At 41.6% G+C, this 72089-nt stretch overlaps 2 protein-coding genes across 3 annotated transcripts; one reads left to right on the plus strand and one right to left on the minus strand.

The window, feature by feature from the left end:
- The first annotated feature begins 3481 nt into the window (after nucleotides 1-3481).
- Nucleotides 3482-39017, plus strand: slc7a14a (solute carrier family 7 member 14a). Of its 2 annotated transcripts, XM_034235397.1 has the most exons (11): nucleotides 3482-3680; nucleotides 3902-4098; nucleotides 22241-22779; nucleotides 23597-23833; nucleotides 26688-26905; nucleotides 27353-27499; nucleotides 29713-29921; nucleotides 30003-30150; nucleotides 32517-33012; nucleotides 33103-33339; nucleotides 33886-39017. In XM_034235397.1, exons 3-11 carry the CDS (start codon nucleotides 22473-22475, stop codon nucleotides 34182-34184), a joined length of 2298 nt encoding a protein of 765 aa, XP_034091288.1. In that variant the 5' UTR covers nucleotides 3482-3680; nucleotides 3902-4098; nucleotides 22241-22472; the 3' UTR covers nucleotides 34185-39017. The 2 variants fall into 2 exon arrangements, with proteins under 2 accessions (XP_034091288.1, XP_034091289.1); XM_034235398.1 differs by lacking the exon at nucleotides 3902-4098.
- Nucleotides 39018-42752: 3735 nt separating this feature from the next.
- On the minus strand, nucleotides 42753-46786 carry cldn11a (claudin 11a). Its single transcript, XM_034235266.1, has 3 exons — nucleotides 46386-46786; nucleotides 45996-46160; nucleotides 42753-44138 (listed from the first exon to the last, which is right to left on the minus strand). The coding sequence occupies exons 1-3, from the start codon at nucleotides 46609-46611 to the stop codon at nucleotides 43870-43872; spliced, it is 660 nt and encodes a 219-aa protein (XP_034091157.1). The 5' UTR covers nucleotides 46612-46786; the 3' UTR covers nucleotides 42753-43869.
- Between the last annotated feature and the right edge of the window lie 25303 nt (nucleotides 46787-72089).

Raw genomic sequence — 72089 nt, forward strand, 5'->3', positions numbered from 1 at the left:
AACAATTACAACAACCATCATTTGTTTGGGCTACTGACCTAACAGTGTGCCCATCTTAAAGGCAGGGTAGGTAAGAAAGCAGAAACCAGCTCGAGTGCGCTATAATTTGAAAGTATGCAGCCGAAAAAAATCTGCCCCTTCCTTCAGACTTCCTTACAGAGCCCCTCCTCCAACACACACGAACGCACACATGACCAATGAGGGCACGAGATAACTTTGTGCACAGATGGAAGGCTGACAGGCAGGTAGGCCATCCAGTTACTTTAGCCGGGCCGGCTCAGATGATTGGTCGTGCTTTTTACAGTACTACGGCTTCCGGATGAAATGTTTTAATGTATTTATTGTCAAAGCATTTAATGTATTCATTGCTATCGGGATGTTAAGAGCATTCCATGGAATATAACAAAAAGTGTTTCTGAAGTGAATTACCTACCCCACCTTTAATCAAAGAATTGATTAGGTTAATATAGGAACTCGGGTTTGGTCAAATTTTGGGACAGACAGGATTCGGGATTCAGGACTGCTTAAAATATTTTGGGACGTCTGTTGCACCCCACTCCCTCTCCTTTGTTCTTCCCTCTTCATCCTCCTCTACCACCCATGTGTCAGAGAGAGTAGCAGAAATGGAGGGAGGCTTCTTCTGGAGAATGTGTTGAATAATAAATGCCTGTTAGAGCGGCGCCGAGGAGGCTGACGTGGATGGAGGAGAGACTATCGAGCTGGATATAGAGTTTTGATAGTGTGTGAATATGAAGCATTTATTATCATAATGTATGAGCAGGTAGGTTAGTTACAGACTGGAAATATGATATTCAATAAATCTATTACATTCATTCTTGAAAAAGGGAAAAGTGTAGCAGAAGATTGTCTTTTTAAGATGCCCTAAATGTGCACACAGACCACATCCATCAACTGATAACAGCCAGTGCATTGTGGTTAAACCTCATTTACACATGTGGGAGAGGTATTGACCCCACTCTAGTCTGACATATGAGGAAGCAGAGAGAGTTGGTGTATGTGTGTGTGTGTGTGTGTGTGTGTGTGTGTGTGTGTGTGTGTGTGTGTGTGTGTGTGTGTGTGTGTGTGTGTGTGTGTGTGTGTGTGTGTGTAGTCTTGCAGGTTCAGATCTGATGGGTCACTCCTGCCTTGTAGCCCATTGACCTCATCAGACAGTGGTGAATTATGGGTAGTGGCACTCAGGTCTCAGAGTTGTCTCTGCTTAGGGCACAGTGATAGTGACTCATCTCTCAATCTCACACACACACACACACACACACACACACACACACACACACACACACACACACACACACACACACACACACACACACACACCCACACCCACACACACACAGCCGCTGGACTGCGGGGAAGCTGACATTTAGAGGTGGAAGAGAAAGCGGTGAGTGTGAGCTCCAAACAAATTGAATTATTATCATGTTAGTTAAACTCAATTAACGAATTAATTGTCTATTAGCCGTTTGCTTACCTCCAAACCCTCAGTCTGTCAAGAATTCCAATCTTCCACTACCGCTATGCATTTAACAACAACATCATTTTTATTTAACATTCCTTCCTTGTGTAAGAAAAATGCAGTACATTTAGCAAACTGAATTTACAAAACTATAACTCCCAACTTTTTACCACAACCTTCCCCATAATGTAGCTAGCTGGGTATGAGCTCTATTGCTGCAGATAGTAAGCTAGTTAGCCAGAGATGCTAACAGCAATAGGAGTTTACATTGGAACTGATAAACTTACTGTTTAATACCCATTCTTTACACTTTTCCTAGCTTTTCTGTTTTTGTCAAAACAAGACACCAGCATCCAATTTCTTTTATACGATGTGTTTTTCCCTTATTACAGCGCCACACACATCACTTCAGCACATGGACAAATCCAAAGCTGTGGCAGCTGCTAAGCTATGATTGATACTTGCTGATCGGATAAGGGGCCTAGTGACAAGTCAGTTAATGCCTCATTCTGCGTTTTAGTCATGTTCAATTGATTTGGTAAGAGACATTCGAATAGGCTCCCGTTAGCTGTGGATGGTTGCTTTCTCATCTTTTATTTGTTTAATTTCTCAAGAGCAACCAAGATGGCTGCCACAAGCAACAGTGCTGCTGCAATGGACAGGAAAGAGGTTTCAAACACACACACAAACAATTTATAAGCAATTCAGCTGCATAAATACTATCTATGGCAAATAACACAGCCATCTGCTGAATATTTGATCAGACATCATGTTAATAATTCATCAGCAGGCCTTTACGTGACTCTCACTGCCTCTGCCCTTAATGGAAAGGAATGTTGGACAGTAGGGAAGCGTTTATTCTCAGGATATGAATCCCCAATGTTGCTTAAAGGCCCCTCTAAAGTAATTTAAATTATTTAATCCATAGAAAAGGTCACATGCCTGGAAAAGGTCCAATAGTCGTTTAAAGCTCACGTAATTATTTTTGACAGTGTGACCTATACCATCAACTTTGCAGTGGTGGGGATAATTTGTATCTGCAGCTCTCTGTGGCCAAATATATTGATCTCCTGTATCACTGTAAAACAATTACAAGGAAAATGACATTGTGAGGTGGCAGAATAACACTTAAAGTGACATGTTAAGAGTGTTGTGGTTCACCTCTCACCTTGCTTAAGAGACTCACTGAAGACAAACCACAAGGTATTTGACATAGATGCTATGTGTGTATTAACAACAAACAATTAAGTGAACTGGTGATTGGATATGTGCCATCACTGTTGAGCAAATACATAATAAACCTTTAGAAATCTGTATACAAATAATCCTTATATTAAAGGTGGGGTAGGTAAATTTGAGAAACCGGCTCGAGATACGCTTTTTGTTATATTCCATGGAATGCTCTTAACATCCCGATAGCAATGAATATCTTAAGTGCTTTGACAAAAAATCCATACAAAAATGTCATCTGTGGAAGCCGTGGTCTGTGCACAAATTTATCTCGTGCCCTCATTGGTCATGTGCGCGTTTTTGTGTGTTGGAGGAGGGGCTCTGTAAGGAAGTGGCAGATTTTTTCCGGCTGTGTATTTTCAAATTCTAGCGCTGGTTTCTCCAAAATTACCTACCCAATCTTTAATTTGGCTCAATTAATGCTTTACAATAAAAAAAAGTTTGTTGTGTTCTTTGACTAAATGGCATAGATATCAAAAACACTTTTAGTAAATAAGAAAATAAATGAATCACCCATTGACACACTTTTATTTAATTTATTGTAAGAGGGGTAAAACAACATGGAAAAATAAAGCGATACAAAAACTGAATTAAACCAGTACAACTTCAGTATAAAGTCCGAAGTAAGTATGATGTACCATGACGTAAAGAACATAGGGATATACTGGGCCCATTGTGGCGATAATCCTCGTGTCATGGTGTTCACGAGGGCGGACTGGAACAACGACGTCCGGTCAGTTTGGTGTCTCCTCGGTCGAGGGCAGAACAGGAAACAAACCGGGTGAATAATACACCGTGTCGGCGGTCACATGTCGTGCAGCGGGCTCCTGAATGATTTAAAGCTTTTTACATCATCGGCCTCACCCTCCCTCCCCTCCGCCTCCCTCCCTCGCGCTGATGCACCGCGCAGCCCGGAGATGCTGATGCTGGTGACCGACTGCAGCATCCGACATGGGCATCCTTTAATCCCGCCACAGTGAGTGTTTTTCCTTCACTTTTCTCTATCCCATGGTTATCTCAAACTACATCATATCACTGTCAGTGTCTCCCTCTCACTTCTCCTCCTCCCCCTTTGTGTTGTCTACATTTGTGCAGTTTTTTGTGTGTGTGTGACATGGCGCATAACGCAGTGTCCTCGTAGAGGTTTAGTGAGTCCGCGGAGTTGACGGAAATGTCGGTCTCTTCCTGTATGCGCAGATCACCTTAGCGATGGGCGTCTTTGCGTGAGAAAAGAGAAAGGAAAGGGAGAGTTTAGGGCGGGTGTTGTCGCTTCTCCCAGCAGACAAGAGCTGCAGCAGGCTGCGTTTGGAGGGTCGACCAGAGTACAGGAAGAGACAGAGGGGCGGCTGGGACCCACAGACACTGGTGGGACGTTTAATAAAGTGTTTCTGCAGGTGAGAGCATGAGCAGTTATTGCTTTTTTGGTGTATGTTTAGGTGTGTCCGAGGGAGAGGAGAGGAACAAAGATGGTGAAAGTTGTTGTTGGACTGGAGATGAGAGAGATAGACGTTCAAGGCTCTAGAAGTGGAGAGGTATAGAGTTATGTTGCCTTGTCTGTCCTAATAATACTATACTATATAAAGTAATATAGTATAAATTATCATAGGACAAACAGTCTATACTTAACATTAACGTGTTTTTGCAAAGGCTGAATGGAGGAAATCCCATCTATCCATCTATCCATCTATCCATCTATATCTATCTTCAAATTCAAATAGCTTTATTGGCATGACGACATACAGTGTGGCAGAATCAGCTGCAACTACAACATGAATCTATATGAACACATTTGGAAAATATTATTGGGTCTATATATACATTTTGAACAATAGTAGATTCATGTGTTTTTCTTTACACAGAAAACAATAGACCTTTATTTAGCTTGAATAAACACACTGTCTCATCTATCTATCTATCTATCTATCTATCTATCTATCTATCTATCTATCTATCTATCTATCTATCTATCTATCTATCTATCTATCTATATATATATATATATCTATCTATCTATCTATCTATATATCTATATATATATATCTATATATCTATCTATCTATCTATCTATCTATCTATCTATCTATCTATCCATCCATCTATCTATCTATCTATCTATCTATCTATCTATCTATCTATCCATCCATCTATCTATCTATCTATCCATCCATCCATCCATCCATCCATCCATCCATCCATCCATCCATCCATCCATCTATCTATCTATCTATCTATCTATCTATCTATCTATCCATCCATCCATCCATCCATCCATCCATCTATCTATCTATCTATCTATCTATCTATCTATCTATCTATCTATCTATCTATCTATCTATCTATCTATCTATCTATCTATCTATCTATCTATCTATATATATCTATCTATCTATCTATCTATCTATCTATCTATCTATCTATCTATCTATCTATCTATCTATCTATCTATCTATCTATCTATCTATCTATCTATCTATCTATCTATCTATCTATCACAAAAACAGTGTTTTAGTATACTGTGCTTCTGTACGCATCTGTGTGTGTTTGCGTACGTGAGAACAAGAGCACTCAGACACTGAAAGCCTCAAGCTGTGGAACTGGGCTAATCCCTAATGACATGACCAGCTCTCCCTTCCTCTATCTGCCATAAGGTCTCTCTTTTCCCCCCCTTATTAATTCGTTTTTGTGAGAACGTGCTGTCCATGGTGCTGAAAACAGTCATCAGCACAACGCTTGCTAATATGCTCGAGCTTGATGGCTGTCACCGCTCAACAGGTGCCTATTACTAACCTAGAGAGTGCATAGAAATCAATCAAAACATTTTTTGTTGTTGAACGCATTCACTTTAAATTGGAGGTTGCGAATTCATGCTAGAGTTGTGGAGGTTTTTTAAGGAATTATATTGGAAAATTATTGGCTATTAAGGTCTTTGGCTGACAAATGCTGGGTCAATATTTGTAATGGTATAGGTAATATTAAAAGAAAAATATCTATGGACATGCACACTGCTTGAGTTTTGTAAATAGGCCTACACAAGGGTGGTATTTCTAAAGCTAAATCCTGTGATATTGCACTGCTCAGCAAATCCATAAGCTGTACATACATTATAATGAAGAGTTAAACTGGGCCCACTGCAGTTCTAGCCAGATCAAGGAGGCCAACCAGGAAGTAGTAAAACATGGTAATGATGACCTGGAGGCTGAAAACAACAACAATAAAAAGAACAGAAGATTATGTAACTGACCAATTTAGCAATTATAGTTTGTCTACCAGCATAACACACACACACACACACACACACACACACACACACACACACACACACACACACACACACACACACACACACACACACCACACACACACACACACACACACACACACACACACACACACACACACACACACACACACACACACACACACAGCCTGTAGACCTCCAGGTCTCACATCCGAGGACTGTCACATTAAGGGCATCACCATGTGAGGACCCTGGGGTGCGTTGACTTGCTCCTTGCTCAAGGGCACTTCAGCAGTAACAGTGGGCAGTGGGCACACATCATTTTCAAAATAACATTAAAGTAAGGTTTTTTGTTTACTATATACTTTCCCTTTTGAGAGTTGTTATTTTGGTTACTCAGTGTCTGCTGGAGTTTCTGAATGATCTACAAAGGACCCATTATTTGTATTATTATTATTATTTTGTTCTGCATTGCCCTCCTCGGTATAGAGAGTCAAGAAATAATAGGCAGCAAGGGAGGAAGCCAAGGTGCAGCAAAGGTTCCCAGCTATCTTTACCTCTAGCCCAGCGGTGTCCAATCTACGGCCCTGGGGCCAACTGTGGCACATTTTAAAAGGTCCACACCTGAAACTTGTGCTTCAGTAATAATGTTCTTCTTGAATATATTGTAAAATATATTACACAGTATTCATATTGTGCAATTCTTCAATAAATTAGGTCATTTCAAGTTATTTGCATAACAATCTTTAATAAATATCCCCGTCCTATTTCCCTCCTTAATACAGGGCTGTGAAGGGAGACTGAGAAGCAATCTGAGACTTCTGTTTTAAGGGATGGGCTGCCAAAAAGAAAATAATGAAACCCTGTAAATGGAAGCTGTGATGTAGGCTGTAGGGCATTTGATTGGTTTTGCTAAGTTATAACTTAACTGAGGTATTTTACCTCACATCTAGTGAGTGACCTAGCCCTTATGTATGTGGCCCACTCTAAGAATACAATCTTGAGTATTGAGGCTTTTTTTTCATGCAGAAAATAAAATATTTTACTTTCTCTAGTAACCATAACAGAATGATGACACATGTTCACGTTTAGGGTGAAGGGAGAAAGTAGAAACAAAGCACCCAAAGTGACTTTCGGTTTCTCAGCAATCGTGTTTCTGTCCACCTCACGAATGTAAATCCAATATTCATCCTCCTTTAGCTCTGTTTTCAGTCTCTTCCAACTCCTGAGGGAAATATGTGCCTCTTTAGCAGTTAAGTACTGCACAATGTTCACCAGTTAGTCAGTCTGTCTGTTTGGTGCTGAGCAGGTAGCATGTAGATGCCTGCCATGGTCCAAAAACAATGCTGTGATAGGAGTGAACCAAAATATTAAAGCTGAACAATATTCTAAAATATGCCATTAAGCCTTTTAACATTTCTGATAATAATTTTCCAAAGGTAATTTCAATTATTACTCTTTTTTATAATGGCACATTGTCTTTTAACCATTATTTTATACATCCTTACTATACAAATATTGTCTGTTCAAATTAAGCCTAAGCCAAAACATATGGTCACTGCAGGGTTTATGAAATGCTGCTGGATTCTCATTCATCCTTATTAGAGATAATGGATGCTGAATGAATGTGATATGTGTGTTTGTATATATAGTAGGGCTGTCAAGTTAACGCGTTAATAAAAAAAATTAACGCCACTAATTATTTTAACGCGATTAACGCATGTGTATTTTTTGTCCTCGGCCGCCCCGTAGTTTCAGAGCGCATCGAGTTTAAAATACCATCTACAAGCTGATGCTGACAGCCCCGCTCCTGCCGCCCGCTTGTGGCAGACCACACTTCCACGCTCACCGGCAGGCACCGACTGGCTATTGGGAGGACCGGGAGGGTGTGTGTATGTGTGTGGCCCGAGCGAGAGAGAGACCTTACGTGCATTGTTGTTGTTAGCATCTGGTGCTAGCTAGCTGTGCTAATGGATAGAAGGAGCTGTTTAAATGAAAACAGAGGAGCGACATTTCGCCACAACTGCGCCGAGCACTTGACTTTATGCAGGAAGCCAGACAGTGGGACATTGTACGAAAAGTCAGCACACTCAGCACGGATAGTGCGCAACATGATTGCAGCGTCCAGGTAGGTTATTGTATGAGAGAGGTTCCAGGTTGAATTGAGGCGAATATTTGTAATGTTCAGAGGTTGTTGTGTTTAATATTCATCAGAATATTTGTCATTGTTCAAATGATAATAAACATTAGCATAAAGCATATTTGTCCACTCATATGTTGATAACAGTATTAAAAACTTAAAAAATATTCCTCTAAGGTGCATTTAGAACAGATAAAAAATGTGCGATTAATTTGCGATTAATCGCGATTAACTATTTTAATCGACTGACAGCCCTAATATATAGATACAAGTCAGATACTCAAAATCATAGAGGCTTAAATGTATGTTTATTTGCCTCCTTTAAAGAATTTATCATAAAAGATTGTCATTTATAACAGAACATACTTAATATAGTTGTGTGCTCAGTTCCCTCTTATGGAAAACACACACACACACATGACCTTTAAGCCTACATTTATGAATGGCCCCCACCACCCTTTTCTCCATCAGATACTGCTGCTTAGCCCTGACGTCAGTGAACCTGCCTGCGCATAAAGGCTATTATAATCAGGACCTCACACACACTCACACACATTGCATCCCTTCCTTTGTCTCAGTCAGCAGCACGCACGCACACACACACCCCTAGATGATTGGCTCAACAGGCTCTAAAAAGAGAGAAAAGAGTACAACAGACGGGGAAAGCAGACAGTGTGTGGGAGGTGGGCGGCCTTGATCATTATCATTATCATGTAATCCGATCACTGTTATAAATTTGGGACTGTGGCTTCTTTCCTATTGGCGTATCAGTAGAGTTGCTTTTTACCTCCATCTCTTGTTCTTCTGAGTGGATTCTGGACACGATGCTCCAATCTTCCCTTTGTTATATTGATAGGATAAGGAGGATTAACAAGGAACATGTTGATTCTCTTACCTTCAATGGAAAGTGAGTTTGTATAGGCTCCCGTCATTTAAAAAAAACATAACATTACGGCCCGTCCACACTACAGCTTCAAAAAAAGCTTGGAGCTGGGCGCGTCTGAAGCTCCACCAACAACCAATCACATGAATCTCCCGCCCCTGACACACAAGCAGCGGTTTGATTGGCTAGACCTTGTACTGGCATATGATTTGATTGGCTGGCGCTGGCGTCTCCGACGTCAGAAGTTGAACATTGTTCAACTTCTGACGCCGGAGACGGACCGATATGCTACCCACAATTCAGTTCGGCGAAAAGCGAGGCAACGTGACGTCACCCCATTCAAAGTGAATGGGCAGACGCGTTGGAAACCGTTTTTGAAGCTGTAGTGTGGACGGGCCGTTACAGATAGTGACAATCTGTTGCATTGACAAACAGTCAATCATTTAGCAGATGCACAAAGAAGTTCCAGTTGTAAATCGGATAGAATGGAAATATTGGCATGTCTCTGAGGCTTTCCCCTATTATCCCCGTAATAAGTCTCCCCCCATTCATTTCAGTGGGAGCTTCACAAAGGACAGCTACAAGAAGTTGTGTAAAACTAACCCAATATTTAACCCTCTTCAACTCCAACGGACGAATGTAGTTTTCAGCATGATGTATTTAGTTTGTCAAGGCACCAGTACACAGGGTGGGTAGCAGCTGAAATACGTCTTACAGGAGGCGGCACACCTCTAGTAGAATAGTTGTTATGAAATTCACTCTGCACTGAACACACCATTGGTCATTAATGTGACAGGAGAAGAAACAATTTCACTGGTATTGTCTTTTCTTGAAGAGTTCAATGTGAGAAGTAAAAGCTCATAAAACATTTCTGCTTTTTTATTTCTTTGAGACAAAACTAATGCTTGGAAACCCTTTATGCTCCACTTTTATGTTAACAAACTAATGGACCCCCTTAAAATGTATTTTCTTGAGAAGAGTGAACAAAAAAACACTTAATAGTTTTTAATAGCCCCAAAATGGCTGCTAGGATGACACCTTTACTTAGTATATTTTCTGATGGACTTTACTTCACAAAATATACATTTGGATCCACATTTGATGTTAACAACTTTTGTAGATGCCTTTTTAAATAAGAACAAGATTCTGATATCAGCACAGATACTTCTGACAGTGCTTTATTAAAATAAATAGGGCTTTATTGATCTACATCAGTCCAAAATGATTTAATATCAGACAATATAGTCGGTCTGCATTGATACATTTCAAGATGACTATTGGTAGCTCACCTTTCATTTTCAAACTAAATAAGAACAGGCTGTTGATCTTGTTGTTGGTGCAAATATAAGAAGTCAAAATTGTTGGATTGGAAAGCTGGTTGCCAAACAAAAACTGGAGTCCAATGAATATGGTTGCTTTGGTAGAGTGTGAAGCACATCAAGGCCATACTCTGAGAAGAGACGGAGAGAAACATAGAAATCAGACGGTGAGAGAATGAAGGGGAGGAAATACACTTGAGGATGTGGAGAGGGTAACAGGTGATGGAGGGATCGATAACACAAAGGGACCGTCCATTGTCAGAGGACTGTTTGAACATAGTGAGCAGTCAACACAGCAGGGATGACATTCATTTCCTGGCAAGCGATACACGCTGATAAACAGGCCAGAGAAACCAGAGAGGGAGGGGCAAGGTTAGCGAGAGTGACGGCAAACAGATTGATACTGTATCTAATGGTCTGTGACAGGTGCATTTTTCTCACGTCGATCCAAAAGACCACGCAGATATATTTTCATGTCCTGATGCGAGATGGAAAGCTTTCTCAGATATTAAAGAACCACAACACTGACGCAGAAATGATGATCATTAGCTAATTAGATCAATGAAGACATTTACGCAGAGCTGGAAATATCTTCTGGCAATATTTCCTTCCTCCCATTAGAATAGAAGCATTTATTGTCATTATACAAGTACATAGTAAATGATGTCTAATTGTCACCAGTAGTTCATGGTATTGGAAAGAGGTGGAAGAAGTACTCATATTTTATACTTAAAGGGGACCTATCATGCAAAATGCACTTTTTGATGTCTTTTATACATAAATATGTGTTCCCGATGCGTCGGGGAACTCACGCAGCGTCAGAAAATAAAACCCTCTCTCTTTTCCTCCGTACCCAAATCTTTAAAAGACGGGGCGGATACAGATTTGCTGCCGATCTGACGTAAAATCGGCAGCGGACCCACAGAGAGTTGCTATCAGAAACAATGCCGTGTTTTGGACGTAATCTCATCTTTGTTTACATTAGCAAGCCTCGCTAACACTCAGAGCTAACCTGTACTGGAGAGAGCATGTGTTTAAAAAGCAGGAAATAAAAAAAGGAACTCACCTTGTGATAAACCCGCAAGAGAAAAAGCATTTGAGCTCCATACTGCTTCAGAAATAATCTTTGATGTGGCGTTTTGTCACAGCAGAATTTAACTTTATCTCCGGTAGAATTCTGATCAGGCATTAGCTCCGCCTCCTCTTTTTTTATTTTTTTCAAGCTAAGGACCCAAAATCTGCGTTTTTCTAACAGGGCTGGAATAGAGAGGTATGGGCAGTATGACGCATGGCTACAATGGGGGCTCTGTTTGATATTTTAAGCAAAAAACTTCACAGACATGTTTTGTATAGGTATGGCCCTACAATATATGTTTCCAATATAGCATAATAGGTCCACTTTAAGTAAAAGCAGCAATACTAATCTTTAAAAATACTCTATTACTACTATTACAAGTCCTGCATTCAAAATCTTACTTAAAGGTGGGGTAGGTAAGTTTGAGAAACCGGCTCGAGATACACTTTTTGTTATATTCCATGGAATGCTCTTAACATCCCGATAACAATGAATACATTAAATGCTTTGACAATAAATACATAAAAAAATGTCGTCTGTGGAAGCCGTGGAACTGTAAAAAGCACGACCAACTGGATGGCCTACCTGCCTGTCAACCTTCCATCTGTGCACAAACTTATCTCGTGCCCTCATTGATCATGTGCGCGTTCGTGTGTGTTGGAGGAGGGGCTCTGTAAGGAAGTATTGAAAGTATTTTCAAATTCTAGCGCACTCGAGTTGGTTTCTCCAAAATGACCTACTCCACCTTTAAGTCAAAGTTAAAAAGTATTGGCATCAAAAAATATTGAAGTTCCACAAGTCAAAAGTACAATGCCTAATGATCCATTTCTGAGTCGTATATTAAATTGCTAGATTATGAAAACAGAACAGGTCATCACTGCTAGTCTGAGCTAATGTTAGTGGCTTTATATACTACTGCTGGACATTTCAAACTATAATTATATGTCAATTTATATTTGCTAGTTGATTTATATTCTGTATTTGCTAATTATCTGAAACAGTAAGTAACTAAAGAGGTCAAATAAATGTAAAGGAGGTAAAAGAACAATATTTTCTTCCTAAATGTTGTTAAGTAGAAGTATTTGAAGCATAAAATGAATGTACAAGTACCTTACAATTGTAACTGGGTACATTACTTCAGTAAATGTACCTCATTAAATTCTACCACTGTTATTGGAGCTCCTTAATGATTAGTCAGCGTATCAAAGAGCCAGTTTTAGGGCAGGTTTTAAGTCTGCTATTAAACTCTATCTCTGCAGTCAAGGTTTAAAGTTGCGCATCAAGTTAGTTGGAGTTTATTCTCTGAGTTTGAAACGACCCTGTAGCTTTTTAGAGCTTTAGGGCCTTCAGACAGAGGCATCATCGGTACGGATGGTTAGCCAGGAGCCACAGGCAGTGACACTGTTGTTTGTATTTATCTTGCAGTCTGGAGCCAGAGCCAGTGTGCTCAAAGCTCCAGGCTCACTGGGTGGCATTAGGGGAAGATAGATGTGGATGGGGCGGGCCAAACTTTGAGTGAACCGGGCTGAAAGGTCAGTCTTGCAGAGCTATTAAAGTCTGCCGCCTGGCACCTGCGCCAACACTTTCCATCTTGGAACATTTTGACCGAAAGGAATGATACGCCTTAAACTGAGAGACAATTGCAATATTTATTCTCTGTGTCTTCTAAATTCTTAAGCATTAAGCAACACATCTAGAGTACACATGAACAGGCTTGAGCCTTATGGTACAAATGTGAGAATAATTAAAAAGCCTGACATGAGCCAGATATGTTGAGTCAACCAGTCAGACCGCCAAGCGAGTGAAGCAGAGGGACATTTGAGTTTTGCCTTTTACCAGTTCCAACAGTGTGGATCAACAGATTACTCTAAATGTTAAAATATCAAAGCATGCTGGATAGTGTCAGCTGTCATTAATATGTTTATACCAAAAAAAATTGTTTCTTTCATCTCTTGGCATACTGAATATCTGGCCTGTGTAATGGCTGTTTTGATGTATTCCATGTTCAAAGACCAGTGAACAGTCTCATTGGATGTTTCTCAGTTGTTTTGCTTGTGTTCAACTCAATTAATAAGCCAGTACAGCCAGGAGGAAGGGGGAGTGGTAGATAAGGATGTATTGGAGTATTTAACAGCATGGAAGCATAACAGCATTATCTCATGTCATACATTGGGTCTGTTTGTGTATTCTGTATTCTAGTGTATTTCCTGTTTCTTTTGGTACCTTGCGTTACCTCTTAGATTAGTCTTTGCCCCCCAAATTAGGGGGCAAATTAGGGCGGTTTTGGCGCAGTGGTTAGAGCGTTGGTCATCAGATCAAGGGGCGTTGGTGAACTCCAGTTCGAATCCCGCCTCAGCCGCCACTGCGTCAGGCCGTTGTGTCATTGGGCAAGACACTTTACCCACATTTGCTCCTGTGGGTAATGTCCGCAGTAATGACTCTTACATGTCTAATACTAAAACTGTGTACTTGTAAAGCGCTTTGAGCACCTGTAAAAGCGCTCTAATAAAAAATGTAATACATTATTATTATTATTATTAAATTAGCTGGAACATGTACAGTTTGATATGAGTTAATCAAACAAAGACTATATCAGTAAATGGCAGTCAGGCAGCCATCTCAGTGAAACTGATGAGAACATGACATTATTCATAGAAAATCTGCTTCTGAGCAGCTTACAGAGACAGAGATAGTTCATGTGTTACTGATGAGCCAGACAAGAGAAATCAACCTGGAAAGAGGCTATTTTTCTCTTTTGTGTAAATGAGGGATCAGATTCATTAAGCCTGTCGGATAAAGCGAGCCAGTCAACCAGGCAGTCAGCCAAGCGAAGGAAAATCAGTCTCCATGTATCCACTTAATATCCAGATATTACTGCTCAAACCGTATCCGTAAGACTTCTCTAGTATTTTCATGGTTTGTCGTTGCTTTTAAAGACATGACATTTGATTATTTGATTACACAAAGACAAGTCGTTTCTTTAAAGTTGACACAATAATCAATCAAGCAAACAATATTACAAATCAAATTCATTTCTTACAGGGCCGTACTATATATACCAATAAGGTCTAATGGAGTATCTGTGATGGATATGAATTGATTGACTGCAGACTGTATGTTGCTCTAAGCAATGCTGTTTAACACTCCACAGAGGACGGCCTCATAAATCTTGAGGCACTGAAGTAGAGCTGTGCACATAAATTATGCACATTCACTTTTAATTTTTTACACATTGCACCGTCTGTATATCCAGCTATCTATCTTTAAGCACACATATATTATACACAGGATAGTGGGCTGGTTGTGTAACATTGTTCTTTACTGCCAGACAGGCAAACATACAAAATGGTCAACACGCTAATTTTCTGAAATCATTCTACAGAAAAGGTGGAAGTGCTGTCACTTACTTTTGCAGACACCAAAATACATGACGTTGACCTAATACTCACATTCATTATATATGTTGAATAAATAGAGATTGTCTTTGCAATGGTACTAAATAAAAAATTGTTTTATACGTAAATTGCAATTTATTTAAAATGCCAAGTTCAAGGAACTGCCCTGTCACTTTGATCATACATGGAAGTGGAGCCTATATTTTAATTTAAAAAAGATTTTCTTTCAATAACTAAATCAAATTTATATTTACATAACATTACATACATTAATATAACACTGAAATGGTAAAAAAAAAACGCTAATTATTATTAATAATATCAAATAAATGTCAGTCACCCAAAATTACGTCATTGGTGTTACTGCTACACAAAACGCTTTTATTTTGAAGTAATGTACTGTCTCTGAAGTGCCTCCTGTAACAAGAGATCATTTGAGGCAGTGCACAAAGACATAAGGAAAGGCAGATACTTCTTACTTTGTTTGTTAAAGGTGTCATTTTATCTTCACATTTTACATGCGTCTTTCAAGTCTGTCATTAGTGTTACTCATTGCATAGCCCTAGGGGTGAACATTGTAATGGGAAAATGTATTGTATTGAAGAGTTAAACGATTTTGATATTGACTGAAGCCATATTTGGTCTGACACATGGCAGCCATTTTGTTAAAATGGTAGTGTTTTCTCCAAATTGTCACTGGTGTTACTCTTCTTCCTGGTAACACCAGTGACATTCCTATACAAATAAGCTTTGTATAAAGTATACAAATAATAAAAATACTTTAAGCTCTACTTGTTGTGGATTCATCAAGTTAAGAGTTAGTTATTGCTATTTAACAGGTTTTAGATGTTTTTAGAAGGAATATATTTCAGCAGATTTGTATCACCCAGATTCCACCTTTTCTGTAGAATGACCTAAAATGCTGATTTTTAAGCATGTATAACACTCAATGTTACACAATGTAATCTTAAGTTTAGCATATTAGCATGCCAACATTTGCTTATACGCACTAAAACCAAAGACTTGGGGAAAAAATAAGAAAGACAAATTTAAGTAGTGAGAAATATTTCCCTGACTTCTGGATTTCTGCAGGACGATGACGGCTACTTCCTGTTCTGTCTGTTGGCCATGAGCACAGGGCCGTTTGCCAGAGTCATTGTTTATGGGAGCTTGAGCAACGCAAGCCTGTTGCCAGGTTGGGTTTGAGAGAATCAGAAGAGCTCTCAGCCTTATTAAGGCAATGCAGCTCTTACTGTAAAGGCAGTGAGAGCTCAATCAGATTATTCATCCAGTAATTCAGACCCGGGCGGGGCGGACACACAGACAGGCTTAGTCACGGCTGATTAGGCTCCATGATGGATGCTCTGACAGCCCTGTTATCTGGAGAGGAAACACTAATGCTAAGATGCTAGAGGTGATTATGATGACAGGGATTCAACTATTGATCTTTAAACTGCAGCACTGGCCGAGTACATGATGTGTGATTTTTAAGTATATCGGAGAAGAGACTTGTTCGAAATTCTATTACACTGCTTATCCGTGTGAAACAAAGCTGCTGTTAAACACACCGGAAGTTTATTGACTGACAAGATTCTTCCAAATCTTTCTCTAACACGTCTTGTCTTTATTTTGCTGTGTGTTGCTGTGTGAAAGAGAATTACAGTTATTTCCATGGCTACGTTTTAAATATAACATGTATTGCCTTCGCCCACACTATGTTAAATAATTCAGTAGCTAACGTCGCCTCTGGGACTTTATTCTGTGCTCAGAAGATCATCACTGAGCACCATGATGCAAATGTTGCAAAGAAATGTAGCTTGAAGAAATAGTTAGACTTTTTGGAAAATATTTGCTCTATTGCTGAGGGTCAGATGAAGAGATCGATAACACTTTCATTTGCATCGTATGGAGCTGAAGACACAAGGTGCTTAGCCTAGCTTAGCATAACGACTGGAGGCAGGAACAAACTGCAAGCACAATAAAGGAGGCGTGTGGCGCAGTGGGTTGTGCGTTGGTGTTCGGATCAAGGTTCAAACCCCACTGCAGTCAACATGTCGTTGTGTCCCTGAGACACCTTTCCTGTGGGGATTGTCCACAGTACTGAGTATGTAAGTCGCTTTGGATAAAAGCGTCTAACAAGTGACATGTATTGTAATGCAATGTAATGTAAAGGACCCAGTTTTACCTTGGATAACCTCACTTTAATTACAAGAATCTACTTTGGACAGAGCCAGGTTTTCCCCTGCCTCCAGTCTTTATGCTAAACTAAGCTATTCGCCTCCTGGCTCCAGATCCAAAGTGCTATTGATCTTCTAATCTGTTTCTTGGCAAGAGAGCAAGGCAAGGCAAGTTTATTTATATAGCACTTTTCAACACAAGGCAATTCAAAGTGCTTTACAAAAAATGAAAGGCATTAAGAAAAGGGCATTTAAAATCAGTCATTAAAAAGAAAAGCTAATAAAATAAACATTAAAAGAAAAAATACATGGATAAAAGTTACAGTGCAGCAAAAGATTTTTTCCAAAATGTCAAAGTATAATTAAAAGGCTGTCTGCATCAGCCACTGCAATGTTACTGAAAGCTAGAGAGCACATACCTTACACACATCTCATGCTTTAATTATATTAATAGAAAAGTATACACATTTAAACTTGATAACACAGAGTAACCTAACATCATGTGATTCCTGTACTGTTAAAGTAAGTAAGTGATGCCTGGGTGGGTATGTACCTGGGTCTTAATCTGCACCGGATCGAAAACCGCATGGCCTTGGTGGATTAAGAGGTTAGCATCAGTTCAGATTGCTGAAGCTCCGCGCTGCATTTGATCCACTCCTGACCACTGTGACACTGACCTCCTAACATCATGGGGTCCTGTTTGGGGCCCGTGGTTAGCTCTTTTCAGTAGTATCTAACTCAAACCCAAATGTGGCAGAGCCCTGTGCAATGTTCAGGCAAACAGATGTTTTGTTTGTTGTTAGTGATTTAACATGTAATTCTATTTAATCATTCCTTGTTTAGTTTAATTGTAGAGTTAACTGTGAAAACCTTATTTTATAGAAGTCACATAAACCTTGGTTAAATGCTCTTAGTCTAACCTTTATCCCTGCCTGGAGGACTGTGTTAGTGAAGTGAAGTCCGTTTTCCAGCCAGCGCTGATGGAACACCTGCTGCCACCGCGCTTTGTGCAGATCGTGTTGTTGATCTACGACTGTTCAAATAGCTCCACCAGCACAGGGCAGGTGGTGGTCAATGAAACTAGAAGGAGACCATTAAAATGTCACAGATGTTGAGAAAAACAAGCTTGTGATATTGAATCACGAAAGGCGGTGTGTGTGTGTGTGTGTGTGTGTGTGTGCGGTGTGTGTGTACGTATTTTGTTCTGAATGGACACTTTTTTTTCCAGTTTAGCTGATTGCGATTGGAGACGTGCAAAGGTATCAGTCTCCAATTATAGCTGTTAAGGGCTGTCTGGCCATTTCACACAGACACACACACACACACACACACACACACACACACACACACACACACACACACACACACACACACACACACACACACACACACACACACACACACACACACACACACACACACACACACACACAATGCAATTTGTTCACCCTTTCACCAATGTTAGTCATAGGGTGAATGAACTAAAAAGCCTAATTTCATTTTGTGTGGTATTAACTCGTAGACAGCATGATAGAATTGTTGTTGCTAAATTTAAGAGAAGAACGCTCTTACTAGTGCTGTTGGGAATCTTTGGGACAATCTCACCTTAAAAAATGTTTTTAATTCAGAAATCTTTACTTGAATCAATGAATAAAATGACCCACTGTTTCAGAGTTGTTATTATAGCAATCAAGCCAAATCGTTCAGTCGTGTTTTCAGACCACTTAATTGTAATATGAAACACAATAGGCCGTTAAAGGGAATAGCGCCGTTTTTTGAAGTGGGTTTGTAAGAGGCACTTATTCTTAGTCAGTGTATTACCAGTACAGTATGGCTGCCATTGTTTGTACTTCATTGTGGACTGTTACTGTGTTCCTTTGGTGAATCCAAACTCACCCTTTGAAACACAAAGCTCACACAACAACACAGACCAACTGCAGTCACAGGCCGAGGCAGCAGGAGATCAGCAAACCTGTGATCTTCCTGTTTTTGTCAAAGGTGTCTGGTGGCTTTGAAGAGAGATAGCGACGGGGCTGTCTGAAGGCAAGATTTATTTTAGGTGGTTCAAATCAAATGTTCTCTTACCCCCGTCATCAGCAGTACATTGCTTTGCTCCTGTGACGGTACTCCTGTCTCAGTATTGCCATAACGTCATCTGCTGGGCCCCCCACTGACACTTTACCTCAGCCACAAACTCTATGCATTTCATTAATGCACACAATGCACAACAATATTTTGTATTACTGCTGATTTTTATTCCATATTTTATTCCTTCTATCCCAGTGTTTCTCAAACTTTTTCATACCAAGGACCACTTAACCAATAAAAAAACACTCACGGACCACCTTACTCCACAAATATCCCAAATCACATCGTTTTTCTAGAACAGATTACAAATTGCCTGAAAATGGTACGAACAGTTGGCAACATGTGTGACGAAGGTGTTGCGCTGGGCTATATCATGCAATAGAAAGTGAAACTTAAGCTCGCTCCATTGCGGAGATATTCCCGCGAGTGTGCGGAAAACTTAAATGTATTTATTTATTTCAAATGTGAAATTTTACCAATATACTCACGGACCACTAGGGGGCGCTCACGGACCACCAGTGGTCCGCGGACCACACTTTGAGAAGCACTGAAATCTATCCCATTCCATTGCAATGTAAATACTGTTATATTTTACTATATTTAAAATTATTTTTTATATTTTTTCTAGTTCTCTATCTGTGTTTTTAATTCTTGTTTTTATGCACCATGACTAGGGATGGGTATCGTTTGAAATGTATCGATTCCGATTTCGATTCCGGTTCTGCTTATCGATTCCGGTTCTTATCGATTCCCCGTTTCGATTCCAAAATTGTAAAATTAAGAGGTCAAACGTTTAGATAACAAAAATATATTTATTCTTAAAAGCTTTAACTGAAATTGTTACTAAAAAATATACATGCAATACAAATGTATTGCACAATAGCTGTGCTTTATTTTAACTGAGCTATGCCTGTGGCAAGCTATTAACAGGCATTACACTTTGCCTTTTCTTTTTCTTTTTTAGTGTAGTGGAGCCTCACTTCAGAGTGTTTACCGCGACCTATCTTTGGTGTTATGAAGTGACTGAGCTCGTGAAATGTCTACGGGAGGGCGGGGGAGCATCGCTGCGGGGCAACTGTGGACCTCTGTCGCCTGTCAGCGCAATTTATATGATGCCGTTTAAAAAAATTAAGGGCGGTGCCGGCCGTCAGCGTACCGAGCCGGCCGTCAACGGCCCGCTGACGACCGGCCATTCTGTGATTCTCCAGGTCCGCCCTGTATTCCACCGGGTCGCCGCGGTGCAGACGGACCCGCTGGAATACAGGGTCTACCGCGTTTAGGAACCGTTAAGCAGAACCGAAATTGGGGTATTTTGTATGGGTACCCGGTACCCGGCATTTTCTTATCGGTTCTCATCTGGAACCGAGTTTCGGTTCCCAACCCTAACCATGACATCAAGTAAAATTCCTCGTACATGTAAACCTACCTGGTAATAAACCTGTTTCTGATTTCTGAACTACACAAATAAGCTAAAATGTACCTTTTTGAGAAGTGGTCCTCTTAATGAAGGTCAAAGTGCGACCAGACAAAAATAATTCAAAAGATCTTGTAACACGTTTTATTGGAAGAAATGTGCAAATACTCTTTATTTGCAGCCTGAAGTTTTGACCACGAGTCAAAGCAGGAGAAGAATGTGGAATTATTAACACTAAAACGGCTGCACTTGTGTTTGTGGGACAGTTCCATACTCAGTCAGGGTAAAGAGTGAAATCACATTTTTATTGCAGTATAATCAGGATGCAGGTGAGCTTGTGATGGGTTAATAGCCCCCGCTCCACCCCACACTCACCATCACACACAGATGAAATCACCTTTAGAGCTTTTTCTACCTCTGCACACACTCGTTCTCGCACTAAGTGCAGCGACAATAGCAGCCCCGGCGCTCTCTGGTTAAACAGCTGGGTAATTGCAGCCATTATTTGAGTGGCTCATATTAGAGCCGAGAGGCAGAGTGAGTGCACTGTGTGTGAGTGTGTGTTTGTTCAGTAACTTGCGCCTGTTCTTCAAAGTGGATGAATGGTGATTGCTAGTTCGCTGATGTTGAGTGAGAGAAAGAAAGAGAGACTATATTTGATGACAATTATAGCTCTCCTTTCAACAGCAGTTACTCATATGACATCAGAGGCTCTGTTCAAAAGCTGTAGTTAAGTATTTTATAGCCTCTGCGGTTTGAAGTAGTTTGAAAACGTTATACATAATTGTCGCAATTATTCTACACAAAAGAGCTTCAGGTATTTGATTTACTGCCTGCCTAGAATCCCATTCAGCTCCATGTTCCTGTTGTATGTTGTGCTGCCCACATGTTTAACACAGAGCCTTTTCCATCGGTTCATTCAATATGATGTAGAAAATATTTAAAACAACAATGCACAGTTTAGTGGCTTTTGCATTTTTGTTGCTGCAGTATAATTATACAAACCATTTTTATTTCTCTAACATTTTCAAGTCGAAAAACATAAATATGTTTCGTTTTTTTACAAAAAATATTAAAAAACTGAAAATAGCTAATTATATATATATTATATATATAATAACGGACCCTGTGAGCATCATCTCATTTTAGTTTGTCATATTTTATTTTTAAATGATGGCATTTTTTTTGGGAGGGGAGTTCTGATTTTTTTGGCTGAGATTTTATTTGTATTTTATTGGACAAATACAGATATATGACTGTTTTGTAACCTGTATTTGACAGGGTTACGTTTTAAATGTACAATCTTAAATGCAATGAGTAAAGGTAGAAAGGAGTACAAAACACATAAACTCAGGTAAATTGCAAGTATCTCAAATTTGTTATCATGTAAAGTATTACTGAACTACATGCATTCATAAAGGGAGCCTAAAATGAACCGGGACAATTATTCTGAATATAATGCCACCAAGCAGTAGAGTTAAATTAAATCCTGAAAGCCCTTTCTTTCTTCTCATCACATATGAGTACAGGTAAAGCCCCTTCTCACACTTAGAAACAAGAAAAAAGGGTTAGCATCCATTGCCATCTCTAATGAGCTTGGCTACTATAGCAACAGGGCTGCAGGCAGAGGACTGCTAATTAGTTGCTTCCTAGTTAGTTACGCTTTATTTGTGGAAAAATGTGTCTCCTCTGTTGGGCTCCTGTGTCTTGGCGTGCATGAAAGTAAGCATTGTGTGTTAGAACAATAATATGAGGCAATGTGCTGTGAAATGCTGAAACGATAAATCATGTTCCCTTTGTTTTCCAGATAGCTTTCTCACCATGTGGGGAACAACTACGATGGCATTTCACTAAACCTGGAAAAGAGACGAGGCAAGGGCAGCAACACAAAAGATCCTTCTTTTGAATATACCATCATTTGGAAAAGGAATATTCTTTTTCCACAGTGCGTCCAAGGAAACAGTGAACTTACCAAGAGTATCAAAGAACTTCCTGCTCTTCTTCCCTTTGACTCTGACCCTTGACCTTGAGCTCTCACTATGAGCAGTCTGTTAGTGAAGCTAGACCCTCGGAGGGTACAATGGGGCACCACGTGGAACACCTTCACGTCCCGCGTCCTGAGGACCAAACCGGTGGAGTCCATGTTGGATTCAGCCACGACGGGCACAGACGCTCATGGGACCAAACTGGCCCGGGTCTTATCCACCGTGGACCTGGTGTCGCTGGGCGTGGGCAGCTGCGTGGGGACGGGGATGTACGTGGTCTCTGGACTGGTTGCCAAGGAGATGGCCGGTCCGGGGGTCATTGTGTCCTTCATTATCGCCGCTGTGGCCTCCATACTGTCGGGTGAGAAAATGCACATTGCGACTTCTCTCCTGCCGTCCATTACTGTCTCTCTTTCACACACACACACACACACACACACACACACACACACACACACACACACACACACACACACACACACCACACACACACACACACACACACACACACACACACACACACACACCACACACACACACACACACACACACACACACACACACCATGTATACATCACTTCAGGGGACATTACATTGACTTACATGTATTTCCTGGAGACTTATCCTAACCTTAACCATAACCAACACATGCCTAACCCTAACCCTTAACCTAACCAAGTCTTCACCCTAAAATGAATGATTCCCCTTATGGGGACCTCCAATTTGTCCCCATAAGGGAGGCGAGTCCCCACACGTGACTATGTAAACAGATTTAGGTCCCCACAAGTATAGTAATGCTAGACCACACACACACACACATACACACACACACACACACACACACACACACACACACACACACACACACACACACACACACACACAAGGCTCACTATAACACATGAAAGGCCAAAGCATTAAGGTTACTGCCGTTTTTATCCCAATTAAACTGATATGATTTATATTTTTATTTATATGATTTTATAAGAGCCTTTTAATAACCCTGCAATACGATCAAGGGCAAATACATTATTAGGGCAAAGCTATAATGTAAAAGGCACTCAGGGGATGTTTTAGTCCTACCTATCGTCTCCTATCTATACTCCAACATCTTTCAATTGGATGATAATGCAGCCCTTTCACTGATGTGTGTGTCTGTGTTCTCCTCCGTCCCACAGGAGTGTGTTATGCAGAGTTTGGCGTGCGGGTGCCTAAGACCACAGGATCGGCCTACACCTACAGCTACGTGACGGTGGGCGAGTGCGTGGCGTTTTTCATCGGCTGGAACTTGATCCTGGAGTATCTGATCGGCACGGCCGCGGGGGCGTCGGCTCTCAGCAGCATGGCGGACTCACTGGCCAATCACACTATCAGCAACTTTATGATCACACACATCGGAACGCTCAGCGGCTTAGGTGAGTGGGGAAGGATGTGTGTCTGCAACTGCTTTAGATCCAATTAAAAAAAATATTCCCACTAAAAATATTTTAGTTTATGAATTTGGATGAATATGAGATAAGGTTAATTTGTGTGCAGTACTTGCGTCAGTGATACTATACAACAGAGTAAAACTTATAATGAGGCTAAACGCCAAGAAAACTGAGGTTATTACCTATAACATCTTACCGGAACATCCACCTCTGACAACAACAGAAGTGCTTAAAGAAGTCAAGGACTTCAAGTACCTGGGCTCATGGGTCAACTTAACCGAGCAAGATCTTAAGGTGAGGAAGGCACTTGCATGGAGGGCCCTGAACGGCATGACCAGTGTATGGAACTCCAGCCTCCCCCGTCAAATCAAACTCAGCTTCTTCTATGTTCTCCTCTATGGTAGTGAATGCTGGACCCCGAAGCCAACCCTGCAAAAGTCTCTAGACGGATGCTACACCAGAATGTTGCGAGCAGTATTTAACATCAGCAAGAGTGTACATTTAACCAACAACATCCTGTACGAGGGAATACCAAGGGTGAGCGAGAAAATTGCAGCCAGGAGAATGAGACTAGCAGGACATTGCCAAAGGCATCAAGAGCTGCCAGCCGGCAAATTGGTGCTGTGGGAACCAACACACGGGCATCGGTCACGAGGACGTCCCGCACAAACATACGTGGACGTACTCAAGAACGACGCAGGAGCACAAAGTACCACTGAACTGGCCAGATGTATGGAGAACCGGGATGACTGGAAGCGACGATGGATGGCTGGAGAGAGATAATAAACTTGCAATGTTTCTTGCTTGGAAAAAAATCACTTTGGAATAGCAAATTCTACTTTTTGCTATTTCTTTTCTATTTACAAATGAGAACGTTTTTATTTGTTATGTTTGCACTAGAAAAGTAATTGAATCCTTTCTCTTCATTATCTTCCACATTTTATCTACAGCTTATTATTTATCAGCCAACTGTCTACTGTCTACTGTCAAGCAGTGATTGCTTCAAAAACAGACATTCACCCAATTCAAATCTAAGCGAAAAGTATGCCTTTTACTCCCCGTCTTTCATCAAAGCTTCATCTTAGATTCTAGCTTTAAATATCACCTTTGCATTGGCTTGAACCTGAGTCCTCCTGGGTTGCGTTACAAACCGTTTGAACCAAAGAAACAGATTTAATGAACTATATCTTTGCTGTCATTCTTTATTCTTGCAGTAATGTTTGTTCTGTCATAAATTGCCTTCTCAACATGTAACAGAAGCACACTGTTATCTGTATCACTGGACACAGTTTACATGACAGTGGCTTGATGTCCTGTTTTGGAAAAAATGATTGCAACATTATCTGGGAAATCATCCAAACCGTATCAGAATATTTCCGCGGAGCGTCCAAACAATGTTTTGCTTCTTATCTCGGAAATTGTGTCATTATGTAGAGAAATAGAGGACGGAGCATCTTGTATTTCTAAATGATTCATGGAACATAGTTTTCCAGGTTGTAAACGTACCACGAGGGGACTGCCTGCCTCTGTGGTGTTACACTAGAGCTGATGTGTGTGCCAGGGATGTCTCTCTGTGTGACCCCACCCTGACAGCCTCTTCCTGTCGGACACTGACACAGCAGAGGTATTAGTCACATGGTAAGCAGCATGGCCAGCTGTTCCCATCCATAATGGAAAGTTCACGTTTTCCTTTTCCTGCTGGAGATAAACGGCTGTTACTCCTAACCGCAGGAAAGCAAGGGAAATATAACTCAAAATATGTCTCGTTAGTTTCTGTTTGGCCACCTGTGTGTGTGTATTTATAAAGACTTAGCAGAGTTATGTTAAATAGCAACTAATGATATTGCAGCTCTACACTGGCTACCAGCAAAGCACAGAATTGATTTTAAAATACTTATTTTAAAGGGGACCTATCATGCTAAATGGACTTTTTGATGTCTTTTATGCATAAATATCTGTCCCCGGTACGTCAAAAACCAAACCCTCTCTCTTTTCCTCCGTGCGCAAATCTCTCTAAAAACGGAGGTACAACGGAGCTGATCCAGATTTGCTGCCGATGTGATGTAATATCGGAAATGTGAGCAGGCATAAGCTCCGCCCCCTCTTTAAAAAAATCAGCACTTTAGTAAAAAGGCTGAAATAGAGCGATATGAGGCATGGCTAAAATGGGTGATCTGTTTGGTATTTGGAGCAAAACTCTTCCTAGACATGTTTTTTTAATATATTTTTATATATCTGAGACCTATAATATATGCCTAAAAATAGCATGATAGGAGACCTTTAATTTACACAGTGCTAAATGGTCAGGCACCGTCTTACCTAAAATACATTTGTATCCACTATTGCCCCGCTAGAACATTACGCTCCCAGGGTGCAGGTCTGTTAGTGGAGCCCAGAGTCTGCAAAACAAGATCAAGAGTCGTTCAGAGCTCCCTTTCTCTAGAACCAACTTCCTGTTTTAATCAGAGAGGCAGAGAGTGTCCAAACCTTTAAGAGAGTGTTGAAGACCTACATTTTTTAACAAAGCCTGCAGTTAGAGCTGGCATTTGATGGTATTCATTTTATTTTATTTCTATGGTTAATTTGAATGTTTTATGTATTTTCATTGTCTTTGTTGTATCTTATTTTATTTTGTTTTATTTCTATTTGTATTCCACACACTATCTTGTCTTCTCATTTTGCTGTAACTCCATCATATACAATGTCTTTATCTGTAAAGCCCACTGAGACAAACGTGTTTTGTGGTATTGGGCTATACAAATAAAGTTTGATTTGATTGCTTTACAGTGCAAATGTGCATTCCCTACTGCTATCACAACTACAGCATCTGTGGTTTCAGGTAAAGGCGAGCAGTCGTACCCCGACCTGCTGGCGCTGGTCATCGCTCTGCTGGTGACGGTCATCGTGGCTCTGGGAGTAAAGAACTCTGTGGGCTTCAACAACGTGCTGAATGTCGTCAACCTCGCAGTGTGGGTGTTCATGATGATCGCCGGCCTGTTCTTCGTCAACGGAGATAACTGGGACGATGGGAAATTCCTGCCCTTCGGCTGGTCGGGGGTATGCACACACACACACACACACACACACACACACACACACACACACACACACACACACACACACACACACACACACACACACGCAAATTGAGTTACATGGAAGGAAGGTCTGCTGATGTTCTCTATGTATGTTGTGTTTCTTTCCGTCAACTGTCAAGTGGGAACTAAGTATTTAGTTTTGTACGTTTTTGTGTTTCTCTTAATTTCCTATGATACTGTTATGATTGGCTGTGAATAAGAAAACATGAAGGACAGACCATCTATTTATATTTATTTATTTGTAGAAAGGGGCGGGTAATATAAGATTAGTTTCTTCTCCCTGCTCCTTTTCGGGTATGGTGTGTTTATAGAGACATGTTTTGTGAATAATTGTTATACATTAATTTGTGCATACCATGAACGGAACAAATACAAATTAAGCAAGCTTTATCTTCTCCTGTTCCAGGTGATGCAGGGTGCCGCCACCTGTTTCTATGCCTTCATTGGATTTGACATTATTGCTACAACAGGAGAGGAGGCCAAGAGTCCCAACACCTCCATCCCCTACGCCATCACTGCCTCACTTATCACCTGCCTCACTGCCTACGTCTCTGTAAGTGACCTTGAGGAACACAGACATACTGTGTACACAAACACAAAGTAAAAGTCTCCATTTGTTTCTCGTTATTATCATTTAGGAGTGAGAAATGGGCTGTGGATGCCAAACCCTTATCTTGTCATTCAAAGTATCACTACAGCAAATAGAGAGATTTTAACATGGCTCACTGACTCCAATGTTAGTGAATACCTGTTTTACTTGACAGTCGAATCAGATCACAAGAACAGGCTACAATCACCGAGTAATATACACCCTTACATTTGGAAACAGAAGCAATGCAATTTAATCCTCAACAGTATTGAGTGTATGTAAGTCGCGTTGGATAAAAGCGTCTAATATGTCACAGGTAATGCATCCCAAGTTGTTATTGCGAGAGTGTTTGAAAAATAAAGGTCTGAAAATCAAATGTCAAGATGTTCCCCCTGCACTCACACTGTGTGGGTGTGAATCTCATCTCTCATCTTTGCTCACACAGCCTTCCAGATTCCTGACTTTGACACATATGTACTGGAAAGTTGTTGCTATGGGTACCATGTAACAGCAGCCAATCAGGAGGGGGAATCTTTCTAAACCATCTGGGGCCAAGGATTACATCAACTTTAAAACTTCTCTTTGAATACCTCCTCCTTCTCTTTCTCTCTGTCTCCCAGTCACACCCATTTCTCCAAATAACTCTACCCTTGTCTTACCATGATCTTTTCTCTCAGCCTCTCTTAATCTCCATCGTTCTTTGATCCGTCTCACTCCGTAGGCATCTTAGATTTGTTTAACTTAGATATTTTTGCTTTAGTCAGGATCCTCTGGCTACTGCAGTTTAAGATCCAGAATAACTGTAATCACTAAGCAAATAACATGTCATGTTTTCTTTGGTGGCTTGGGTGTAAGAATGTAGAATAAGTATGGATTCTCCTGTGTGTTTTCATGTCAACAACTTATTCACGCTGGGTAGCTCTAACCTAATGTATATGCAAGCTCAAAAAATGTGCCGACAGCTGGTTAACTCACAGTAAGAAGCAGTTTCAAACACACATGTAAACCATTTGTCACAGGGTTCCTGGTAGATTAGTAGAGTCCCCTTTGACCGGTTCACTCACACTGTCCCCCAGCCTGTGCTCTGATTGGTCGGAGGGTTAAAGAGCACCATGATCACCATGAGGAAGATGATCTCTGCATCTTCCTCTCTGTCAGGGTTAGTCTTTTTTATTGTGCCACTCTCTTTTTTGCAAGCTGCTCAAGCAGATCCTTCTCCATTGCAGCACAGTAGCTGTGACAGATGGCCCTGCATGATTTCACACGTCAGACCCGGGGATAAAAACCGCTCACACACACACTAATACACCCTCACACACACAGTGAGAAAGAAGAATGACTAATGAGCATTTTGTATGTGATGCGAAATGCAGTGAGCTGAACACGCTAGCTGTATAAAGCTATATGTGCAAATATAACTTAACACTTGTCAGTAATTAAAGCTTTTATGTTTACATGATTAAAGCATTAATCAAATGAATCTGATGAGGTGGGAAACAGTCACACATTTAGTAGCTGTACTGCAGATTTTGATCACATCATATAATCCTCAACAGGTTTCTTACTTACTGTGAAAACGAGTTATTAATACCCTGCATTGGGCTGTGCAAAAGTGTGTTTTTATATTCTACCACTGGGGGCGCCAAATTCTACACATAGTGAATAAAGAACCTTAAAGGTGGGGTAGGTAATTTTGGAGAAACCAGCTCGAGATCGCTAGAATTGGAAAATACACAGCCGGAAAAAATCTGCCACTTCCTTACAGAGCCCCTCCTCCAACACACACGAACGCGCACATGACCAATGAGGGCACGAGATAAGTTTGTGCCCCGATGGAAGGCTGACAGGCAGGTAGGCCATCCAGTTACTTTAGCCGGGCCGGCTAAAATGATTGGTCGTGCTTTTTACAGCGCCACGGCTTCCACAGATGACGTTTTTTAATGAATTTTTTGTCAAAGCACTTAAGATATTCATTGCTATCGGGATGTTAAGAGCATTCCATGGAATATAACAAGAAGTGTACCTCGAGCCGGTTTCTCAAACATACCTACCCCACCTTTAAATATCTAATCAAATATCTTATCAATGAGTAGTTTTCAGAAATAGTTCAAGCTTATACAGCAACAGAAAATGTAATTAACAAACTCTGCTTCTTTTGTCAACCCTCCTCCATCCAGGTTTCTGTGATCCTGACTCTGATGGTGCCGTACGATGAGATTGACGCAGACGCTCCGCTCATGGAGATGTTTGCCGTGCATGGCTGTATGTTCGCAAAGTATATCGTGGCGGTGGGCTCCATAGCAGGACTCACTGTATCCCTCCTGGGGTCCCTGTTCCCCATGCCCAGGATCATCTATGCCATGGCAGGGGACGGCCTGCTGTTTAAGTCAGTATCTTATTAAGTGTTCATTTTCTTCAATCTAAATAAAAAAACGGAGTCTCTAATCTTATTTTCCTGTGTGTTCAGGTTCCTGGCCAATGTGTCTCCATACACAGAGACCCCTGCTGTGGCGTGTGTGGTGTCGGGCTTCCTGGCTGCCATACTGTCTCTCATGGTCAGCCTCAGAGACCTCATAGAGATGATGTCCATAGGGACTCTGCTGGCCTACACCCTGGTGAGTTTTATAATTCTGGACACATCACATTTTTTACATTTGTTCCTGAGATTTTGAGATGATTTGAAATGCATTCTTTCTGCAAATTATTGTGTAATGCCCCAGAGATTTTTGCTGGGAAAACAAATTCCTCCTACACTTGAATGATAATTATGTGAAAACTTAAGACAAGTAGGAAGAGAGTCTTAGCTGATATGCTATAAGTTAAAGGTCCCCTATTATACTGTTTTTCATCAATGTATTATAGCTCTCAGACATATACAAAACATGTCTCTGAAGTGTTTGGCTCCAAATACCAAACAGATCAATGTAGCATCCCATAATCCCCTCTGTTTCAGCCCTGTTTCAAAAGTGCTGATCCTCTGTCTGTTACGGCCCGTCCACACGGCAGCGTGCGTTGCTTCAACAGAGACGCTTCCCATTCACTTTGAATGGGGTGACGTCATGCTTCGCCGAACTGCATTGTGGTTTCGAAAGTAGAGAAAAGTTCAACTTTTCAAGCGTCGACGGAAGCGCCAGCATATATATATATATTGTGAAGCTGACCGTTGAGCGGCCCAGACCAAGCAAGGAGGCAGAGGCAGAACGTCCAAAAATATAACCCAACGTGGGCATTTATTAAAATATGAACACATTACACACAGCCTCAATCCTGCTGCTGCTGTTCAAGTGAGCACAGCCTGCAGCCACCAGGATCTCACACACACACACCCCCTTTACTAACAGACAGGGAAACAGAGCCTAAATACCCACACACACTAATCAGCAACTAGACACAGGTGAGGGGGGAGGAGACAACACAGGGCACCAGGTGCACACAATCCTTTAATAAATACTATCTCAATAATTAGTATTTAAAATGTGCAAATATGCCATACCAAACGGTACTGTGCAATCACGCTAATAAAGTGCAAAAAAAACAACTGAAGCCGTCAGTTCACAGTGACGAAGTTACCTTCGTCACATTTCCTTACCCCTCTCCCCAGGAAGCACAGTGTCTTAAAAGTCTCGGCTTCGGGACAACCAGTCCGCCACCCGCTTTCAACGCCGCCACCTCCAGCGGGGCCAGTGAAGCCGTTGTCAAACATGTCGCGCTGCCACCTATCCGGAAGCTGTCCCGGCCTGTTGCAAGGCGTTGGTCTGCCTCCAGCACGACTCAGGTTCTGTCGACTCCTCGTGGGTCCGGGTCCGCCTCCTCGGCCCGCAAACGCTGCTCCTCCTGCCTGTCTCCCGTCTCCTCCTGCCTGTCTCGCGTCTCCCGCTGCTTGTGTCTCGTCTCCTGCTGCCTCAGCAGCCGTGGCCCCCAGGTCAGTTCCAGGCATAGCCACCCCCAGCCGCGGTTCCTCTCTTTGGTCCCTCTTCTTTTCCTCTCGTCATTTTCACCTCCTCGCTTGGTCGAATCCCACTTCTGACACCAATTGTGTGTATATATATGCCAGTACAAGCTCTAGCCAATCAAACTGCGTGCTCGGGGCGGGAGATTAATGTGATTGGTTGTTGGTCACGCTCCAGACAAGCCCACCGGCAAGCTTCAACGCACGCTGCCGTGTGGACGTACCGTTACTTTAGATGTGTTTTAGTATGAATTGACGCTGTTTGGCATCACAACGCTGTTATGAAAGTTTCTCTGGTATAAAATGGGTGATGTTAGCATAGCAACCGAAGCTAAACTGACTATCTTGACTACTTGTTGCTATCCTATTGTGGCATAAGCCGTTTTCTACAGGCACATTTTACCAGCGTCATTTTCATTATGATTCTACTTGTGATAGTCGGACAGGACAACCTGTGCAGCCCATGTATTGATTCCATCCGATAGCTGCTATAATACAAAACAACACGTCTGCCTGCTCTCCACAATGATCAATAACAGCGAACGGATGGTCAAAGTAAGGTACAAATAAACAGAATCACACGAAGCCTGGTTAGTGTTGCCTGACTTTATAAAGTGTGTTTTTTTTATACGTGTGTGGTTGCGTTCTAGTCACTTTGCTCAGCGCTACTGCTTGTTACAACTTTTATTTGCCGTACTCGCCATAAATTGTTAGCTAAGGTTAATCCGACGTAAGCGTGACGTATGCGGTTCGTATGCGGTTCTTGCTTCTAGACCGAAAATGTTTTGGTGCTTGGTAAGAACCGGTTTTCGGGGAAAAGAGCCGGCTCCGCTGCGGTGTGAACAGGAAAAACCAGTGCTTATCAGGCTCAAGCTCCGAACCGGCCCTGGAACCGCGTTGGTGTGAAAGGGGCAAATGAGGAGATTCAGGTGATAAGGTGGGAGGTGGGGGGGGGGGGGGGGTTACCGTGGTTGGTGACAATGGGGTCCTTCTGCTTTGAATGGAAACACGTTTTTTCCCTCCTGTCTGCAGGTTAGCCTGTGTGTGCTCCTGCTGCGTTACCAACCTGAGGGGGACATCCATGGCTTTGTGAACTTCCTGTCTGAGGAGCAGAACAACAAGAAAAAGGAAGGCGTGCTGGCTGAGTGCGAGAAAGAAGCCTGTTCACCAACCAGCGAAGCAGATGAGTTCGGAGGCGCGGCCACGAACGCCTGCGGGGCCAAAAACCTGCCGTCGCTGGGGGACAACGAGATGCTGATAGGCAAACCAGATAAAAACGCCTACACCGCCAGCCACCCAAACTACGGCACGGTGGATATGACCACTGGCATCGAAGCCGAAGAGGAAGAGGGCGGGTTGTCCCGGCGGTTGAAGAAGCTCATTGGACCCCGCTACTACACCTTGAGGATCCGATTGGGCCTCCCGGGAAAGATGGACAGGCCCACTCCAGCTACGGGGAAAATTGTCACTGTGTGTGTGCTGCTCCTCTTCATTTCCATCTTCGCTTTCTGCTCCTTCATCATCTTTGGTGAGAACACAGGAACACATTCAGACAGGAGTTTACTATATAATGTTTAAATGAATTTGAACGAATTGTTTTTGTTGTCGTTCCTTCCAGGAGCGAGCAGTATTGGGGAGGGTCGCTGGTGGGCTCTGCTGCTGTTAATCTTCTTCATCACCTTCCTTGTCCTGCTCGTCATCATCATCCTCCAGCAGCCAGAGAACCCAAAGCGTCTGCCCTACATGGCGCCCTGTGTGCCCTTTGTACCTGTTTCAGCCATGCTGGTCAACATCTACCTCATGCTCAAACTGTCTGCCATCACCTGGATACGATTCTCTATCTGGTGCCTCGTGGGTAAGCCCCCACCTCACGGAATAACAGTTTGTCTTACATTTAGATTTGTGTCTTGTATTGCCAGATTTAAAGACAGGATCTGCGTGTAAATGTCATCCTAGATAGATGGAAACTCCCCATGTTACGATCGTAACCATGGAGTGATACATTTCATCACTGTGTGGAGTGTTTGTTTTTCGATGGAAGAACAATGAAGTCTCATTTCACTTTTATTTCCTGCCTCCGTTGTATCTGTCTGTACATCTGTATTTATCTGTGTGTGTTTGTGTATGTGTGTGTGCATGCAAGTGTTTTGGTTTGTGTGTAAATACTCCCAGCATGCAGTTCAACTTACCATTGTGTTGCTTCTTTGTAGTTTTCAGAATATATGCAGTTTTTGTACAAACAGAATTACTGCTGTATTCTTCCAACTCACTGAATTGTTTTTACCACTTGATAGAGCATGTACTCTTTCTCTGTGCTTTTACATTGGTGTATGACCTCCTACAATATTGCTCTGATTGTGTATGTATTTGTGAATATATATTGATATTTGTGTCCCTTCAGGTGTTCTAATCTACTTTGGCTACGGCATGTGGAACAGCAAGCTGGAGAAAACGGCCCGAGAGAACGAGGTGCACGCCTCCACCTACCAGCGCTACGACCACGGTGTGGACGAAGGCTTCTGCGGCTTCGACGATGATTTCCTCCCGTCTACCACTGACGCCTGGGGTGCGCAGGCGGGAGGTTCGGGTCTCACCCCGCCCCCGGTGGCCAAGCCCGAAATTGACGGGTCGCCAGCGAAAGATGGAGGCAGGACCGTTGCCAAACAAAACCTCGCCGAGGATGATCCGATGGATTTCTGAAGGGACTGCCTCTGTGTTACCCTGAATGTACTGCCTTGTCTGCTGCCTGGGGAAAGGGAGGGGGAACAGTAGTGTGAACGCATGAATGATTGTGTGTGTGTGTGTGTGCGTGTGTGTGCATGCCTGCATGCATGTGTGTGTATTTGTTTGTGTGGCTAACCCTTGGGCTAGATAGTTTCTTGACAGTGGAACGACTTATTATTCAGTTTACTCAACCACGCTCCTCAGCTCACACAGCAAATGAGGACTTCAAGGTCAAATGTCTTGTCACACTCACTTGTTATTCACTGGAGTCCACCGCCTACCCAAAGTAAAGACAGATAGGAAAGTGTCGACGTTACTGAATACCTAGAAATGTACGGGATATAGGAGAGGAGAAGGTGGTGAGGGAGGGACAGATGAATCAGCACCTCTCTTCCTGTTTCAACGACAGGACAGGAAAGCTAGATGACAGAATGCAAAACCCAAACTACTTCCTGTGAACAGGTCTGACTTTCTCTGCATGTTTCACAGGAAAACAGCTTCACATGCTCTCAAAAACACCAACAAATCATAAACGTTTATCTCCGTCCTCAATCATTTCCCCTGACCCCTGATATCTAGCCCAAGGGATAAGAACTGGACTGGGAAGAGGGTGTTGGTGTTTTCTGTCACAAATAGTACTTGGACTTTGCTTGCAATAGTGCCTTCATCTTCTGTATGTGTATGTGAGTTTCTTATTATGTCTGTTTTCTACTTTAATTTTGCCTGTGTATGTGTGAGGGTGTATGTGCAATCTAATTCAACCTTTTACATTGATGCTCATGACTGTGTGTGTTTGTAGATATTAAGTGAGGTTATTTTACCGTGTATGTGTAGGTATTTGTTTCGTTCCAATTTTTACCCCAGCATGAAGCTCAAAATCAACCCGCCCGCCACATATCAGCTCATGGTGCAATATAACACAAACACACAGCTCATTGGTGTAACCTAAAAGAGGAGAGAGAAGAGGGGACACAGGTCGAATCCTAATTGACAACCTTCATGGTTTATCGTGATTAACGTCATATTTTTTTTTATTTGCGTCTCTCCACTGATGCAGTTCTTGCTTTTTCCTAGGGCTGGGAAGGAATTCATTTTCAGTTCATTCAATTCAGGAAATGGGTTTTATACGGAGCGTGCAGCTTTTCTCCTAGAGATGAGAAAAATATAGAGACTGTCGAAAAATGGTTATTATTGAGAAAGGGGGGATTTTTGATGAAAAGAGGGCAGTTTGAAATGTTTTGTAAGAGCAGATGAGGGTCACTTTTTTTCTCTTCTCCCAGATTGTTCGTAAATTATGAATGAATTAAATTTTACTTTACAATTACATTTGTATTTAATATTGGGGGACATTACATCAGATTTAGTCTCTAAATCAGTGATTGCATTGTAAATACTTAGAGAAAAATGTGACACTTACTGAACTGAAATATAATCCCTCCTCTTCCATCCCTCTCCCTTTCTGGTCCCCTCTTTTGCTATTAAATATCATACATGTGTGTATTCTCTTCTTCCACCACCCCTCTGCTCTCCCAGCCCAACTCTTCCTCTTCCTCTTCATCTGTTTGCCACCTCACCGCGCTTGATATCCATCCGGCCTGTCAGCAGGGAGTTTCCACTTAGTCACAAGTGATGGAGCCGGGATTGCTTTTCAGTCAGGATGTGGATGCCAACCTGATGATACCTTAACTCCTGTTTCACCTCAGGGTGTCTGCTATCTCCCTTCTGATTTGTCTCTAGAGAATTTACTCCTCTCCAACCCCTGGTCTGAACTAGTCTAAGTGAACCTCCCTGTTCATGTAGTGTTGAAGCCCCACTCCTTTCGTGTTACCTACACTTTTGCTGCACCCCGAAGAGATTTTGTGAAAATCAATCAAATCAAAAATGTTCCTGTAGAGCTCAGTGTGTAGGACATTTAAGCTTTAGCTGCCAGGGTTAGGGGTTTCATTCCATACTAAGAATGTAAGCACTCATGGCACTGTAAGGGATTTTGGCACACACCAAATAGCATACAGTTATGTTATTATGCTGAGGGCCGGGGCACTCCTACAAAAGCTGCTGTATGTCCAAATTGTCCTTCTTGTACCTTTTCTTCTTGCCCCCTGTTGCTGCATATGTCCCTTCCTGGGAAGCCTTATTTGTCTAATGCACTAAATCTAAGGATGCCACGCTAAACCCCACCCTACCTCTGCTACTCCCACATCTATCCTCACTCAGAAAAAATAGTTTATTTTATGTATTGAAAGCCCTTTGGTGTCGTCCTTTGAAATGATTGCAATACCCGTACCCAAAAAACTGCCCATTGTTCCGAGGAATTACACTTTTATTGGATGATTCTGCAGCTTTCTAATAAAGGAAGTCGTGAGTGTTTCCGTTATGTAGTGGAACATTAGGATGATGAGGTTGTAGCGGTGCCCATCAGAGACCAATCATGGCCGTGGCTAACATTAAGCTCATGTCTAGTGTTTGCTTTCTAGACATGTGGGTGGTATAGTGACTTGGACGGTGTTTACATTCTACAATGGTGTATATTTTACAAACTCAATTCAACTACATGTTGGCCAACAACACGCATCAGTATTTCATGTACTGTAGGGACCTTCATGTAGCGAAATAAACATTTATGGAAAGAAAATAAAAAAGTATATACTTCTTTTTGGTGTCTTGTCAAAATTGAGAGGATAAGACTGCGTTTTGGGGGACTTGGACTCATGACTAGTATTTTTGAAATTGTTGATATAGCTCTTAGTAATACAATTGTAATGCCTTCTTTTAATGTAGAAACATATTTCCGAAGTCATTTGTTGTACAGTAGTAGCCTATTTAACCTACATTTACTGTAATGTAGACAGTTAGGAAGGACATTGAGGAAGAGAATGTTATGTGAATGTAGTTTATATTTTGGCACAAAGAAACATCAAGCTCAGTACAGCAGGGCAGGGAGTTGTCCTAAATACCAAAACCATAATAGTTCAAATAGTTGTTGCTATGCATTTGGATTGTAGATATTATGTTAAAAAAGTTGTTGCCATTGAACATATTTTGAGGTCTTGCAGAATTGTCCAATATTAAAGTTATTTTCCGGGGTTGCAAAAAAACAGCACATCCTTAAACATTCACACAGTTTATCTCACACAAGCATAGCATTTATTAGATTATATTGAACTATTCCCTCCACCCAGATCACCTCATATCAGCTAAAACAATCCAGATGTTTTCATTCATAGCTCAAATATGTGTTCAGCCAAAACAAGGCGGTAATACAGCCTGACACTTCGACACTGTACTGTACATTCGATCTACCATAGCCTATTACAGGCTGTGTATGCGAGTGTGTGAGTGCATGTACGTGTGTGATCTATGCCTGCGCCTCAACGTGACCCTGTGGTGAATGTGTAGCATGCTTTCATGCATGAGGCTCTGACCGTAAATGTTGTTCCTGCATGTGGTGACTGATCGCTGCGAGACATAATACAACACTAAACCAAAACAAACACAGGCCTACTTCTTACACCTGGGAACGCTGGCCTCTCTGCTCTGAGAAGATTGAACAGGTGTAATACAAGCAAAGCAGCTTCAAAAACTTCATTGTTCTAAACTCTTACCAGCGAGTGAACTGAATGCTGTTGTATAGCCTACAATGCAGACTCCTATGATTTAGATTCAGATTCAAACCCAGACCTTTTCTTTACTGTATGTTACAATTTGAATTGTACCGGCTTAGAAGATTACTTTCTGGATTCTCTCCTATTTCTTTAAGCTCACACAGTAATATTCTCACATAGAAATTGGAACCAGGGCTCCTCCTGAAAAGGTAGTAGAACATGTAGCAACAAACAGGTGTGACAATGACTCCTCTCTCACCCTCCCTTACAGTATGCCTACTTCCTGTAAATCCCTTTTCTTAACCAAAACCTCTACAAACCAAAGTCCACCATTTTTTGTTTATTGTTTCTTCAAAGTAAACACTTAAGATACAAAAGAGATAACCATTTTGCTTGGTGGTCTGCTAATAGCTACTGATTTCAGTTTGTCACAAGGAGATGTTTTTCTTGTCACAAGCAACAGTGCAATGATGATTTTTTAAAACCCTAGTTGCTAAGTATTAGTCTAGATTTAATTTACTACAGCGGATCAGTTTGTCCAAAAGTTATAAAAAACATTAAAAAACGTATTTTTCTACAACTCTTTCCCGTTCACAGGTCCTCCTCGAGTAGGTGTGCACAACAAAAGCTGGGTATGGTTATCAATGTCAGCATTTACCTTCTCCATTTGTGTTAAGTCATAAGGAGGCCTGGGAGAAACTGCTACAATATATTTTTAACAAGTGTAGTCTTAATCCCTTACCTTCAAGGGTTTCGAAAAATGGTTTCTTTTGACGTCAATAGGAATGTAGAAGGTTTGGAAATACTACAGAAAACATGCAGAAACTATTTTAATACAATCCTATAAAGGGAGAATATACAAGCATAATCCAATTTTGCCACCATTGCTTTGAAAGTCAGCTATTATTTGTTTATTTTGTCTCGGAGAAGGAGTGCCATGTTCTTCTTGTGCTCTGTGTTCGCTGTGGCCAAGTGTCGACTCAGTGTGTGTCAGACTGTTGAGGTTGGCTTTTCTTGCAAACAAATAGATATTACTTTACTCTTCTGTATATTTTGTCACAAAGCTGTATAATGTAGTTGTTCTTTATGTAATTTTTGTAATGGTTTCTTCCATATGTGTGGTTATATTTGCTCCTGGTTGCACTGTTTTTTGCTGAGTTGTTATTGCTTCCATGCAACAATGAAAGCTATTTATTGCAAATACAAAGAGGCTTGCTCATTTTTTGAAGGTTTTCTGTGCTTATAATTACAATGACAATACATGATATACAATGACATAATAAATAACTCATATTACTGACAGCAAACCAGCTAGACCAGGGCTAGACTTGAAAGAAAAAGAGACGGACAGTCAAAAACAGTACAAGCTAACATTATTCCATTAGCATCAATCAATCAATCAATCAATCAATCAATCAATCAATGTTTATTTATATAGCCCAATATCACACATGTTACATTTGTCTCAGTGGTCTTCACAGTGTGTACAGAATATTAGTATGACAATACGACACCCTCTGTCCTTAGACCCTCTGTCCTTAGACCCTCACATCGTACAAGGAAAAACTTCCAGAGAAAACCCACAGTTTAAAGGGAACATGGGAGAAACCTCAGGGAGAGCAACAGAGGAGGGATCCCTCTCCCAGGACGGACAGACGTGCAATAGATGCTGTATGTACATTGAAAAGATGATACATTTACAACATAGGTAGACCAAATGTTTGGAAATGCATGTGTCTATAATAAGAAGATGAATCCACGAGGATGTCAACAATCCTGTGGGAGCCATCAGTGAAGTAGTATGGTGAGAGTCTGGCAGGACCGCAGAGACAGGTTCAGCCACGACTCGAAGTCCAGGACTCAGATCCAGTGCTCAGGATAGAGGATCCAGGACACACGACCACAGCAACATGATTAGCCTCGACTCAGGATCCCGGCGTATATATGGACACAAAAAAAGAGATTTGGGGGAAACTGGGTTAATCGGAATATGAGAGTACACAGGTACAAACAGCCAGAAAGACGGAGTAAGGTGCCCCCCTCAACAGTCCAAGCCTATAGCAGCTAAACTAACGTGTCTACATACATGCACTCCCTTAGGATAGGTTGAGGGAAAAGGGTAGCAAGTAAGAAGTAGGAAACAGAGGTGGAGAGGCACACAGGGAGAAAGGTCCCCATTGGAACCTGAATTTGTCAGAGGAGTGGGTCAGTGACTACGTTCCACACTCCCTGGCCGGGCTAGGCGTTCACTGCAACCTGTTACCCTCTAATAAACCTTGAGAGGTCAGAGAGGGGAAAGGTTTGGATAAAGTTTTAAATATAAGATCTAAGTTTTTAGGATTTAAGTGAAAGAGTGAGAACTAAAATGTATAGGTGAAGAGGCACAACGTATCTTCGTCAATGCACTCTTATTAGATTATTTTATTTTATCACTATAAGCTTTATCAAAAAGGAAGGTCTTAAGCACACTCTTAAAAACGGATAGGGTGTCTGCCGCCCGAACACAAACTGGAAGCTGATTCCACAAATGTGGAGCTTGATAAGAAAAGGCTCTGGCTCCCATTGTACTTTTAGAGACTCGAGGAACAACCAACAACCCTGCATTCTTGGAACGCAATGCCCTAGTAGGACAGTAGGGTATAATGAGTTCTTTAAGCATCTTCCACTTTGGTTGGTGCTCAAGCTAGCTACCTTCCTGAGCCAGCTAGCTTGGAGATGTCATGCTACTGAGCCCAAGCATGTTCCTACTACTGTAGCTTGCTAACATCCTTGCAAGTATACGATACGATAATACTTTAATGGTCAGATGAAGTCTGAAATGTTTCAGCCCTGTTTCAAAAGTGCTGATTCTCTGTCTGTTACTTTAGATGAAAATAAGGAGCCCCTCCCCACGCCCCTCTGAGAGACATTTGGTTGAAAAGAACACAATGGTGCTCTAGGAGGAGATTCAGGTGATAAGGGGGGGGGGGGCAAACAATCTTTATGACGTCAGAAAGTGGCCAAAATCTGATCAGCTCATTTTCAGACAGGTTTTTATATAAATGGATCAGGACAAAAGAGAGAGAATCTTTGTTCCTGAAACTTCCAGAATCTCTTCACACAGAGGGGACACATGCTGATGTAGAAGAGACATGAAGAAGTGGATTTGGCTTAATAGGTGACCTTTAAAACAAAGTGTGTATCCCAGATTCGTTGGTTTAAAAGCATGATAGACATTCAAGCCAAAGGATTCTTTCTACACTACACTGATCAACAGGTGGCAGTCACATGTCATGAAAGGCAATAAGGAAGACAACAGGCAAGTACACATGGATCCTAACAAAACAGGGTTCAAAGTAACTATTAAGAAAAGTTGTGCAAATGCTTTATGAGGAATGAAATGCATTCAACCTTTTTGATGGACCTCAATGTCCATGAAATACTCAGCAGAGCACCTTCAATATTATTGTCTGGCTTTTTACAAAAGATTCAAGTTGTTCACTGAATCTTTCTCAGTGAAATTTGCACGGTCAAACCATAGCCTTAACACAATTATTTCATGGATGGTATAACATCCCTTTGAGTTAAGCAGCACAGTTATTGTACAATTCTGTGAACTGAAAGTGAAAGCTGTGATGTCTTTCACTCAGAACAGTGGTTTATATTGATTCTTCACAAAACTACAAATTCTTAGAGCAAAAAAACCCTATTTGTCCACCGGCACTGTAGCTTCAATAAACCAGAACACAACACATGAGTGTATATCAGAGGGCTCGACTCTCCCTCTCTCAACTGTAAAAAAAACTAGCTGTATTCCTCTAACATGATTGCTACGATTTTCTCTTCTCACCTTCCACACATCCGGAGGGGAGACGGTCATGGGAGTTATCTGGGTGTTGATAAACGGTATTCTGGGAAATGAAACAGAAATGTACACCGAAGTAGAAATACACAAGTCAGGTGGAAGGACTGTGGATACAGAAAAGTAAAATACTTAATCAAAACATAATTGCGGGAAAGGAATATCACAGAGGACTAGTGTTTGTGTATGATAATGTCCTGAATCTCTGTTCAAACTTGAGTCAACAATAAAACATATTTGTAGATAGAAACTAAAGATAGCCCCTTTTTAGCATAGCGTATAATAACAGCGCCAGTCTCTTACAGTAATATAGGACCGCTTGGTTAGCCACTATCCTTCCCCTGGCTTCCTGTGGACGGGATGGCTGTGTGCCTCGAACAGCATCACATTTCAGAGTATACACACACACCGACATGATCGCAATCCTGATTCATTTTCAGGAATGATGTGCAGAAAGGAAAGACGGCTGTGTGTGGTTGTCTGAAGATAAGCTGAGGACAAAGAGAAGAGATAGCAAATATTGTTTTTAAAAGTATCATGAAATATCTAATATTTGACTCAGCGATCTTGATATGAACAAAGGAGCACAAAGTAAACCACACACTGGACACAATTATCTTTCTTTGTTGCTGTGTGTGTGTGTCGTGGTTAGCAGGGGAGGGCTGGTACAGTGTGTATCGCTGAGTGTCCTAGACAGATTCCTCTGTGCTGACCTGACTCGAGGTCACTGAGTCTCATTACAGATATGGTGCATAAATAACCATTCATGTTCTTCTCAGCGTATATTCACACAAACAGGGAAACATATACCAAACACAGCAGGGCAGTGATTGCTGTATCACACACACACACACACACACACACACACACACACCCACACACACACACACACACACACACACACACACACACACACACACACACACACACACACACACACACACACACACACACACACACACACACACACACACACACACACAACGCTAACTTACTGTATCATGTTTTTATTTAATATTAACAACCAGATATGAATGAAAACTGATTCACGGGGTTAGAACATCTTATCGACTCAGCGTGACACACTCAAGACAAAGGCACTTTTAATCACTTTGTCTTTATTATAGAAAATCAAAGAAAAGCACATCAATGAAACAATAAATAACCAACTAATACTGCTTCTGCATGGATCTGAGTTTTCCATTACTGTTCAGAGCACATTTGTGAAATTAAACATTCAAGTCATCACATTCCTTCAAGAGAAGCTAATACCTCTAAAATAATACTGATATGTTTTGGTGCACACAGACATTCTTTCAGCGACAGACCTGTTCTATGTATTGATGTTTGATGGAAATATAATTATACAGTTGAAAGGTAAGCTGCTTTTTGGTCTTTCACTCACTGTTATTCAAATAAAAAAGTTAGTCACATTAGAATATGTAAGCATTGGTTTATAAAAAACTACTAAGATGGGTGAGGAGTCAACACAAGATAAGGTTTTGCACTCTCTTATAAGTCATTTTTGCCAAGTCAGTGCACATATTAAGGCTCCGACACAGATTGCTGGCTACATGCTGTGTTATTTATGTCGCCTTCATCCTGCAGAGGCTGGGAAAACAGTGCTGCGTTTTTTAATCAAGTCGGTCAGTCGAGGCACTAGAGAGCTGTACAATACTGTCAAAGAAAAATCTATGATGTTACTGAACACATTTTCAAATACAAACGTAATACTGTCATACCCTGCTCTTATCAAAACAACAGACCATGATATATGATTTTTCAAACAAGGGAAACACACATTATATTTCATCTGTAGGAGGATCTAAATAGAAAAATATAAGAAATGTAGAAGGTCAATATCTCAGCCCTTAATGTCTTAGGTGATTGGGACTTCAGGCTTCGGTGCACACAGGAGCTTGTAGAACTATTTAACAGCAGGGAGAGTCCTCACCACGCCTAACACGAGGACGCGGAGAGGTGACCTCTGTGATGCAAAAACAATCCCCCAAAGCTCCAACAAAAACAGTCTTTGTGTATGTGTGAATGTCTCTTTTATGTATGCTTCATTCAAAACTTGTGTATTTTTCTTGAACGTGAATGGGTGTGTTTATGTTCTTCTATGCCTGTAACTGTGATTGTATGTCTGTGCTTGTGTAAATGTATCTATACATAAACTACAGTCCCCTAGGCGTCCTCTTCAGAAATCTCTCCCCTCTCAGACGTGGGCGCTCTTGGCGTGATTGGTGGAGGCTGCTGCTGGCGGGTTGCCACCGCCTTGTTTGGAGTAGTAGAAACGATTGTTTTCCTGGTAGGAGCGAGATGAGGAGGAGGACTCTGAGGAGCAGCAGGTGAGAATGCACCCGCCCAGCAGGGAGAAGATAGAGCCCACCCATCCGGTGTAGAGGGAGAAGCCGAATGACATGAGGCCGTGCTGCTGGTGAGCGCCGATGGGGAACCAGACTGTGGATACCAAACCGCAAAGTGCTGAGGAGAAACACACAGAAACATAGTCATATTACATTTCATTACAAGACATTTTAGTTACATTGAAAATATACAAACTCTGCCTCTGAAAGTATTATAAACAACCACACACATACGAGTAACTTTAAAAAAAAAAAGGTTTTATTCCGAGTGCAGTTAAATGGGGAATGCAAAAAAAGTTATAAGATAAGACGGACTTTTTATTAATCCCTCGTGGGGAAATTGTTTCTCTGCATTGGACCCATGCTGCCATTTTGAACGGCGCCCGGGGTGCAGTGTGGGGAACTGTGCCTTGCTCAGGGACACCTCGGTAGCACTTGGTCTTGCCGGGACTTGAACTGGTGACCTTCCGGTTGACAATCCAACTCCCTATCGACTTCACCACCACCGCCCCCTAAACTTCACCACCACCGCCCCACACACACGTACTAACACCAACACACAAACACTTTCTATCATTAAACATGAAGCACATCACTTCACAAAAGAGGCGGAGCATTTGAAATCTGAATGTAAAAGCTTGTAACTAAATGATGCTGCTGAATGTTGTACGTATACACACGTCTTCCATCAACACACAGTGCTGTCTTTGCAGGGCAATGATAATAAATAATACAATTAGGGATGCAGAATGGTGCTCATAAATCCTGCCTATCATAAAATGTAACTAAACTCTGTATGCAAAATGGTGCATCTAAATCCTGCCTTTACACAAACATCCTGTAGCATCATCATTCATAGAAGTGACAAAAATACAGACAATAAAATGTTAGTGAATTAAGGTGGTGCAAAAGTATAACGGCACCAATTCTGCATTACTGCGACCTAGTTATTTAACTCTCACACTAGCCCTGGTCACGGTTATTAAACTGTGGAACTATTGCAGTTTTGTAATAATTTATTCTTTAAACACAACACATGGAAGATTGGAAGAAAGAATGTGTGAAATAATATTAGCTGGCAACAAGACTTATTGGTGTTACATACGCTTTGCCTTGAACTACAGAAGAGAGGCAGGATCTAAGACTTGTACAAATATTGAAATCCCTTCACAGCTTACAGGGACACCCTTGGTATATGTTGGATGTTTGCCAGTATGCAACCCAGAAAGGGCAATAACCAAATCCACTGTGGACTGAAGTATTTCCAACTGCTGCTTCAGAGGACACAGTTTGCAAAAATAATTAGAGTTGGAATTAAAATAATTGCTTGTGGGATGATTTTGTTGCCAGTATGATTGGCGACATGATGATTTGTGCAACAAGCATTCAAACACACAAACAAATCCTCCCTGATGTAAAAATGTTTCCAGTGACAAAAATACATATTAACTAAGTCAGGTTTTTTATTTTCCTATGCACGTAATGGTGATGTTTGAAAGTGGAGAAAACGTGGGCAGTGGAGAATTCATATGACAGACACAGGTGTTCAAATTAATTTAACGGATGTAGGCGTTGGAAAACTTCAGCAGGACCAATCAAATATATAGTCAACTGGACAATTCAGGAAATCAGTTTCCATGTGTTTTAGGACAAAGGCAGGGTGTGGATGAGAGTAGGTGGAGGAGAGGAATGTGAGGGGATCTGGGGGAGGGTTCAATGAAACAGAAACATATAACGTGTGTGAGTCCATCTGTGCCCTTGGGAGGAAGTCAGTCATATTCTCTGCTCTCAGCAGCTTGTAAGCATTTGAGGTGGGGTTAAAAGAGGTCACAGGCAGGAAGGTCAGACAGGATCCTAATGTGTGCCTGTCAGCGTTAAACAATTCCCCCTGCTCTGAATTACTCTATATTTTTGACTGACTGTGACATTCCATCTTCATCCAGTACTGTGAATAAAGTAAAGTTGAGTCTCTTACCGACTATGAGAACAAGCACTCCTCCCAGGATGATGCGTTTGTTCTTGGAGGCCTGGGGTTCATTTCCGAGGCTGATGCAGGGCATGGACATGAGGATCATACCCAGAGCTGGGAGACCCAGGATCGAACCAGTGATCATCAGGGCACGAGCCGTCTGGATGTAGGCTTTAAAAACACATAAAATGACTGTCAAAAATATGTCTTCATATCACAGAGGTAAGATTTGTGGGTATTGTTTCATGTGAGGTAGGAAAATAAGAAACACAGTGGGGAAAAAACGTGTAAATAAACTGTATAATTCCAGCTGAGAAAAAGAAATACATCTTAATGTGTCTAAATGATTAAAAAAAACACATTGGTTTGGGGGGATGTACACAGAACTATGTCTACCTGGCAGGTCCAGGATCTGCGTCAGGGCGATGCAGTGGTAGAGTCCAGTGGAGATGACACAGTCTGCCCAGGGTCCTTTGGCTTCCAGCTCATCCATCTTCTTGCATGTGTTCAACCCGTATTTACACATAATCACCCAGTCATTGGTGGCTGTTGCGATCACGATGCCCAGCCAGCCGATGCAAGTGATGAGAAATCCACTCAGTTGAAGACAAGAGTTTGCCATGGCGCAAAGTGTGCGTAAAGACCACTTTTCCCACGTCAAAAACCGTTAGAAACCGTAAAAAATGCAGTTGAGTTATTAAAGAAATTAACTGATTTTAGAAGTAATATTCCACAAGTTAATCCAGTGTCAAAGTTTACTTTCCCCCTCGCAGTTCAGTTAGTCCATCAATGGAGCTGTGGTGCGCACTTCAGAAGAATGAAGCTCTCTCATCATGGTTTTATAGGGGAGAGTTTATGAAGGGAAAAACTACTCTAAAAGTGACAACCAATCAGAAACTTAGATAGGGATTTTGTTTTCAAGTTAGAAAATAACACACCCCACCTTATTTCCCTGCTCTGCCCCTTCATTGCCTCTAATGATAAAACCCAGCTGCAGGGTGGACTCACTGTGTTGGAGCTGAGGAGATGTAACCTAAACTCTGCTGCCATCTACTGGCCATTTTATAAAGGCCTATCACACATCTGTATTATACCCACACAATACTAAATTTGGATCCCTAAAGAAGCAGTGCTGGGAATATTTAGCAGGGGTGGAAGTAACGAATACCATTACGATCTATTGTAGTTACTTCAACCAACTAGGAGGCTATTTTGTGTATTTTTTTCAGACCTTTTCTTGCACTTAAGTATTTTTACCTCAATATATGTATTGTACTTCGCCACATTTCAAGACAGTTACCGAGTACAAACAAAAGTCACGTGAAAAAGTCATGTAGTAAGAAAGGTGGTAGGTGACTTCACTCTGGTGGGGGTGTTTGAAGTGACCACCTTCAGGGGATCTCTGGGGGGCGGTGACGTAGGATGCAATGCAAGAACATTTACTAATGAAATTATACGGGTAGGCCTATAGGTTTTAGGAAGAATTAGCATGAAGTGTTTCTCATCATAAGGGAAACGAGACTTGCACCTAGGTTTAAAGGTATTTTATTTAAATGATGCACCACCCGCTGGGCTTGTTTAGCGACTCAAATCGAGCACACCCACAGAGCAACAGGTGGACGCTGGATCTGGCAAAAATGCTAAACGTATAACAACGCTTCACCTACATGCTCATGTTGGATCCTCCAGATGTGACTTCCACATGTGCACAGGAACTTCCACTTTCAGTCAGGTGTGTGACGATTTTGTGCTGATCTGAAACTAATACTGGATATAAAGCCGAGCCTCATTCAGCTCTAAATGTTTGACAAGTTTGAGGAACACAGTGGCCCAAGAGAGCCCGAGTGCTCTGCTATTCTGCGACAGAGAGGTGATTGAATGAAACCATAAACAAATCACGGAGGACTTCGCCATGTATGAGACTCCAGCCTGGTGAGTAGGCCTACAACACACATGTTACTCAAAAGCTGAGCAGCTGTTTTTGCAAGCTTTTGCGCCTCCTGCTTTGTTTAAAACACATGAATAAGTGATTCCCACAGCATGTTAATACTTTGGGGGGCCCCCAAAGTATAATGGCTCCCCCCAAAGTATAATTTGTGTGTTTTTTGTTTTTTTTTACTCAGTGAGCACTCATTTGCATTTGCATTGGTGGCAATGAGTGCTCAGTGAGTAAAAAAAACTTTAAAAACCATAAATTATACTTTGGGGGGAGCCACCCATAAATTATACTTTGGGGGGAGCCATTATACTGGTAAACAGCCTCTATGGGCGCGAGTCCAGACCCACTTTTGGAATCAAATGATGACGTCAGTGGGATTATCTCCTTTATCAACTCCTAAGCATCCCCGTGACAACATCACTAGCCCCGCCCCTAAAAAGGTGTGAACTTGAGCCAATCAAGGACTACTACTACTAGGTCGTCCTTAGACGAGTTTGCCAACGGGTTCGCCAATCCTCACGGTCCTCCATACACCCGGCCAGCTCTGTGGAGCTTTCCACCCCCACATCCTTCCTCAGCACCTCCATGTATGTTGGCGTGGGGCGCCCTCTTGGTCGGTGCCCGTGTGTTGGCTCCCAGAGTACTAACTTGCCAGTTGGAAGTTCCTGGTGTCGATGGCAGTGACCTGCAAATTTCAGTTTCCTGGATGCCACCTTGTCACTCAGCCTGGGTAGCCCACCAGGACTAGCCCCGCTCCTAAATTTTTGAGAGATTTCTGACGAGATTTTTTCTCCGAGTCGTTCCCCCAAAGTATATTTCATTTCTGCGGGAATCACTGGACTCTATATAATCATATGTAAGGGATAATGTGCAGCGACGCGGTCATTATGGGGAAAAGAACACCGACAGGCTGATCAGGAGCCCGACGCGAAGCGGAGGGATCTAGATCGGCATGAAGGCACATTATCCAATGTGCAATGTGCACATTATCCCGCTTATTACATGGCCACATTCTCGACAAAGTAACGACATGACTCCCAATATTAATTGAAATGCTTTTATGGATATAGAAAATTATTTTATTGATTTAAAAAATAATTGTAGGTATTGATTTAAATTGACATGCATCCGCTAAGAAAAGTAGTCCGTTGTTACTGTTTGAACTAACGTAGCAACGGCAGGAACTGCTTCGATAGTGTTTTTGAGGAGCTTTTTGATTACAGATTTGAAAACATTGTTGCTTGCTTTAAAAGTAGCACAATTCATGATGTCAAACCTTGGAAAGTATCTAGATATCCCTGCCCTAATGCCAAAGTAACTGGCAACTGAATATGTGTTGCCGTTTGATGTCTATGTCTGGACCGCTGCGTAAAAAGGAGGGGTTCTGCCCCATTACTTCTCTTCTTACTTCTATAAGAATAAAACATGGTGGACGGAGATCTCTTTTTCTCCTCCTCTTCTCCCCGCTGCAGCCTAGCAGCTGATCTTAGAGCACGCTCCCCTCTCCTGCAGGGGGGCGTGGTCAGCTGCAGCTCACAGAATCAGCCCCCTGCAAAAACAGCACTGGAAAGAGCGAAATGAGGCATGGCTAAAATGCAGAATCTTTTTGGTATTTTGAAAAAAACCCGATATTTATATACTTTATATAGGTATGGCCCTACAATATATTGTTCAAATATAGCATGATAGGTGTCCTTTAAATTTGTTTTTGTGCACCATTTGCTGTGTCTTTGGTTGATTGCTAGACATTTCTGTGTATTTTACTGAGTTTTTCTCTTTATTTTTGGTAAATTCCTTAAAGCTGGAGATGCTTTTTGTTTTGTTCTAAGCATAGGCTGGAAATGTCCTTCGCACTATTTATATTTGTGTGTGTACTGTTGTTTTGCAGGCCCCTATCTACCAGTGGTTGAAAGTACTTAATCACAATGTTGAGTTACGTACTTTACTTGAGTGTTTCCATTGAGTCCTACGTTACCCTTCTACTCTACTACATTTAAAAGGGAAATAATGTATTCTACTCCAGGACATTTATTTGATAGCTTTTCAGATTAAGAGTGCGTTGAAGACCTACATTTTTAACAAAGCCTTCAGTTAGAACTGGCATCTGATGTTATTCATTTTATTTTTATTTCTATGGTTAATTTGAATGTTTTATATATTTGTATTGTCTTTTGTTGTATATTATTTTGTTTTGTTTTATTTCTATTTGTATTCCACGCACTATCTTGTCTTCTCATTTTGCTCTAACTCCATCATATACAATGTTGTTGTTTGTTTTAGATAGGGGATTTAGCTTTTTAAAAAATGATAGACATATTGCATCTCTTAAATGGAATAATTGCTTGAGGTGAAAAAAGGTAAAGTAAATATATTTACAGCTTAATCCAACAAATTAAAAGATAATGTCATTTATATGAGATAATATATTCCTATATGGAGGCAATTTTTAAGTACATGTTGCTGGTAATACTTCTGTACTTTTACTTTAGTAAGAAATTGAATGTGAGACTTTTACTTATGGAGTATTTTAACATAATGTCCTGGTACTTTTACTCACGTACAGGATGGGAATACTCTTTCCACCACTGCTTTCTACAGTCTATAGCAGTGGTTCTTAAACTTTTTTCAATAATGTACCCCCTTTGAAACATTCAGCCAAGTACCCCCTGATCAGCGCAAAAAAAATGGTTAGGGAAAAAATGCCTATATAAAGAGGTACAGTACAGCGATGCACCATCAGTGTCTGATTTATTAAAACAACAACCTTGTAACTGAGAAACACTTAAATGCTACATTTCAAATGTTTACAATCCATCACTAAATTCATGGCAAACCAATTTTAACATCATGCAATAACACTGAGACGACATTAGTTGCATTGAACTGATCTTTTTAATAAGTTGTACTTACAATATAGTGAAACATGGGCTTGTGCTTCACTGAGGATCTTTGTCATTCTGACATGAGGCAACTGCAGTTATTACACTTCACGTTTTGAAACATGTTTAACTCTGTTCATATAAAACCCACACTGCTCAAACTTTGTTACTTTTCCTAAAATTAGTATATTTATTTATTTTGGGGCGTGGGGAATGAAGAGAAAAAGATATATGAGCATTTTATGAGCATGGGATTTTGACCCCTCATAGCATAATGCTAGGGTTAGTGTTAGGGTTAGGGTTAAGATAAGATAGACTTTTTATTAATCCCTCGTGGGGAAATTGTTTCTCTGCATTTGACCCATCCTAGTGTTAGGAGCAGTGTGCTGCCATTTTGAACGGCGCCCGGGGAGCAGTGTGGGGAACGGTGCCTTGCTCAGGGACACCTCGGTAGCACTTGGTCTTTCCGGGACTTGAACTGGTGACCTTCCAGTTGCCAAGCCAAGTCCCTATCGACTTCACCACCACCGCCCCCCCGTTAATGCTATACTTTGCGGCCACACGCCGTTGCCAAGCAACGCTTATTGTTTAGGTCCTTTGATAAGCAGGCAGTCATATCATTAACTAGAACCAGCTAGATCTGATAGATTTGGACATAAACGCGAGTGAAATATAACCGGCCGCGAGAGAGAGAGATCAGATCAGCTGCTGCTGACGGAGAACACGCAGCTCTGCATGATCACAGCTCCGTCCGCTGTGACGGACCGTTGAGCGGAGCAAAATACACTAAGAGTTAGACCTAACACACTTAGCTATTTCATCTACTCTGGAACTAGCTAAACTAGTTATACATATATTTATTCTTTACTGTCGGGTCACTTATTACAGGTTCAGCGAGCTGCACGAGACTGACTGGCTGTCAGGAGAGGGAGAGGAAAAGAGAGCAGCCCGTTTATTGTTCCCATTTTATTATCCAGAGTTACTGTACACTTTTGAAGAAAAGTGTACAGTAAATTTTCATTAACATAAAATAAATCTCACGTACCCCCTGCAGTACTCCAACGTACCCCTAGGGGTCCGCGTACCCCCATTTGAGAACCACTGGTCTATACTGTATAGTCCCTACATTTTTTATTGCTCCATACTAAAAATGACCAACAGAGGGCGTCCCAGCCCAGCACTGCTCTGTAGTTGATATTCTGGTATAGGACACAGTGTTTCCTTCCTCCTGTCAATGCCGATGGAGTTAAGTAAGTCCTCCATCACTCACATCAGTCCAGTGATGTGGCGGCAGCATAGCAATCAGTCTGAGAAACAGAGACACACTTCAGGGTTCCACAAGGTCATCGAGTGGAGAGGCATGTTTGTCCCACTTCTTTGCTTTATCCAAGTTTTATTAAATATGATTCTGATGAGGCATGCCTTGATTGCATATCTAACTGGGTCTGTTTTGTTTAGATGAAAATCTGATATCCAAAAGGCAATATTAATCTGATTGTCGCTATCAGAGATTTGAGATAATTGCAATTTGCCTGGAGAGTGCCTGCCATTTCTCACTCCGGCAGTGTTTCCCAACAGTATAACTCTACCTTACCTTTCAAAATACAACGTGGGCTGCATATTTATGTTTTTTTTATTCAACCAGCTGCACTGAGTTCGATAGGAAAAAGCAAAATATTACAAAGTATCTGCTGACAAAACAAGAGTTGCAGCCAGAAGTTTTGCAGTGATGGCACATGTATCTTTACACATGCTCAATATTTCCTCCAGCTGCGTCTATGCCTTGCACTGAAGATGAGCAATTATGGCTACTCTAGTGTGGATTTGTTTACGGGAGATAATGAATCCAGCATGGCTTCTTTATCTTTTAAAAGACAAGTTATTCTAAATCAGAAATGTACTTTTTATTGCCCAAGATGAGTTATATTCATGTCAGCTGCATACATGGAGAGCTGCAGGCACTTATTGGAGTTTAGGCAATTAGAAAGCTGATCTACAAGCCCCCGACGCGGCTCCGGTCAGACCCTCTGGCCCTCACACCAGCCGCCTGACACCCGGCATGGGGGATCATTAGCTGTCTTTCTGCTTTTACTCATGGTCTACTGGTTATTCATGTTTGCATGTGTGCATTTTGGTTACTTAGACAGTTAGTCTAAGTAACCAAAATGCAAATACTGTGACTGCATCCCATCTAGGGTAAAAAGTGATAAGATACAAATCATTGGGGTAAGTGGTTTGAGCCTTTCAGCCATGTACACAGACGGTGTTACACTTAATCTCTCTCGCTTTACTCTGCATCTCCTTCATATCTCTCTCTTTCCCTGCAACCTTTCTCACTCACACCTCTAATAGAGTTGTTTGCACTAACAGACAGACACATTTGAGAAGACATACAGAGAGCGAGTGAATGAATCTGCAAGAGGGTGGTAAAGCGGAATGAATCGTGAGAAAGTCATAAGACGGAATATGACCATGAGCACGGCATCTCCCAGTATGATTCCCCAAGCAGTTTGTCTGATACTGTAGGAGTGTGGCGGCAAGGGAATGGGAATATTATGCTAATGGGGTGAGGATTGCAACAGCGGTGCCGACATAGAGGGATGATGGGATTTTAGGCCTCCTGGGGAGGGGAAGAGGGGGCTGCGGTGTTGGCTGTGTGTTTGAGGGTGGATTGGGCCCTGAACGCAGCAGAAAGTTTAAAACCTTGTGGCGAGGGAAAAGGAAGCTGCACGTCACAGTCACTCCTCTCCTACCCTTCATGCTGTCAGAGCTGTCAGTCAGGCAATTGAAAGAAATGACGATCAATGACACACTCTTTGTCTCCGCAAAGCAAAACCAGTGGTCCGGTTCAGAGGTGGGGTCTGCAGGAGTCGAAGAGAATGAGTTATGAGCGGAGAGGAGCACTGATTAAGTGATCGCAGGGAAAAAAGGGAACTTTTTTTAGGCCGGCCCACTGTGATGGAGTGGCAGCCAAACTGGATGAGTCATCTCGGTCTGGTGGAGCAGAGGAGAGGAGCATCAGTTTAATTCATGCAACAGTGCTACATGACGTGGCTCCAGCTGATGAAGTTTCTGTCAAAATGATGCATGCTTGATCTGCTCAGAAAAAACAATATATTCATCATATCATTCTAAAATACACTTTGGGCTGGGCGATTATGCAGATTGATAATTTATGATCTTTCAAAGGTATCATCTTAATGAAAACCTAAATTGAGATATCAAGATACACAATTACGTGGTTTGAATTGATAAAAAACAAGCGCATATATTACTAAATTATGCAAATCATTCAACCTTATCTGAGGTATTAGTATGCATGCAGGTTAACATAACATAATTACAAAAACCAAACACCTGTTGTCTCAACTCTCAAAACATGAGCTATTGTTTGTTTCTCACATTTAAATAAATCCTCCTGCAGGTTTTCATTATCTCCTTTCATAATAGCTGTCTCTGTTGGGATTTATAGTGCGTCTGGTGGGCATTTAACAGCATTTAGTTGACAATAAAGTGAAATTAAATCATTTCTGTTCAAGTTTCGGTCGAGTAAAACTATAGTCTGCGTATTAGAGGAATTCTGGCATAGTTTGTGCTGACATTTCTTTATTTGACAGTGAGGCATTGTCACACATTCAAATAAAGGTCTATGTGACTCTAAATGAAATCCTCTCTTAGCTCACAGCCTCCACCAAATTTAAGTTGCTATTCAGTGGAAACGAATTTATATCCCTAGCCTTGGTGTTAACATGCATCTCTTGTCGATATTTGCTAAGGCACGATTAGGATGGATTACATCTTCTTCTCTCCTGCAATATGCATATGAATAGTTCACTTCCTGTTATAATGTTGCTCTACGATCTGCCTGCCGCCTGTTCGGCCTCCATAATGTACTTTTGGGGTGATTTTTCTGAGGAAACTTTGTATACACCCTGCAAGATTTTGTTCTTTTACTTCCTAAAGGGGTTCCAGCTCAGTGAATTACTTTAAAACAGAGCCTAACTAAAGATAACTTAATTGGAAAGTAATCAATCACTTTAAGCATTTAGGTTGTCAAACTGTGGATGTCACCATTTGGAGCAAGAGCCTCCAGTCAAGCTCACAGCTAAATAGAGGCCCAAGAGCTGCTTTATGGTCCCACACACATCTCTTTTGTTTCAGACAGCTCTTAGATGACGGGGCAGACGGAGCGTGTTGCTGCAGTGGAAGCAGAGTCGCAACTTGATTTGTGTCTAATCCTCCAGTGTGTCTGCAGTGTAGCGGCCATCACTCACCGCTAACTATGTTAGCCATTAGTATCAATTAATCTCAGCAAACGCGGTTGGCCATTACCCTCAATACATCACCACAGGATCTGCTAACTATATGCCGCACAGAACAGTCGCACAGCCCCGCCGCTCTGTGGGAGAAGATGAGAGATACATGTGTCAGTCCCCATATGGCTAAGTGAGAGAAAGGGAGTTACAAGTGGAAACAGGAAAGCAGACAGGGCGAGAAGAGAGGAAAAGGTGACCCATAACTCACATGGGCCGCAGGGACTGAGCAGCGTAGCCTCTGTCAACACAGTAAATATACTCTCAGTATTTGTCTTAATAGTTCATTAGTGCTGGGGAGAGATTTACGCAGGTAGCAAGGGTGAGGAGAGTGGATTAGAAACGAGGCATTTTGTTTTCCAAAATACATGTGCTAAAACACGTTTTTCTCCAACAAACATATTTTAAAGCACCGACAGTTGGCACCTCACCACATAAACTTAATTTCCATTAAGCCTGCACTCTCCCTCTCGTTCACTCTCTCGCTCTAGCATTTCCAAACTGCTTAAATTAGCCTCCTCATCATTCTGCTCTTTACTGTATAATCCCCCTTCCCTCCCCTTTTCTCCTCTGTTGTCACCAGGAATAGAATAATCTATTGCTCTTTACATGGTGGGCTGTGCATTACCTAATATAGGAGATGTGTTGGGCAGTGAGACAGAAAAGGGAGAGAGAGGGAGATGTGTCACGACAGAGGTCTGTATATCATCTGGGTGAGAGGCTCTGCAGCACTGCACTGAGTTGAAGTTGGGCCATGTGTGAAAGATGGTGGACTACAGTGTGCGTGGATAGTTCAACATTTCAGGAAAAACCCTGTTCGCTTTCTTTCCAAGAGTAAAATCAAAAGATTGATATCAACCCCAGACTGTTTGTTAAATATGGAGTTGAGTTATTGCCTATACTTGAGCAAAGGCAAATGCATTGCTGCAGAAAATAACATTTAACTTTGCTATACATGTACATAAATAGAATAGTAATGCTACCAATGTACATTTTGTATTGATTCTATATTGATGAGGGTGCTCTTCTCTTATTCCACATGTTATGTACTCGATATAATAGTATATTTAATCATTAGTGTACACAGTGTGTCGTAGGGCTGCTCGATTCAATAATTGATATCACGATTATTAAAAACGATTATCCATTTACTTTGAAAACATCAATTTATTGGAGAAAATTACCTGAACGTTAAGTATACTTCAACTGAAAAACCAATACAACAAATGTTTTATTTGAAAAGAAAATAATAATAAAAAGATAATCCTTTTATTTCGATTACGTTGTTTTCGTAATTGTTGCAAGCCATACTCGTAATTGCGATTAAAATACGATTAATTGAGCAGCCCTAGTGTGTCGTACAACGAGCAGTGTGCAATTAGTTAGTTATTGGCAGTCTGTGCTTTTTCTGTCAGTATTCGTTATATTAGTTTGTATTTCCTTCAGCGTAATAACATGTGTCTCAGTTTAAAAACACAACCCTTTTTTGGCCGATTTGAGTACGTTTTGTGTGCCATTTCTGGCTAGCGCTCTTTGCCAGATTTGGTGAACACAAGTTTCTGTAAAAGCATGATAATACCAAACCTGGCAACACGAGTGTGACAAAAAAACGTTGAGAGGCTGTGCAGTTGGGAAAACATCTGTGATTCGCCAAGAAATCGAACCAGAACATACATTTGTCCTCAATGTATGTATCTATTGTCTGTAAGGATGCTAAATAAAGTACATGAAACACTTGCATGTGTCTGTTTTAAGGCAGTTAAGCTAGCTGCTTCCTTTGCATTTTGTAACGCTAAGCCAGACTTCACACGCTCCAGCTCCTTAGTTAATGTATACATCTCATCTCAGAAAGCAAATAAACATTTGACTCTCGCCTTAAATGTTTGAACTACTAATAGTCATACTAATGAATATTTCACATTACACAGGGTCAAGTGATTATGTCATATGAAAACTGATGATGAGGAGAATAATCATTCAGCTCTGCAGTTTCCATCAGCCATACGGAGTGTTTCAGCGTCGGCTCATTGCTTTGGTTTTATGGGCCGCAACTTTACTGTTTGGTTCTCTCTCACCGCCCTCATCAATCCTATTTTCAGTCACAGCGAGATTAAGCCTCTGTACACTACTCTCCCAGCACCAAACAACTGGCACGCTTGAGGCTTTAACACAATTTATAATGTAAGAACCCAGTTATTTCCCTCAGTATTTAAAAGAGACCAAATCTGAGCTTAAAGTAGTCAAATATCAGACTTGAATCATTAACCACACATCTGCCAACGTCACTAAGCTGCTACATGTGTCAATAGGTCATGTTTGATGAAAAGATCCCCAATCAACTTTGTAAGATGATAATGTCTTTGTTTATTTCATCGTTTATTCTTTGGGCCCAAAGCGGCAATAAAAAAAATCAATACTACTTTGAAGACAGACATTTAAGCTGACAGACCGATTTGTGCTCATTGAGGCTCTGACAGCAGCTGTGGCCGGTCTGTGCGAATTATCTGCAGTTTCCTGCCTTCCAGACACTTCTTAGAATGAGTGCTGACACATTGGCACGAGTGCTGATCCTCTCTGGGATCGCCTCACAGGTGAATTTCATTATTTATTTCTCAGATTAGATTAACGATAATGGACGGGGGTCAATGACCCAAGAAGATCATTACTTATCCACTGACTCAGGCTCCGGCCTATACCTTGCTATTCCTCAATTACCAGCTGACAGAGGGACGCGTTGGAAACCGGGTCATGCCAAAGCCCCCTGCCTCCCCACGTATATTAGGCTAAATCTCCTTCCTCTCACCCCGCTACCCCTCTCTGGGACTCTCCAGGGAACGCTGGGGAGATTGAGTGCTCCATTGTTTCTGCTAATGCGGTTTAGCTGCCTGTCAAAGAGGCAGTTGGGAACTGCTCTAGTCTTAACCACAGGCTTGTCTCTCACTGGTACTTTGTTTGTGTACTTGTGTGTACATGATACTGTAATAATGAGTGTGTAGCATACAGTATGTAAACATGGATCCTATACATTTGGATACATGCAGCTTTTGTGTTAAATTACTTGCAAATACTAATTTCATTGCCAATTTTCTTATCATCGCTTCCTCATGGTGCTTTTCTATTTGTTCGTCTCCCTCTGTTATCCTGCTTCTATGTTTAAAAACTTGCGTTCAGTGGTTGCTCCCCCCCCCCAACCCATTCCTTATGTAAGCTTAAACATACAATTGCATTTAAATGTATTTGCCCCCTATCTGCCTTTGCTCCCTGACTGCCAACCCCGCGTTCCCCCTCTTAAATAAACCAATTTAATCATGAAGGCTTCTTCGCCCTTGTGCATTTGTGTGTGTTTTCTAGTTATTGCCTAAAGTGTGTGTGTGTGTGTGTGTGTGTGTGCACGCGCACGCAAGTGCATCCTTCCCCTGTCAGTGGTGGGTTCAGTGATGCCCAACATACTCATCCAAAATCTGTGTGACCTTGCCAGTCAGCTAGTCAGTCAGGCATGGCGGGGCATCTATTACACCTGCCCTCTTATGGTGTGTGTGTGTGTGTGTGTGTGGTGTGTGTGTGTGTGTGTGTGTGTGTGTGTGTGTGTGTGTGTGTGGTGTGTGTGTGTGTGTGTGTGTGTGTGTGTGTGTGGTGTGTGTGTGTGTGTGTGTGTGTGTGTGTGTGTGTTGTGTGTGTGTGTGTGTGTGTGTGTGTGTGTGTGTGTGTGTGTGTGTGTGTGTGTGTGTGTGTGTGTGTGTGTGTGTGTGTGTGTGTGTGTGTGTGTGTGTTACAGTATGCATTTCTGGATCAATTTTCCTCCTCCTTCCTGTCTTATTTGTCTAGCTCTAACTGTGACAGGCAAACAAGCCTCCATTCTGTCCCACAAGATCAGCTGATTAGCATCTGATTGGGCCTTTAATCCTAATGACTTTTTCCATCACACGCTTTAAAATCAGGCTGGCTTTGTCAACCACTTCCAGCCAATAAAACATTACAGGCTTCAGGCCGATCCCAGAGTGACAGTAATGTCACATTTTGAAAGCATTTGCATTTTGGAAAGTTGCCGCTTGAGGTTGCAATAAAAACTGTGATACCCAGGTGGCACAAATGGAAAAGTACAATGCTCTTTTTTCCCCCCATAGCAACTAACATCAAAATGTTTGGAAAAATTGATCAGGTGTGTTTTCCCTCAACAGTTTAGTCAAAACAGTTTATGACTTTAATTGTTCTTAAAACCGCCTCAGTAACCGGCTTTGGAGATTAGAAGAAGTGTTACCGCAAGAGGAGCCGCAAGTGCTGAGCAAACCTTCCCTGGATAAATAGAGATTAGAAACACACACACACACACACACACACACACACACACACACACACACACACACACACACACACACACACACACACACACACACACACACACACACACACACACACACACACACACACACACACACACACACACACACACACACTCACCAGCTAGGCCTTCTGTGAAATAGACCGAGCTCAAAGGCAAATACCTATAGAATTGCAAGGAGCTGCTATACTGTAAGTTCAGGAGTAATTCAGCCAAAGAAAATCCTGATCCAGCATCTCATCAATCACTTCTGTGCGTTTTTGTTCTCATTCTGTTCAGTTCTGTTACCTTCCTGTCTCCTGTGGAGGAATATTGAGTTCAAATCATTTCTCTAAAGAAGCAATCTGGCTCCGGGCACTTCAGTGGAAAGACGAAACCGCGTCTCCATCATCTTAATATCAAAATGGCCCGAGTCCCTCCCTCTGCCCCTCATCTGCTCCGGATGGCACACCCCTGGGCCATTTGTCAGGCAAACAGCGTCTCATATGAGAGTGGGGTTGACATCAGTCCCTCAGGAAAGACAGATGACACATCACTACACCTTTATATAATTGCTGAGGCTTGTCCATCAAACTACAGCAGAGGAAGAAGAACAAGTGTAAACCCAGCGGGTCAAAGCAGGAAGGAAGAGAGTCTTAATTGTCCTTCTTTCTGTGTTTTTGACTCCTTCCCCTCTTGTCTCTGTAATGGATTATTTAGACCAAGCAACACTAGTTCACTTATGGCTCAAAACCCATTACATATAGAGGCTGCATGTGTTATTGGATGAGAAATCAGAGTTTGCATTGATTTTTGTGCTGGAAAATAAACTCCTGAAATAAATTGTGTTAAAGTAAAACATCAGTGACTGTAACTGATCACCACTGATGTCTTTATCAATGAACATACTTGTAAAAAACCATGGATCCATACTTTGGAGGCCCTGCACCAACTTGATACCTCCACTTGTTTTAGAGGTGTCAATGCACTTCTGTAAAAACTGTAGCTTCTCTTATACATTCAAAAGAGTTTTACTTCAAATTCCTGAAATTGATAATAAAGGGGCCTTATTATTCCCATGTTCAGGTTCCTCTTTGTATTGTGTGTCTCTACTGTGACATGTCTCCATGCTCTAATGTTCAAAAAGCTCTTTATTTTTCCAATACTGCCTGCCCGCTCTGTTGTGATTTGTCAAGAGATGTCCCGCCCCTTAGCTATAACATTACATTACATGTCACCAGTGGCATTTCTATATGTACAAAAGTGGTGGGGCACAAACAACTTAGATGTCTATATAAGCTTCTGCAGTGAGGTTCATGGCTGGTGAGGCACTGGCTCTTCAGGTTTACAAATATTATATTTTGACCTAAATCAAAATATAATATTATTTTCAAAAGCCTCTTTAGTCTGATGCTTCGATTAATTTTAAACAGACAGTTCAACAGAAGGATACCCAAAAAAATTAATTTTATCATTTAAATATTGAATTGTTCTCTCGATCCCATTTTCAATAAAATGGTGGTTTTACCTTGACTTGAAGATGAAGTCCATTTGCCTATCCTTCTGGACAAAAATCTCTATTACTTTTTTGTAAAAGTCCTCCTTATCTTCTTGTAGTTTCAAAAGTCTATCATAAATCTAAATGATGGATTTATGATTCGAAAATTATAAAAGTAGGGTAGACAAAACGTGCATTTATCAAACAGCTACGTTTCCCACAGATCTTATTTTGAGCTATTTTCTAAAATCCTATGGAGAAATCTCATTGCTCTTTTGTGGAGGGAACCCATGCATGCGCAGCTTACTTCCTGGTTTTAGGACGCGTCTCTCTCCTCCTCTTCACCTGCTCTTCACACACCACACTTTTCGCGGCACACGTACTTACAGCCAATCAGCTCTGAATTATGTGAGATGACGTATGGTGGGGATGGCAGCTCTATGCCCCTATGGTCATTATTTTTTGCCACACACATTAAATAGGAAAATACTCTGAGCATGCGCAGTGTAGTTTTTACAGTCACGGTTCACTTAGACAGTGAGAGGGAGGGGCATGATCGAGTTTTGTCCCACATGGCTCTAAACAGCTCAATAGGCACACACTGTAGACACTAATTAGAAGAACACAGACTAAAACAGCAATGTACAGACGAATCAGATGATTAAACATGATCTTAAAATATATCTTATATATATTTTAATTTATTTTTTGCATTTTGTTGTAATTATTATTTTAATACTTTCTGCTGACACTAGGTGGGGCTGTGACCAGTCACCACTGCATGTCACTTGTTAGACGCTTTTATCCAAAGCGACTTACATACTCAATACTGTGGGCAATCCCCAGGAGCAATTTGGGGTGAAGTGTCTCAGGGACACAACGACATGCTGGCCGTTTCTCAATCTCGAGGATGCTGGCTTGGTAGTCGCGTACTTCCAAGTCACTTCCTTCAGAAACGAAGCAAGTATGCTTCCAAGCCACGGCTTCGGAAAACGAAGAAGAATGGAACATGCTAACAAGTGTGCCACTCTCTCTAACGGTTTCAACATAAACTGTACCGAAAATAAATACCTCACGATGTCTATCTAATTATGAACTTGCTTTACTTTCACGGAACACTTTTTTGGTGATAACAAATGTAACAAAGTAACATATTTACCAACACATGTTCTACGCCACTACATACTTACATTTAAATGTGTGCTGCGTCGGTTCAGCCATTCTCCGCAAGGGTTTTTGAAATTGGTCCGTGCGCAAAGCATTGTGGGGATTTTAAGTTTGCGAAGTCTACCCATGTGCAGCCTCGACATTTCCCCCAAACCAAGGACGCGGCCTCAGTGGAATTCCAAGTATGCTGGAGATTGGAACAGTCCTTCGGCGGCACTCGATGACGTAGCATCCTTGAAATATTGGCTTGGAAGCCAGTCTCCTCGAGATTGAGAAACGGCCGCTGACTGCAGTGGGATTTGAACCTGAACCCACTGCGCCACACACCTCGCTATAACGCACAATGTGTTGGAGCGCTAGCCAATAGAAGCGTGAGTGTAACGTAGTGATGTTACTATGTCGCGGAAGTAAACAAAGGAGTCCAATCAAGGCATCTTAGGCAGGGGGGGGAGAGAGGATTGTTTGCCTTTGCAGGCCATTTACATGCACAACAAACCTATAAAACACACTACAGGAAAAGGGAAGACCCAAAACGGCATAAGACGGCCCCTTTAATTATCAGTTGCTCATGTACATGCAAGTTTACTCTTTCTATCTAATGTGAATGAGATGCAGCTCATTTGGAGTTGCAGCTCATTTGGAGTTAAAAGTTAGTTTCATTGTCTTGCAAAAAACGTTGTATTTATATGGTGGAGGACCAAAAGCAACAAATGTGCAGACCTGAAGAATTTGATATAGGCTTTTCTGTCCCTGGTGTGCAGCTGGCATCGTTTTTTAGGTTTTGTTGAAATTCCTTTCCCTTCTTTTATCGCCTCCCTGCCCTATGCAAGCCCAGATAACTGTTGGAGGTGATTTAGTATCACAAGAGCTGGTGATGAGGAGGAAAAGGAGACGGAGGGGGAGATGTCTGAAGGGGGAGTAATAGATGGACGGGCAGAGATCACCAGGAGTACGGGTGGGCCGCGGAGCTGACACCGAATCGTCTGAATCGGGGTTTCTCAAGGACTTCTGTAATTCAGTTTTATCTCTGCCTGGGGGATCGTGAGGAGACTGATGGAGGAAAGGTGGAGGAAGAGAAGGAAGGGGCTTTGTCTCGGGGAGCGGAAGAAATTGAGAGAACAAGTTGGTATTTTAGGAAGGGTAGATGGATTGGTATCTGATGCAGTGCAACTCCAATGACAAATGGCCTCTGTTGTTTTTCAGAAGCACAGAAAGCAGCCCGGGTGATGCTCGCTGCTCCTCTGTTATACAAGTGTGTGGATAGGTGGCCTTTACTGACAATTAATGAGACTCGGGGGATGTCCAACACAGGAGATTTAATGTTGGATATTCAAGCTAGCTGTGGATAAATCAAGCCTCACGCTGTCAGTGGGAAGCTCATAAATTACAGCATTTCAGGGCAATACACGATTGAGTTAAAAGAAAACACCTCAATTGTTTTACTTGGCAAACCTGTAACACAAGCATTTGTTTAAGCAGTGGCGAGCCGTCAGGGCCCTCTAGGCCCTCTGTGAGGGCCTAAGATATTCTAAAAAATAATATTTGAAAACATTAAAAAAAAAAACATTATTTTTTATATTTTGTTGTTGTTACATTTTTCATTAGTTTTACCAAAATAACTTGATTTAATTGTATTTAAAATAATATTTCCAAATAAATAAATCCTTCGAATCTGCCTGTTCAGTTTCTGTTGGAATGTGAAGGGTTAAAGGCGAGTTATGTGAAGACGGGAGGGCTTGTTGGTCCCTCTCTACATTCACAGAGGGCCCGCTATAGTAACTCAACGAGAGTAATGTCAAATGACAGTACAATTGACCAATCATATCTTTCCTCTAAATGGGCGGGCTTTATTTTTGCGGACTTTATGACAAGTTCCGCCCGCTGTGAGGTCTATGCAAGTGGTGCAGTGCATAGACATATGGTGCAGTGCATGGTGCAGTGACGCATCCTAAAACCCGGAAGTAAGCTGCGCTCGGGTTCCCTCGACAGAAAGCAGTGAGATTTCTCCAGAGGATTTTGGGAAATAGCTCGAAATAAGGTCTGTGGAAAACGAACCTGTTAGATAAATGCACGTTTTATTCAGCCGGATAATATCCACGTGTCTACCCTACTTTTATTATTTTCGAATCATAAATCTAATCGATAGATTTACGATCGATAGATTTATGATTAGCATAAGTTCGTTCATGATGGCTCACTTCAGTGATAGTGATGACATCGTTGCGAAATTATTAACCGAGTCATTTTCAAGATTGAGTTACAATGATAAACTGGAGTGGCAAAGGATCAGCTGCATGACCCGCCATCAAGTGCTTCATCCAAAAGGACAGGAGGATGGACTTTGTGTTTAAGTGATTTGATCATCAAAGGTAGGCCTAAGTCATTTTCAATGCGGGCCGCCGTGCCGACTTAATTCATTTGTAATCGCTACTTGGCTGTGGGTGCCCTGTCATGATAGGTGTTTATATAAATGGTGTTGTTTTGTGTGCTGTCATTGATGCGTTTTGCACCCTGGGCCGCTGTTTTGATATTCCGCTGAAGTATACGCTGTGACGTAATATCTCTTCTTTTGTTCGAGGGAAGGGGGGGGGGGGGTCAGAGGGCCTAGGTATAAAAGTCACGGCTCGCCACTGTGTTTAAGTGGCCACAGTGACCCATCATCATACTAATTCAATAGTGTTCTCTGTTTTAACTGTGATGCAGCAAGTGTATTGATTGTAAAACAACAGAGACTAATTGTCTCTTCAATTTGCAATGCATTTAAGTCTTGAGAGGGTCGCGTCCTTATCAGCTCTGAACCAGGCACCAGGAAATGGCGCTGCATTCTCAAACAGAGGTACACTCTGATGCATATACAAATATCCAGATTCAAACGTGCACACATTTTCGCATACAAATGCCTAGATGGACACGCACGAGAAAACACGTGTATACACACAGCCCTACCTGTGAGCTGACCATCTCCCAGAGGCTGTTTCATCTGTCCACTCTGGATGTGTGTGTGTTTGAATACCTCAAAGACTCGGCCGTGGCACGCCACTCTGCTCGCTCTGCAGCCCCTAAGCTGCGGGAGGCAGAAGAGAAAAGGATTTGCGAGTTCACCACTGGCTGCTGAAATGACTGCGATGCTTTGGCGACTTCTGCCTATGTGGGGTTTAAGTGGCTGAGAAACTCGAAGACAGTTTTTACCCCTCTGATTGAATCCACTGACTGATCTGTCTTTGGCAAACGTAATACACGTCTGTGAGATTTAATACCTCGGGGCGAAAGAGGCTCTTGACTACTTCCTTTTTCAGTGGGTTGTAATAAAAAGTGTCATTGTGAGGGAAAATGCTTCTCACAGCCCTGCTGGGTGCAATTTACACTATATTTGAATATCGGTGCATTTACAGCTAAGCCAGAGTCTAATCACAAATGTTTAACTCTATGTGTTTTACGAGGCAAATACTATACATTGAGAAATAGCAGAGTTAATCATTTATGGTTTGCAGAAATTCTACATTACATTTCTTTCCTAAATCTATCCAAAGTGTCAGTTCCAGTAGTTTCCTTTTGCTTATCCTTAAGCCAGGACCGGCTTAGACTGATAAGAGCAGCTAGCCGAGGGTCATCAGCTGCTTAGCCTCCATAGGCCTGTGTGTGTGTGTGTGCGTGTCCATATATGGACTTGTGCATTCTTGCATTTCAGTATGATGCAGTATGAGCATGTTTGGTTGTGTGTGCGTCGATGTTCATTATATGCCAGCATATGCACAAGCATTGTGTGTTTTGCCAGCAGTGCTGATGGGCAGCGTATATATGCAGAGAGGTCGAGGATCTGCTTTATCTCGGCTCTCCGTTGCTGTATTAGAAATCCTTCCCTGACCACATTTAGGGGTCAATTCTATATGCTGCACCGGCGCCGAGATATAGTCAGGGAAATGTGATATTTTGGCTGATTTAAATATGCTGAAATGTACTGCTGTGTGCATTCCTCCATATCAATTGTGATTTAAGACCCTGCTAAACCTCAACTTTAATTCTGTTTACTCTGTCCTTATTCAGTGTTATATTACTATAATCATTTCTCTGTTTTCTGAGTTCTTATTCTCTGCTGTAATGTTTTTACTTCAATCTGCTCTTTTTCTGTATTTGATCTTCCTCCATGTTTCACAGCCTAACGATATTCAATCAGGAGGCAAACAGAAGTTTCTAGATGACATGAAAACTGAACTAATTAGTATATTATGTATAATAAGTAAAAATATACACATGCGTAAATTTTTTTATTATCGGGTATCGGTCTTGAGAAGCAGGAAGTTATCGGTATCGGTTTCAAAAAACCAATATCGTGCATCCCTACTAATAAGGGGTGCTGGCCAGCATGACACTGTTGCAATCAGAAATGCATGCCTTTGATTTTCGGTCTTTTCTTTGCTTGGAGACACCACATTGGATTAGAAGTGGGTGAAAAGCTAAGCATACAAGTTAGGTAGAAAAGGGCAGAGACACAGGTTGTCTTAATTCTGCACCAATAACATGAATGTGTTTCTACCCTATCACAAATTCGGCACAATCAGCCATTAGTGCTGTTTGCAGCGATGGAGTGGCCTATTAACTCAAAGTGAAGCAAATGGCAGCACTCGGTCTCATTATCCCCTTTGTTTACGTTACATCTCACTTTTTGACGCTTCAATATAACCCTTAAGTGATAATCATTAAAAGGTTTTTTTCTGACTTAATTTCTTTACAAGCCTCATTCCCATTCCTGTGATTGATGTAAAGAAACTGTAAAAGGGAAAAAAAGGATTAAAGGGCTGAGATGTTTACTAATCTGCACAACCAGCCTGTGACAGGGGCTTTAAGTGCTGTAGATGTGTCTTTGAAGAGGTAGAGAGGTACAGCTGTACTCTCCTCTGTTCTGCTTTACTGGGATCTGCTCCATTGCACTCTATTTTGCTTTCAATTCCTCTGGTCAGTTTTGTAAAAAGAATCTTAAAGGGGCGCTCTTAAGCTCATTTTCAGGTTCATATTAGTACCCTCTACTGCAGGGGTGTCAAACTCAAATACACAGTGGGCCAAAATAAAAAAAATGGGTACTAGTGGAGGGTCGGACTGGTTCAATGTTTATTGCAAAATGTATTGAAATGAACTTATTGCACATATTAAACCTGGAACTAACAAAGCTTAAATTATTGCCTATAAAAACAACATTAAATAATCAGTTGCATTCATTTCTTATGGCTCTATCTGCAGCTTTTCCTCAGTCATTTCTTATGATTACATTTTTCATCAGGCCAACAACAGCTTCAATAAAACTATTTCCCTCAAAGAACAAACCAAGCATGCCCTGTTGTCGTGAGAAAACAAGTGCAGAAGGAAACATCCATGTAAACTCAGTGTGCTGCTCTGTGATGCTAGTTCAAGCAGATACTTGGCATCTCATCTTGGGTGCAAGTTCATCAATGTTTGGGGTCAGGCTCTGAGCTGAGGAGACCCTCAGGATGGAGTGAAGGTGTGCGTGCAATATACCGGCGGGCCAGATCTAATAGTAATTAGAGATTATCCTGCGGGCCAAAATTAAATCCACCAAGGGCCTGATTTGGCCCCCGGGCCTTGAGTTTGACACTTGTGATTTACATGCACTAAAACCAATAAAACACACTACAGGAAAAGGAAAACCCAAGAAATACAAGAGGGCCTCTTTAAAAAGTACTTTTAGTTATACTTGGCTTCACATTGCAATTTCCTAGTCTCTGTATACTGTACAAAGAAGTATTTTAAAACCCGCCACAAGGCAGATCAGTGTAGCAAGATTAATGGTGATTCATGATGTTCAATGTATTGTAAATTGTTGGTTAGTGTTACCTTTGGAAAAAGCCTTTCTATTTTTATGAGAAGCCGTAACTGCAGCTACATATTTTCTGTACAGAAATAGTAGCATCAATCTTCTAATCCAACTGTCTGCAAGAAAGCCTTTAGTGATTTCAGAAGAACATTTAGCTCTGTTTGTACTTTGAGGAGCGGAGAGGAGAGTACTTCATAATCTAATGGAGAGAGTGGACTGCAGGAGGACGAGCGGCAGCCATGGCTGTAAGGACATTATATGGCTTTTAGATGATTTCGAGTTTATCTTTTATGGTATTTCAGGACAATCGGATCTTGTGTAAAAGTTGTTTACAGCGCAATCGTAAATAATCTTCTTTGTATTTTTTGATTATTTACTGTGCAAAATCATCCAAGATTCAAATCTTTCATTACTCTAGAAGGTTTCATATCCAAGGTGGTTTAAAGTTTGGTTTATATTCCATGTTTGCTGACTAAATCTTTCCTCTACTGCAGGGGTGTCAAACTCAAATACACAGTGGGCCAAAATTAAAAAATGGGTACTAGTCGAGGGCCGGACTGGTTCAATGTTTATTGCAAAACGTATTGAAATGAACTTATTGCACATATTAAACCTGGAACTAACAAAGCTTAAATGATTGCCTATAAAAACAACATTAAACATGAAATAATCAGTTGCATTCATTTCTTATGGCTCTATCTGCAAGGGAAGTTTATTTATATAGCACTTTTCAACACAAGGCAATTCAAAGTGCTTTACGAAAAAACTGCTTTTCCTCAGTCATTTCTTATGATCACATTTCTCCACAGGCCAACAACAGCTTACAAAAACCAATTTCCCTCATAGAAAAAACCAAACATGCCCTGTTGTCTCAAGAAACAAAGTGCAGAAGGAAACATCCATGGAAACTCAGTGTGCTGCTCTGTGATGCTAGCTCAAGCCAGATACTTGGCATCTCATCTTGGGTGCAAGTTCATCAATGTTTGGGGTCAGGCTCTGAGCTGAGGAAACCCTCAGGATTGAGTGAAGGTGTGCGTGCAATATACCGGCGGGCCAGATCTAATAGTAATTAGAAATTATCCTGCGGGCCGAAATTAAATCCACCAAGGGCCTGATTTGGCCCCCGGGCCTTGAGTTTGACACATGTGCTCTAGAAGGTTTCATATCCAAGGTGGTTTAAAGTTTGGTTTATATTCCATGTTTGCTGACTAAATCTTTCCTATACTGCACGCTGTATTCGAACACTGGACATAAATCACATCTAGTGTCCTCGAACAAAACATGGCAGCATTAAGCGATATGGCGTCAAGAGTATCATTACATATGAGGGTTTTAAAGTGAAATATATGCCTTTGATTCATGAGCCAAGTCTCAAATAGGCTGTAATCATTTCTGAACTGCAGGAATTAATTGAATCGCTGCAAAATAGTTAAAGTAGACGTCAGCCAGATATCTACTTTATATTCTTTACAGTTAGAGAAATTTCTGTCTTTGATGTAAAAATGTCCTTGGTGAGAATTATTGATTCTCTTTAGCTCCAACTGTGAATCAGGTCCAGAATGGGGGGGGGGGGGGGGGGAGACTCGTGAATAAAATACAAAGAACTTTTCAATGCATACAACTCAATCTCCTCATTGCTTTTATCATATAAACCGCTACATGTTTATCTCATGCCTCTCAATTCTGCACAGATGACAAACACCTTTTCAAGCGAGCGGGATTTCCAAATTAGATTCAATTCACGATTCAATCACGTTTCTCATTAAAAAACAACTTGCACCCATTGGGATCAGTATTTCCTGTCTGTTCTGACTGAGTGAGTTCACACAAGCAGATCAATGTGAAACAAACACACACTCACACAGCAGGCCATTATTCTGTCCCTCAGTGTAGTAGAAATACATCATAAACTTCCAACTGGCCTGGAAATTGATTATGGATTCATTGATACCCACTGTAGCATGCAATAGTGACAGTAATTATTATATGAGGAATATTATAACCACAATGTGGCATCTTTTTCCATGAGCTTGACCTTGACTTGTATGAAGACATGAGGTCACGGTTCAAATGAGCCATGCTATCGATCTCAGAAATAAGCATGATGTATTTCAGGCGGTTATGTCTAGAGAGTATTTACTATTTGTCCTCCTTTGGGATCAATATTCATTACTTGTCAGGTTAGAGCTTAATTATGAAAGCTTATAATTAATGCTTTGCTTCTATGATGAATTGTTATCATTGTGCGCGGTGGCATCTCGTGCCGGCGGCAGCGACAACAGTTTACAGTCTCATTTCTCCTCCGAGCCCTCGGCTGTGTTACACCCTGTGACCCGCTGCTCCTCGGCATTTTCTGCCTGCACACTTCTAATCAATGATCCAAATGGTCCTTTACATAAGGAATGATGCAGCTGTGCCCGAAGGAGATGCATCATGAATTTATATTGTCATTGGACACTGATGTATCTTTTTTTTCCAAACTCCACATTCAGACATTCTTGGCATAACACAGTCATTGCATGCAGAACACCTTAAATATGAACAAATCCGTCTTTCAGTTTAATACAGTAGTACAAAATATAAAAAATTGTCTTTAAATAAAATTGTATTTGTTGGATAATTACAAGATCCCATTCCTACTTACTTCCAGTAACGCGATGCCATTTGTAAAACTATGCAAATATACAACACAAATGTGCCAAAACGCATGGAAATGAAGAAACATCTTCAACAACTTGACAAAACATGCGCAGCGTTTACTAAAACCGCAGCATAAACAAAACAAATATAGAACACAAGAAGATCAAAACTCTATGGAAACAGATACTAAAACGTGATGCAGCTGGGAGGAGGGCTTGTTAACGTTTTTACGGGGATTAGAAAGTTGGCAAACTGTCCCTGTTGGCAGTGAGTCTGTTTCATTGTAAACGTTTTGCACGTTGGGGTGCTAGTGGATCGCCGGAGCTGTTAAGGCCCTGACACACCAGGCCGATTTCGGCTGTTTTCGTAAGTCGGGAGACGAAGCGTGTCCTGTCGCCCAAACTCAATTTGGTGTGTCCCGCACCGTCGACCGTGACATGCCTTATTTGGATTGCCTGTCCCGATGCATGGCCGATTCAACATGTTGAATCGGCCATGCATCGGGTCTGGCAGTCGGACCAAACAATCACTCTGATTGGCTGTTCAGCTAGCGAATCAGTGCATGAGAAGCGAAACAGAAGTGAGGGACGTAAACAAACGATTTAAGAAGGCACATACAGACTGATATTCATTTTCATCTCATCATGGCGATCTGGAATGACGCAAACGAAGACCTGCTGATCACATTGATCCAGGAGAGGCCAGCTCTGTACGACATCACAGAGAAAAGGTACTCGAACCGAGTAGTGAAAACCGGACTCTGGCGAGAGATTGAAACGCAACTTGGTTTCTCGGGTAAGATTATCTTGTTCATCAATTGAGCTCTTTAGCAGATATTGTTGGCTTTTTATTGTTTGCCAGTGTACAGTGACGTTAACGTGAAATGTAATTTGTTATTTCAACCTTGTGTTTTGTTGTTATCTTGTTGCTAGCTGTGCAGTTTGGCACTGCATATAGATATGAATTGGACATGCTAACTAGCCACAATGCTTACATCGTTTATTTGTGTGCTTCAGAGAAAGAGCTGAGGAAGAAGTGGGATTCTCTGCGAACCCAGTGCACCCGGTACAGGAGACTTGCCCCTTCGGGTAGTTGTGGAGCACCAAAGACGGGCAGACAGCAGTGGATCATAACCAGGCTGCAGTTTGCACACGCTATTTGTTGTTGTTTATATCACGCAGTCTGGTCTTCTTCTCTGTCTTCCGATTGTTGCCTATTTTTAATGACGAATACACACTACCGCCGCCTGCTGGTAAGGAGAGTTATTGCCATTCACGCACTGAAGTCTTTGCGGTGTGTTCCCGTGCGACACATGGCCAAGACGCAGGAGAACACCGCGACGCAACAGCCGACGTCGGCGAGTCCTCTGGTGACTGCTTGGTGTGTCAGGGCCTTTAGATTAACATTAACATGCTTATTGTAGTTCTAAGTGCAATGCCTTGCGGCCTGTAGCACCATCCTTGATGGAGCATATATGTGGGCTGGACCTGTATTTTACAGGAAAGGAGTGAGCAGAGGG

The sequence above is a fragment of the Gymnodraco acuticeps genome, unplaced genomic scaffold (genome assembly GCF_902827175.1).
Source record: "Gymnodraco acuticeps unplaced genomic scaffold, fGymAcu1.1, whole genome shotgun sequence".
Classification (NCBI taxonomy): Eukaryota; Metazoa; Chordata; class Actinopteri; order Perciformes; family Bathydraconidae; genus Gymnodraco; species Gymnodraco acuticeps.

Excerpts from the sequence above, each read along its gene's own strand:
- slc7a14a (XM_034235397.1), top strand. The coding sequence starts at position 22,473 with ATGAGCAGTCTGTTAGTGAAGCTAGACCCTCGGAGGGTACAATGGGGC. Across the intron at positions 30,151-32,516 it reads CTCTGCTGGCCTACACCCTG|GTTAGCCTGTGTGTGCTCCT; the intron begins GTGAGTTTTATA and ends TCCTGTCTGCAG. Across the intron at positions 33,013-33,102 it reads CTGCTCCTTCATCATCTTTG|GAGCGAGCAGTATTGGGGAG; the intron begins GTGAGAACACAG and ends CGTTCCTTCCAG.
- cldn11a (XM_034235266.1), bottom strand. The coding sequence starts at position 46,611 with ATGGCAAACTCTTGTCTTCAACTGAGTGGATTTCTCATCACTTGCATC. Across the intron at positions 46,161-46,385 it reads GCAGATCCTGGACCTGCCAG|CCTACATCCAGACGGCTCGT; the intron begins GTAGACATAGTT and ends GTGTTTTTAAAG. Across the intron at positions 44,139-45,995 it reads AGTGCTTGTTCTCATAGTCG|CACTTTGCGGTTTGGTATCC; the intron begins GTAAGAGACTCA and ends GTTTCTCCTCAG.